A 72089-nucleotide genomic window follows, 5' to 3' on the forward strand; every position below is an offset into this window, starting at 1 on the left:
AATACAGTCTGTCAGTGGATCTCAAGCATATATTAGCTCCTGCCTTGCTCAAAAGAGCAATCAGTTGTGACAATCCAATTTATAGGTGTATGGTCTCCCATTTTGACTTTTTATACTGTTCACTTTCAGTGTTATGATCAATGTTTTTTTTTTGTTTGTTTTTTTCATTCAAGTTTTTGGAGTGTTTTATGATTCCTTGAATGTAAGCAAAAGACATAACCATACTTGGTTAATTACATCACTTGGGATATCCCGTGGTCATGTCCGTATTTGGTCATGATGTTACCTGGGATACCCTGCAGCTTTTTCATATTCAGCTGCTGTGCCAGGTGCTGTAGTTTGCGGTGAGCAGTTCATCGAGAGGGGACTTGTAGGTGTGTTATTTTTTCCGCGGATGTCTTTCTTCATGATTGATGTGGTTCTTTCTTACTCAATCGCATGACTATCGATGGAGTTAAATTGTGAGGTAAATTGTGGGACTTTTTTGTTTGTTTGTTGTCCCCCACAAACATCCACAACACAAGGCCAGCACTATGGGGAAGAGGTCCTTGTCAACATGGGGACACAGTGCTTCACCTAGGAGGGTCCTTCCTGGCAAAATAGCCCCCTTATTATTTGAAAGCATGTGGCCTGGTATAGTTCAGGAGGTGGAGGAGATGAATGCTTGCTGTCCCCCTTTCTTTCCTGGCAAGCCATACTACTTGGATAAGGGTCCGGTATAGTAGATTTTGGAAACCCTACACATTGTATTTCTTGCTTTTTTATGTGGGGGTACCCCCTTAAAATACATGGCAGCCCCTTATCAAAAAAAGGGTATGGTATGTTTTTTTAGGGAGAACCCATATTTTTTCTTGTTTTTTTTTTTTTTTGCATAGGATAACCCCTTAAAATCCTTACCATAGCTGAATGGTCTGGTATGTATTTTGGGGGGGCCCTTTACAATCTATACCGGAACCTCATCTGGGAAAGGAGTCTGGTATAAATAAAGAAAATCCTCAACTACTTTGTTTACAAATAGAATGAAGTGGCCAGGAAAAGTCGTTTAGTGGCTGGAATTTAGATGGTCACTTATGCTTGTTTACACCCTACAGGTGCGCTACTTCACATGCTGGTTTAAGGCATCCCCCAAGCATGTTATTTGAAGTAATTATGTATTTAATGATACCCTTTAAACCTTATTAAAAGAGCTGCTCTCTGAAAGGTATTCTAGAAAAAAAATGTATTTTGTATTCCAGCTCCCCATGCCCTGTGTTTGATTTTGGAATGCCCCATGCAATTATTTTACAAGGAAAAAAAATAAAAATAACAAACAGGCAGGGAAGGAAATGTCATTTAACATTATGTTCACAGGCAGGATTAGGGCATTATTATTATTATTATTATAATATTATTATTACACAGGATTTATATAGCGTCAACAGTTTACGCAGTGCTTTACAATATAAAAAGGGAGACAATACAGGTACAATACAATAAGATACAAGAGGATTAAGAGGGCCCTGTTAAGAAGAGCTTACAATCTAATATTCGCCCTAGCATATTATAAAAAGCAACTGTGCATTTTAATGTTTCACTTTAAGCCTTATTAAAAGAGCTGTTCCCTGCCAAACTGTATGTTTTTTTTTCGTTTAGTTGTTTTCTTTGCATTGCTACATGTTTACCTGGCAATGCCCAGCTCTTTATGCCCTTTGTTTAACATTTCCTTGCCTATTAGCCTTAACAACAGAGAGTTGATTTAAAAAGATTCTCCTTTCATGGCTTCAATGGGGTTTGCATTAAAGTTCACAATTTTTTTACCTGCTCGACGAACCCACTTGTGAATCGAACCCAAGAACATGACCATATGTCATCAATGATGTCACACAGGATCCCCAGTGTACTAACAGAAATAGGTAAGGAAATGAGCTGTCATTAAGCAACTATAGTTTTTTCTAAATGTCACTTTGGCTGTAAGTAGGTGTGCTGCTTCACATAAAGGCTTAAAGCATCACCCAAGCATGTTATTTAAAGGAATTGTGTACTTTTAATTTTACCCTTTAAGCTTTATTAAAAGACGTCTGTAACATTCTCCATAGCTATAAAATGAATATCAAATCCAACAAAAAAAAAGTGGGAAACAATCATAATGGCTTCAGCAGGACTGTAGGCAGGAGTCGCCCAAAAGATGTCAGGTGGTTTAACATTAGAACATCTACCAAATAAAATGTCAGTTTTGGGTTGACAGACCTTTCATTATGGACACATACAGTATGTATTATAGCCTGCTGTGCTGTGAAAAAGTTATGGGCAAAACCATGGTTGTAGTGTTACTAAACCCAGGACCCTGCATTCACCATATCTGGTCTCCCACAGTACAGAGAACATGGAAATGCAATTATTTTAGTAAATATAAACTGCTAAATACCTTTTCTCATCAGCAGTATATAGCAGTCTTGTGACTTTTATCAGTGTCTGGCCGAGCACTTGTTAAAGCTTGTAGGAGTTTTCATTCTCCTCTGACTGTCCTATGAGGCTGCATGCCCCCTGACCCTCTGTCTGGACAGTGATGATTGGCCCTGTGCTGATCACATGCACCCTCCCAAAAAAAAAAAAAAAAAAAAAAAAAAAAAAAACACACACAACACCAGACTGAGCATGTGCACAGCGCCTCCAAGGCTCTGTTCTATCAGCTAATGGATTGGGGACAGTAAAAGAAGAGGAGGATCAGAGAAGACAGGATCAAACAGCCTTTTTACACAATGTGCAGGATTAACCCATTAGGTTCCACAGTGAGTATAACAAGCATGCTTTACTGCATATACAGACTGATTTTACTGTTGTGGGTTTAGTAACACTTCAATTATCAGTGGGAACTAGTGCTGAACTTTTGATCTCCATCAGTGCTACAAGCTTCTCAATGGATTATTGTTTAGCAAACACCTGGTGGATGTGAATTCTGAACCTAATCAGGCCAAAACTTTCAGCTTGTAAAATACTTGATTAGAGAGAAGTCGCTAAATGTAATTTACCTTCATTATCATGACTTAAAGTCTTGCCAATCCTCATCTAGTAGATTAGACTGAAGTTGCGTCCTAAAGTTCTTATATTAGAGATGACCATAAGACCACTTTCACACTGAGGCGCTTTTCAGGCGCTTTCACGCTAAAAACAAACAAGATATTTGGGGGGCACACCTTCACATTAAAGCTGGTGCAGCCATAAGACCATACAATAGAAGAAAAATATTACAGTGCACACATGCAAAAAAACATTCACCTCCAGCAAGGCTAGTTTAAAAACACCTAAACATTCTCAAAAAGACATTTTCAAAAATATGGGGATTTGGTCACACCATATTGCTATATGGTGCTAAGCCCACTTACTGCAACAAAGTACCCCATGACTAGTGGGTCCTACACTATCCATAGATTTGTGAGATCCTGCTTCTCTGAACCATGAGAGCTACACTCTTCTAAATGGGAGAATTTAAAGGTCTCCACCTATGACACAAGTGGACACTAATGAGAGGTACTTAATGAGCTCTCATGGTTCAGAGAAGCAGGATCTCACAAATCTATGGATAGTGTAGGACCCACTAGTCATGGGGTACTTTGTCGCAGTAAGTGTGCTTAGCACCATATAGCAATATGGTGTGACCAAATCCCCATATTTTTGAAAATGTCTTTTTGAGAATGTTTAGGTGTTTTTAAACTAGCCTTGCTGGAGGTGAATGTTTTTTTGCATGTGTGTGCTGTAATATTTTTCTTCACGCCCTTTCACACTGGGGCGGTTTGCAGGCGCTATTGCGCTAATAATAGTGCCTGCAAACCGACCCGAAAGTGCCGCTGCTTTCATTCCAGTGTGAAAGCCCTGAGTGCTTTCACACTGGAGCGATGCGCTGGCAGGACGGTAAAAAAAGTCCTGCTAGCAGCATCTTCGGAGCGGTGAAGGAGCGGAGTGTATACCGCTCCTGCCCATTGAAATCAATGGGACGGCGCGGCTATACCGCCGGCAAAGCGCCTCTGCAGAGGTGCTTTGCAGTGGTTTTTAACCATTTCTCGGCCCCTAGCAGGGGGGTGAAACCGCCCCCCCGCTAGCGGCCGCATACCGACGGTAAAGCGCCGCTTACAATAGCGGCGCTTTACCACCGCCGCCCGCCCCAGTGTGAAGGGCTCTAATGGCCACGACCCACTGCAAACTCCCACCCTGTCCTCAAACCCATTGAGATCCAGGTTTAACACCTACCTGTACTCAATCCCACCAGGACCAGCTGCAATGCAATTTGCAACCCAGGGAATAAATAAATGTTGCACACAAAAACATTGGGGATGATTTACCAAAGGCAAATAGACTGTGCACTTTGCAAAGTGCAGTTGCTCCATATCTTATTAAATGAGGTAAAGCTTCACTTAGCAAAGAATACCCAATCACATGCAAACAAAATAAAAAAAAAAAAAAACAGCATTTGTGCTTGCACATGATTGGATGATGGAAGTCAGCAGAGCTTCTGCTCGTTTACAAATCACTGGAGCACCTGCTCTTGCAGAGGGCAACTGCATTTTACAAACTGCACAGTCTATTTGACTTTAGTAAATCATCCCCATTGCTTCCTTTTTTTTCCTTCCGAGTTCAAAACAGACAATATTAATTGCAATGCGGAGTAATACATTGCCAGATCATCATTTGCATGGGTAGCCAAGTGAGGTCACCTTTAGAGCTTTTTGTGTGTCATGTTAGGATTTTTTTTTGCGTGTCATGCTGGTATTGTCTTTTCATACAAGTATATGGGAATGCAAAATCTGCTTGAAGCAAGTCAAATGCAGGTTAAAAGGAGGTCAACTACAGTGCAGGCCAAATTGAATTGTGAATGATCTCAGAAGAATCTCAAATTGATGTCAAACTGATGTCATAGACACAAGCCCAAGGCTCATCGTCACAGGCCCTTATTGCCTCATGTAACATGAGAGACTGTAATGTAACTCCTAGTGGACTTAGCTCAAATTTCAAAGAGACGGGGGAGGGGGGGTCATTTACTAAAGGCAAATCCATTTTGCACTACAAGTGCACTTGGAAGTGCAGTCGCTGTACATCTGAGGGGGACATGCAAGGAAAATAAAAAATTGCATTTTTGCTTGTACATGATTGGATGATAAAATCAACAGAGCTTCCCCTCATGTCAGATCTTCCCCTAAGATCTAAAGCGACTGTACTTCCAAGTGCACATGCAGTGCATTTGTAGTGCAAAGTGGATTTGCCTTTAGTAAATCAACCCAAATACCTTCATCTTAGAGTAAAAACATTGCTCAAAAACCTTGACTGAAACATTGCCCAAAAACCTCCAACTCCTATTTGCAGCTGGTAAAGTGCATAGCTTGCCATAAATACACTATAGTTTTAAAGCCCATGTCCAGTCAATACTTTCGTTCAGTTTTGTACAGTCGTGTTTTTATTGCTTTTTCTGTGGACATTTTTCCTCACTTCCTGTGTGATCATCAAAACAGGAAATGAGCAGAATTTCTCCAGCACAGTTCAGAGCACTTGCGAAGTTTGCTTTGTCTCTTTTTTTTTTTATCTCTGTAGTCATTTTGCAATGTGTCTTTTAAAAAGTACTCTCTTCCAGTTCCTGCTTTAGGATGGCTCCATTTCCTTGCAAGGTCTCATGGAGCCACCTCCGTGTGCACACTTTCAGCTAGGACTTTAGTCAAGTCTCCCACCTACAGTGGCAAGCCATTCCCCTGCTTCTCACTCCTCCAGCAACTGGAGCCTGTGCTGTCCAATAGAATTGTACCATGTGATGTGCTCACTGTGCTCCCTTTTCGTTTGGGGAAGCAGTGCAGAGCACTCTGGATCATCGCCAGTGATTCATGGATGACAAGTAAGTGTAGGCAAAAATATTATTTTATAAAATGTACTGCAGAATGTTTCCCTCCTTCTCCAGAGTGGATTACTAAAAAAATCAGCATTTATTACTACTTTAAGCTCAGCACTAGCTACTGTTTTTTTTTTTTTGTTGTTGTTTGTAATAAAGAGAGGCAGGATTGGGATCTCCGCTGGGTTTTCATTGCTAACTGTATCTCTATTTGAATGATTCCTTTTAGTTATTGTGCCTGCACATCAAATATAAGGAGTCAGGAGGGCATAGGCCCTCTCAAATTAACTTCTATTTGCACACGTATGCTGCTTAGCAGGGTGATCTAACTTTAAGTCCTATATTATGAACCTGTATGTAGTAATTATCATGACGAGTCTGGGAATTTGAAAATTATCCAAATGTAGCGAAGACTCTGAGCTGGTCCTCTGTTTAACTAAATTTAGTGCAAAGCAGCTAGTCACAGGGTATTTTTTTTATGTTTTTTTGTTTGAAGAACTGGGATAGGGGTTGGGATGAATGTTGGGATACCCAGAACTAGTAAACTTGACTGAGGAAACTATCTAGCAAATTGTTAACTGAAATAAAAGAGTCTTCTATGTAGGAATTTGCAAACAATTCAGCACAGGTGGGCTCCCACCATCGAAACATCCCTGGCTAACAGTCTTTCCACCAAAAAAACAAAACACAACAACAACTGTCTTTCTCTCAGGATCTTTTTCAGGCCTACTCACTGTGTTGATGGCTATCTAGATTAGGGATTGGCAAATGGTTAGGCCCGAGCATAAGTTTGGGCCGAACTTTCACTGTTCGGACATTTGACGAACAAACGGGTCATTCGACCGCTTGTTCAGCCCCCCAAACCGACCACAATGCATTGCGGCGCTGAACAGTTCATTGCAAGCCCTGATTGGCTGAAGCAGTGAAAGCTTTAGCCAATCAGGGCACAGAACACTGTCAGAGTCATGATTGGACAGTCATCATGACTTTATCCAATCATGGCTCATTCCGACCCACAGTATAAAAGTATTCTTTCAATGGCAGCCTTTTTCAGTGTGATTTTGGCGTGGAGAGAGATAGAACAGGGCTCTATTCAGTGCTATTAGTTAGTTAGTGTGCTATACTGTGCTATTTTGCTTCAATTGTCAGTGTAGAATATTAGTTTAGTGTCAGTCTAGGGATAGTGTGAGTGTAGTGAGGAGGACCATCATTCAGCTTTGCATAGTGTGCAGCTAGAATAGGGACAGCTCAGATAGTTTCACTGTAGTGTAGTGAGACCGTGTCATTCATACATACATGTGTAGTGAAACCATGTCAGTAATCTTTACATTAGTGTATAGCTAGAGTAGAGACAGTTCAGATAGCGTCAGTGTAGTGACATTTGAACACCGTCTATTTGATTGCGTTACTGCCAGTTTAACGCCATATAGTTCTGTGTGCATTACTGCCAGATAAAGCCATTTACTTCTGTGTGCAATACTGCCAGTTTAACGCCATATCATTTTGTGTGTCCGTTACTGCCAGTTTAACGCCATATAGTTTTACATTGTTACATAGTTACATAGTAGGTGAGGTTGAAAAAAGACACAAGTCCATCAAGTCCAACCTATGTGTGTAAGTATATGGTCGTTCAGGTGCTTATCTAATAGTTTCTTGAAACTATTGATGCTACCCGCTGAGACCACCGCCTGTGGAAGGGAATTTCACATCCTTGCCGCTCTTACAGTAAAGAACCCTCTACGTAGTTTAAGGTTAAACCTCTTCTAATTTTAATGAGTGGCCACGAGTCTTGTTAAACTCCCTTCTGCGAAAAAGTTTTATCCCTATTGTGGGGTCACCAGTATGGTATTTATATATTGAAATCATATCCCCTCTCAAGCGTCTCTTCTCCAAAGAGAATAAGTTCAGTGCTTGCAACCTTTCCTCATAACTAATATCCTCCAGACCCTTTATTAGCTTTGTTGCCCTTCTTTGTACTCACTCCATTTCCAATACATCCTTCCTGAGGACTGGTGCCCAGAACTGGACAGCATACTCTTGGTGCGGCCGGACCAGAGTCTTGTAGAACGGAAGAATTATCATTTTATCTCTTGAGTTGATCCCCTTTTTAATGCATGCCAATATTCTGTTTGCTTTGTTAGCAGCAGCTTGGCATTGCATGCCATTGCTGAGCCTATCATCTACTAGGACCCCCAGGTCCTTTTCCATCCTAGATTCCCCCCAGAGGTTCTCCCCCCAGTGTATAGATTGAATTCATATTTTTGCCACCCAAATGCATTATTTTTTTTTTACAAATAACATAGTCTTTTATTTTGAAGAGTAAACATTTACAGATCAATGACATTGACATCTGATGAATAAAAAATGCAGATTTGTGGCACAGGGTTCTAAGTAAATAACATATTCAACAAGGGTTATACATACAAGTCCGTATTACATTTGAGTTCGTAACACATATACACACTGGTTAATAGTCTAATCATAATGTGACCAGCCGCTGAGTTTATAAATGAAGGGAAATAATTAACCATCAGATCGGAAATTTAACATTCAGAAGATCATTCAGATACCTCGCTGCACGTGGCTGCATTTCCCAACCAGGAGCAGCCCCTATGGGCATATATCTCTTTTTTGTATGGCAGAACAGTGTTAACTGCTGCTATCCATTCTTGGATTGTTGGCGGCAGAACACTTAGCCATTTTCTCGCTATAAGTAATCTGGCTATAAATAATGATTCTTGCAAGAATATTTTATGAAATTTGTCTGAGTCAGGGTCCGGGAACACACCCAGTAAACATTGTTTGGGGCATAAGGTCAAAGGGGATCCCATGTCATCATGGATAAATTTTACTATATGGGACCAGTAGTCCTGTATTACTGGACATGACCGTAGAAGATGAAAGAAAGTGCTGGACGAATTGTCGCATCTGGGACACAATGGATTGTAGTCAGGTCTATATTTGGCCAGGCGAAGGGGAGATAAAAAAAAGATCTGTGCAGGATATATAAATGTGTAAGGCGGTCTGATAGTCTAGTGGAGACCTTTTTACTGGTATCCAGTGCTTCCTCCCATTCATCATCCTCATCCAGTAGGGAGCATGATCAGAAAGGATACAGGGGTTGAAACCTACATCTCCCAAAATAGGGAGAAGGGAGCGGGATATTAATATGAGGTCTATTCATGACATGTAGTTGTGCGATGCTGAGAAGCAGGAGAACCCCCTATCGTGGGGATACCGGTGTCTCCATGTGTCTACTAGGGCAAGGTCAGTTAGAAGTTTGCCAAATCTAGTAAGAGATTGGATAGGATTGTCAGGGGGTGTTAGTGATAGTCTGTCCATGTCCCTGTCTGCAACATTGTTGAAATCTCCTAGCCATGTTGCCGGAACTGTAGGGAATTGGGACATAAAAGATACCCCTTCCATTAACACATTAAATTGAAAGGGTGGGGGTATATAAATTGCCAGTAGCAGGAGCTCCAGTCCATTTATTCTAGCGTGTAAAAATAAAAACCTACCCTGAGGATCCGATCTGAGCGTAATGTGAAATGTGCCGTTTTAGCCACCAATACTGTGACTCCTCTGGAGTTGGCAGCATGGGGGGCCCAAATGCATTATTTTACATTTTTCTACATTGAACCTCATTTGCCTGGTAGTTGCCCACCCCATTCATTTGTTCAGATCTTTTCATCCTGCGCAGAAGTTATTGTCCTGCTTAGCTTAGTATCGTCCACAAATACAGAGATTGAACTGTTTACCCCATCCTCCAGGTCGTTTATGAACAAATTAAATAGGATTGGTCCCAGCACAGAACCCTGGGGGACCCCACTACCCACCCCTGACCATTCCGAGTACTCCCCACTTATCACCACCTGGGGAACTGTGTCAAATGCTTTTGCAAAGTCCAGGTACACCACGTCTACGGGCCTTCCTTTATCTAGATGGCAACTCACCTCCTCATAGAAGGTTAATAGATTGGTTTGGCAAGAACGATTCTTCATGAATCCATGCTGATTACTGCTAATGATACAGTTCTCATTACTAAAATCTTGTATATAGTCCCTTATCATCCCCTCCAAGAGTTTACATACTATTGATGTTAGGCTAACTGGTCTGTAATTCCCAGGGATGTATTTTTGGCCCTTTTTAAATATTGGTGCTACATTGGCTTTTCTCCAATCAGCTGGTACCATTCCAGTGAGTAGACTGTCAGTAAAAATTAGGAACAATGGTCTGGCAATTACTTGACTGAGTTCCCTAAGTGCCCTCGGGTGCAAGCCATCTGGTCGCGATGATTTATTAATGTTAAGTTTCCCAAGTCTAATTGTAATTCTGTCCTCTGTTAACCATGGAGGTGCTTTTTGTGATGTGTCATGAGGATAAACACGGCAGTTTTGGTTACTGAAGCCCCCTGATTCCCTCGTGAAGACTGAGGAGAAGAATAAATTCAATACCTTCGCCATCTCCTGATCCTTTGTAACCAGATGTCCTTCCTCATTCTTTATGGGGCCAATATGGTCTGTCCTCCCTTTTTTTACTGTTTACATACTTAAAGAATTTCTTGGAATTTTTTTTGCTCTCCTCCGCTATGTGTCTTTCATGTTCTATCTTAGCCGTCCTTATTTCACCCTTACATTTCTTGTTGTATTCTTTATAAAGTCTGAATGCTGATGATGATCCCTCAACCTTGTATTTTTTGAAGGCCTTCTCCTTTGCTTTTATATGCATTTTTACATTGGAGTTTAGCCATCCAGGACTTTTGTTCGCTCTTTTAAATTTATTACCCAATGGGATGCATTGGCTAATGCCCTTATTTAATATGCTCTTAAAGCAAACCCATCTCTCCTCCGTGTTCTTTGTTCCTAAGATTTTATCCCAATTAATGCCTTCTAGCAAGGCTAGTAGTTTAGGGAAGTTGGCTCTTTTGAAATTCAGTGTCTTTGTATTCCCCTTATGTTTCCTATTTGTGTGATTTATACTGAAGCCAATTGACCTGTGATCGCTGTTACCTAAATTGCCCCATATTTCCACATCCATGATCAGGTATGTATTGTTGGTAATCAGTAGATCCAGTAACGCTTTATTTCTAGTTGGTGTGTCTAACATCTGAACCATAAAATTGTCCTGCAAGACATTTATGAACTGGCGAGCCTTAGATTAATGCGCAGTTCCCTCCGCCCAGTCTATGTCTGGATAGTTAAAATCCCCCATTATGATAACACTTCCCATCCTTGCTGCTAATCCAAATTGTGAAAGGAGATCTGTCTCCCCTTGCTCCCTCAGGTTTGGGGGCCTATACCATACTCCCAGTATTATTTTCCCCTTAGCTTCATCCCTTTGGAGCTCCACCAATAAGGATTCCACCTACTCCCTAGCTCTGTTAGTGATGTCATCTCTCACATTCACTTGTACATTATTCTTGATATATAGGCATAGCCCTCCCCCTTTTTTACCCTTTCTATCCTTGCAATAAAGGGTATACCCTTGAATGTTTGCCAGCCAATCATGAGAGCTGTTGAACCAGGTCTCTGAAATTCCCACAAAATCCAAATCCTCCTCGTACAACAGTATCTCTAGTTCACCCATCTTGTCCGCCAGGCTCCTGGCTTTGGATGCCATGTAGTTTAGACTGGTCGCATATTATCCTCTTATTGGGTGTTCCGAGATTGCAACTAGGACTTGCTACTATACTTACCTTGGGTTTATGTGCTTTGGTCAACCTACCACTAATGCCCCCAATACTACCCTCTGGAATATGTTCCACGCTGACTAGCTCTATCTCTTGACCCTCCCCCCCATCACCTAGTTTAAAAACCCCTCTAACGTTTTGGCCATCTTCATTCCCAGTTGATCTGCACCCTCCTCATTTAGGTGTAGTCCGTCCCTTCTATAGTACCGGATATCGACTGAGAAGTCGGCCCAGTCCTCCACTAACCCAAACCCCGCCTTACTACGCCAGCTCTTCAGCCACTTGTTTACTTCCCTAATCTCCCTCTGCCTTTCTGGTGTGGCTCGATGTACCGGTAGTATTCCTGAGAATACTACCTTGGAGGTCCTTTTCCTCAATTTAGCTCCTAAGTCCCTAAAATCATTCTTTAGGACACTCCATCTGCCTCTGACTTTGTCATTGGTGCCAACATGCACCATGACAGCTGGGTCTTCCCCAGCCCCTCCCAGTAATCTGTCCACCAGATCCGTGATGTGCCGAACCCGAGCGCCCGGTAGACAACATACTGTTCGGCGCTTCAGGTCTTTGTTACAGATTGGCCTCTCTGTCCTTCTAAGAATTGAGTCCCCTACCACCAGAATCTGTTTTTCCTTTCCCTTTGCTTCCCCCCCACTCTCACTGGAGGAGTTCTTCCCCTGGCAGCTAGGAGAGTCCCTCAGCTCCAGCATTGTTGGTCCCTGACTGGTTTCACCAATGTCACTCAATGAAGCGTACTTATTGGAATGTTTCAGCCCTGGATCGGCCTCCCTGGCACTTCCGCCTCTACCCTTCCTGACACCTGTCACCCATCTACTCTTTGCTAGGGCTGGCCCCAGCCGCCACCTGCCATGTATGTTCCTGTCTCTCCTTTAGTATGGAGGGACTTCTCGGTGCTGACAGTTGGTTCCCCAGATTCAGAACCTGGGCTTCCGGGGAAACAGTGCGCTTACATTTTGCACAGCAGTATTCACCCTCGATCGGATGATCAAGGAATGCATACATGCCGCAAGATGTACAACGAGTCGCCTCTCCACACCCGCCGGGCATCGTACCTATTAAATTTAATGAGGATTGGGGATTATACCCTGTCCAAATTACCAAACAACTAGCTTCCTGACACTAATACTCAACAAGACAATACATAGGTACTCAACAAGACAATACACAGGTACTCGCAGACCTACGTGCACTCGCAGACTACTCGTAGACCTACGTGCACTCGCAGACCACTCGCAGACCTACGTGCACTAGCAGAACTACATGCACTCGCAGACCACTCGCAGACCTACGTGCACTCGCAGACCACTAGCAGAACTATGTACACTCTCAGACCTAAGTGCACTCACAGACCACTCACAGACCTACGTGCACTCGCAGAACTACATGCAATCGCAGAACTATGTGCACTCGCAGACCACTCGCAGAACTACCTGCACTTGCAGAACTACATGCACTCGCAGAACTACGTGCACTCGCAGACCACTTGCAATTTTGCGTGCGTTACTGCCAGTTTAAAGCCATATATTTCTGTGCGTCACTCACTGTACGTTTGGTGCATTATATTGCAGTATATTACAGCGTATCCAAGGAGTGTGTCTGTGTAGTGTGAGTACTAAAATGAAAGTGCACCAAACACCACTTTACATAGTTTAAAGTGCATCTACGTACAGATTTCCACTTCTTCTTTACATTTGCTTATAAGCACCACCCCTTCCCTCCCAATAATGTCTGGGAGGACAACAAGGAGAGGCAGATGTTCCCTTGGCACTGTAAGGGGGCCAGCAACAAATGTTTTCACAGGCAAAGGTGGACGTGGTGGTCAGTCCTCAGGCAGGGCATCATTTCCTCTGTATAGTGAGTTTGCCCATGCTATCCAGCCACAGCATGCAGAGGAGGTGGTGGACTGGATTACTAAACCTTCCTCATCCTCCTCATCCTATGTCACACAAGCAGAGACAAGTGTGCAGTCCCCTGCAGTTGCCAGAGTTGTCCACAAAGAGTAATATTTCTGCACCTATTTGACGGGTGCATATCATTGCAATTTTTTACAGCAAGGCCAATTCTTGCTTTCATCAAGATTACCTCTATAGGCTTACAGTGGGAAGATGCCATGGACACCCAAAGACCAATTTTTATGCACTCGTTACTTCTATCCAAAGTCAAAGTAACACCAATATGTATCCAAAAAATCTCTAATCTTGTTCCCAGTGCACCACATTGTGGCCTCATCATACACACTGGCTCCCCAGCTGTTGCTGAGCAAAATAAAGGCAGCTTGCAGGGAAAATGTCATTTTTTTTTAGCTTTATAAATGCAATTATTGCTGCAGCAGATTCTAGACATGGTACAGATCTGCCACTTTACAGGTAGACTAAGGGGGCTATATTGGAAGGAATTTTTCATTTTTATGCTTTCACTTTAAAAATCAAAAAATCACTGCTCATTTAAAAACAACGTTTTTCACAAACTTTTTTTTTATTGATACATGTCCCCCAGGGCAGGACCCGGATCCCTATAACCATTGTATGCCCAATTACTTGCATATAAGCCTTCAAAATGGGCACTTTTGATTTTTGACATTCGGGTCCCATTGACTTTAATGGGGTACGTTATTCGGGTCCAAACGTTCGCGGTGTTCGAAAGTTCTGGTGCGAACCGAACAGGGGTCCGTTCGACCCATCCCTAATCTAGATGCCCCCTTCCAGTTTCAGCTGACACTGCACCATGAGCCTCCTGACTAAAAATCCTCACTGGAGGTTGCCCCAGCTGTTCCTGTGACTGTTGGATGAACCTTCAGCTTCCTTCTAAGCCAGAATCATCCCAAACTTCTTGAGGTTTTTCAAAGGCCTTGAAAGGTTTAACAGCACTTCCAGGCTTAGTCCCTCTCCAACTGGCAAAGGACCCTGCTGTTCCAGGCTTCAGATCTTACATACCCCTCTCAGTCCCCTGCTAGTCACTTTCCCAACCAGGGATTGGCTGAGGCTGCATATAAGTTCAGCCCAGGTTCTGCCTTACTCACCCACTATGTTCCAGTACTTTATGGAAAGATAGGGGAAGATAGGCAAACCTTCAACTGCAGAGCCCAGAACAGACCAAACAAATCAAGCCCAGCTCCACTGGCTACAGCAGAGCCCAAGAAAGTAACCAAATTTACCTACAACCTTTACATTTACCTATTAGCACCTGACCAGGAGGGTGCTACACACAGTTAGTATATGGATTTCTCTATCATGTCCAGATATTATTTGAAAGCAAACTTGTGGAACATCGGATAGGAGATATGGGACTTTATAGGTGCGCTTGTTACAAATCTATATAGCACAATTAATTATATAAAAATATATTTATTGAATCACATAAAAAAGGGATAAAAACACTTCATACAGTACAACAGTGCCCATTAAAATGAAAGGACACGACATTCGAAGTTACATTATTGTTTCCACGCTTTTAACTCAACGTGTTTCGCCGTGAGGCTTCTTCAGGAAAAGGCGTGGCGCCACAACTACTAAATGAATAAACAAACACATATCAAAAACTATATAAATATATGTATAAACAATAAACACAAAAGACATCATAGGCTAAATAGATAAAGTACACCAATGAATCCCCCCTAAACCTGGCAAGGGTTCCCCAGAGAATTGGTTACTACCTCAAATAGTTGAGGAAATTAAGCCAAAGCACCTATAAAGTCCCATATCTCCTATCCAGTGTTCCCTGTATCTATAATTAAGGGATGTTGGTGCCATATGTTGATTATTGTTTAATCCTGAACTTGACCACATACTTTACTATATATCCTGTGGGTTAGAATTGTATCCTAAAGTGACACTTTCCCTTTAGCAGTAGGTTCTCACAGGTACCTGCATGTCTTGTTAGATAACTTGGAGAGCACATCAGTGCCCTCAAGACTTGGGTGTTATAATAGGAACCACATTTTTGCTTGTTGGCTTTACTAGTTGCATTTTTACTTCCACTACAGACAAGAGCCAGTGAAAAGAGAGGTGTGAGTATTTTCTGCTTACAGCACAATGGTTTTGCTGCAGTGGATGCTATATAGGAGATCTTTCAGGATGTGCAGGTATTTGGGGTGCCTGCTGTTAAAGGTAAGTGACAGTTGGCACATACGTTCAGCCCACAGATACACATACAGTGGGGATGGAAAGTATTCAGACCCCCTTAAATTTTTTACTCTTTGTTATATTGCAGCCATTTGCTAAAATCATTTAAGTTAATTTTTTTCCTCATTAATGTATACACAGCAACCCATATTGACAGAAAAACAGAATTGTTGACATTTTTGCAGATTTATTAAAAAAGAAAAACTGAAATATCACATAGTCCTAAATGTTCAGACCCTTTGCTCAGTATTTAGTAGAAGCACCTTTTGATCTAATACAGCCATGAGTCTTTTTGGGAAAGATGCACAAGTTTTTCACACCTGGATTTGGGGATCCTCTGCCATTCCTCCTTGCAGATCCTCTCCAGTTCTATCAGGTTGGATGGTAAACATTGTTGGACAGCCATTTTTAGGTCTCTCCAGAGATGCTCAATTGGGTTTAAGTCAGGGCTCTGGTTGGGCCATTCAAGAACAGTCACAGATTTGTTGTGAAGCCACTCCGTTATTTTAGCTGTGTGCTTAGGGTCATTGTCTTGTTGGAAGGTAAACCTTCGGCCCAGTCTGAGGTCCTGAGCACTCTGGAGAAGGTTTTTGTCCAGGATATCCCTGTACTTGGCCGCATTCATCTTTCCCTCGATTGCAACCAGTCGTCCTGTCCCTGCAGCTGAAAAACACCCCCACAGCATGATGCTGCCACCACCATGCTTCACTGTTGGGACTGTATTGGACAGGTGATGAGCAGTGCCTGGTTTTCTGGCACCTAAGCTGTGTGCTTAGGGTCATTGTCTTGTTGGAAGGTAAACCTACGGCCCAGTCTGAGGTCCTGAGCACTCTGGAGAAGGTTTTCGTCCAGGATATCCCTGTACTTGGTCGCATTCATCTTTCCCTTGATTGCAACCAGTCGTCCTGTCCCTGCAGCTGAAAAACACCCCCACAGCATGATGCTGCCACCACCATGCTTCACTGTTGGGACTGTATTGGACAGGTGATGAGCAGTGCCTAGTTTTCTCCACACATACCATTTAGAGTTAAGGCCAAAGAGTGAAAAATTTAAGGGGGTTTGAATACTTTCCGTCCTCACTGTACATCTCAAGTGTGCCCTCAAAAAAAAAAAAAATTCAATATCTTTACTATTGTTTGCATCATGACCTAGCAATATCCATGAAAAATGTTGTCACCGGTAGTGTGTCTGAGTTTCAGACATTTTTCAAGCACTTGACAATTTCATGAATAATACATGCGTTAATTATTGCCTTAATGCATCACTGTACTGCTATAGCCTGGCAGTTTGTAGTCACTGTTATGAATTAAAACAAAACCATAACCTTTACAGATTTAAAAAACACAAGAACATGTTTTTTTACACACAAATTAACCAGTGTAAATGAACAAGAGAGCCCTAGATTTCTAATATATATTACTATATTAAAGAGGAGGGCCCATGAAAAAAAAAAAAAAATTAAAAGTCAGCAGCTACAAATACTGCAGCTGCTGACGTTTAATCGGACACTTACCTGCTCGTCCCCCTCCACCACTCAGCGGCGTCGGCATTTTAACTGTGGGCGCCCGGCTGTGGCTTCACGGCCGGGCACCCACCCACTGCGCATACGTGAGCCACTCCACGCGCTGTCACTGGCCCCGTAATCATCTGGGACCGATCACGTGTCCCAGATGATTGACAAGAGGGAGGGGAGAGAGGCGATCTCCCTTCCTGCGCCGACGAAAGTGATGTCACCAGCCCAGGCACCGGAGAAGGCAGACTATGAGGGACCCCCTAGCAACAGGCATTTAGAGGTGAGTAAAAAAAAAATTTCTCCAAATGTTTTTTTATGATTTTTTTTAAGCACAATACTAATTATTTCTTTTTTGGGGTGGAACTCCACTTTAAGGGGGCCTCCATTCACAATGTGAGTTTAAAGTAATAGTAAACCTTCAGCATTTGTTTTAGTTCAACACACTGAGCACAATAAAATAAATATTACCCAGTAAACTATTTGTTAAAATTCTTTCCCCAGTAGAACTATAAATGCTGCTGGCTTCTGCTGTATTAGTGCTGTTTCCATGCACTTCTGGTCTTTTCAGGAAAGCATTAACAGTGGACAGTGCAGACTCCAGCCAGTCTGTTAGCTTAACCAGTTGCCGACCGCCGCACGACGATGTACGTCGGCAGAATAACACGGGCAGGCATAAGGACTTACCTGTACGTCCTTGCCTGCCCACGGGCGGGGGGTCCGATTGGACCCCCCCCCGGTGCCTGCGACGGTCGGATTCTCGTCAGGGGCAATCAAAGGTGAGGGGGAGGCCACTCATTCGTGGCTCCCCCCTTGCGATCGCTCCTGGTGAATGAAATGCTTCCTCGGCTTCTGTATAGTAAACAGAAGCAGAGGAAATGATGTCATCTCTCTTCGGCTCGGTATTTTCCGTTCCGGCACCGAGGAGAGAAGACATCGATGTGATTGTAAAACACACACACACAGTAGAACACGCTAGGCATACTGTACACCCCCCGATCACCCCCTGATTTATTTCTGATTACTGGATTGGTGTCAGTTTGTGACAGTTAGTGTGGTAGGGCAGTTAGTGTTAGGCCCCCTTTAGGTCTAGGATACCCCCCTAACCCCCCCTAATAACGTTTTAACCCCTTGATCACCCCCCGTCGCCAGTGTCACTAAGCGATCATTTTTCTGATCGCTGTATTAGTGTCACTGGTGACGCTAGTTAGGGAGGTAAATATATAGGTTCGCCGTCAGCATTTTATAGCGTCAGGAACCCCCATATACTACCTAATAAAGGTTTTAACCCCTTGATTGCCCCCTAGTTAACCCTTTCACCAGTGATCACCGTATAAGTGTTACGGGTGACGCTGGTTAGTTTGTTTATTTTTTATAGTGTCAGGGCACCCGCCGTTTATTGCCGAATAAAGGTTTAGCCCCTTGATCGCCTGGCGGTGATATAACTTAGTTTTTAGGGTCAGATAAGGTCTGCGTCAGGTTAGCGCCAGTACCGCTAACACCCACGCACGCAGCATACACCTCCCTTAGTGGTATAGTATCTGAACGGATCAATATCTGATCCGATCAGATCTATACTAGCATCCCCAGCAGTTTAGGGTTCCCAAAAACGCAGTGTTAGCGGGATCAGCCCAGATACCTGCTAGCACCTGCGTTTTGCCCCTCCGCCCGGCCCAGCCCAGCCCAACCAAGTGCAGTATAGATCGATCACTGTCACTTACAAAACACTAAACACACATAACTGCAGCGTTCGCAGAGTCAGGCCTGATCCCTGCGATCACTAACAGTTTTTTTGGTAGCATTTTGGTGACTTGGCAAGCACCAGCCCCAGGCAGCGTCAGGTTAGTGCCAGTAGCGCTAACACCCACGCACGCACCGTACACCTCCCTTAGTGGTATAGTATCTGAACGGATCAATATCTGATCTGATCAGATTTATACTAGCTTCCCCAGCAGTTTAGGGTTCCCAAAAACGCAGTGTTAGCGGGATCAGCCTAGATACCTGCTAGCACCTGCGTTTTGCCCCTCCGCCCAGCCCAGCCCACCCAAGTGCAGTATCGATCGATCACTGTCACTTACAAAACACTAAACGCATAACTGCAGCATTCGCAGAGTCAAGCCTGATCCCTGCGATCACTAACAGTTTTTTTGGTAGCGTTTTGGTGAACTGGCAAGCACCAGCGGCCTAGTACACCCCGGTCGTAGTCAAACCAGCACTGCAGTAACACTTGGTGACGTGGCGAGTCCCATAAGTGCAGTTCAAGCTGGTGAGGTGGCAAGCACAAATAGTGTCCCGCTGCCACCAAGAAGAAGACAAACACAGGCCCGTTGTGCCCATAATGCCCTTCCTGCTGCATTCGCCAATCCTAATTGGGAACCCACCACTTCTGCAGCACCCGTACTTCACCCATTCACATCCCCAACCAAATGCAGTCGGCTGCATGAGAGGCATTTTCTTTATGTCCTCCCGAGTACCCCTACCCAACTAACCCCCCAAAAAAGATGTTGTGTCTGCAGCAAGCGCGGATATAGGCGTGACACCCGCTATTATTGTCCCTCCTGTCCTGACAATCCTGGTCTTTGCATTGGTGAATGTTTTGAACGCTACCATACACTAGTTGAGTATTAGCATACAGCATTGCACAGACTAGGTGCACTTTCACAGGGTCTCCCAAGATGCCATCGCATTTTGAGAGACCCGAACCTGGAACCGGTTACAGTTACAAAAGTTACAAAAAAAAAGTTTAAAAAAAAAAACACAAAAAAATATATAAAATAAAAAAAAAAATAATTGTCGTTTTATTGTTCTCTCTCTCTCTATTCTCTCTCTATTGTTCTGCTCTTTTTTACTGTATTCTATTCTGCAATGTTTTATTGTTATTATGTTTTATCATGTTTGCTTTTCAGGTATGCAATTTTTTCTACTTTACCGTTTACTGTGTTTTATTGTTAACCATTTTTTTGTCTTCAGGTACGCCATTCAGCTGCAGCGCAGATTTACTCATCTTGACAGCAGCAGCGTTTGCTCCCACTATATATAAAGCCGTGACTCCAGCGGAGGTGATATATGCCGAAGCATGGGGTTCAGCAGGGGCGGAGGAGCGATTTGCTCCTACCTTTTGCGGGAGGATGCCCCCATGCTTCGGCATATATAAATGGTGCATGTATGCCCATCATTAGAAGTGGGTGGATGAAGGGAGGTATTCTAATGGTGGGCATACCCACCGATCAATCTCTTTTTTTCGTTCAGCCCACAGGCTGCATGAAAAAAAAAAAGATTACAATATATGCCCAACAAGGACCAGCAACGTACTGGTATGTTGCTGGACTTTGAGTGGTTATACCAGAATGATGCCTGCAGGTTTAGGTATCATCTTGGTATCATTCTTTTCAGCCAGCGGTCGGCTTTCATGTAAAAGCAATCCTAGCAGCTAATTAGCCTCTAGACTGCTTTTACAAGCAGTGGGAGGGAATCCCCCCCCCCCCACCTTCTTCCATGTTTTTCTCTGGGTCTCCTGTCCCAACAGGGAACCTGAGAATGCAGCTGGTGATTCAGCCAGCTGACCATAGAGCTGATCAGAGACCAGAGTGGCTCCAAACATCTCTATGGCCTAAGAAACCGGAAGCTACGAGCATTTCATGACTTAGATTTCGCCGGATGTAAACAGTGCCATTGGGAAATTGGGAAAGCATTTTATCACACCGATCTTGGTGTGGTCAGATGCTTTGAGGGCAGAGGAGAGATCTAGGGTATAATAGACCCCATTTTTTTCAAAAAAGAGTACCTGTCACTACCTATTGCTATCATATGGGATATTTACATTCCCTGAGATAATAATAAAAATGATTAAAAAAAAAAAAAAATGAAAGAAACAGTTTAAAAATAAGATAAAAAAGCAAAAAAAAATAAAGAAAAAAAAAAGCACCCCTGTCCCCCCCTGCTCTCGCGCAAAGGCGAAAGCAAGCGTCGGTCTGGCGTCAAATGTAAACAGCAATTGCACCATGCATGTGAGGTATCACCATGAAGGTCAGATCGAGGGCAGTAATTTTAGCAGTAGATCTCCTCTATGAATCTAAAGTGGTAACCTGTAAAGGCTTTTAAAGGCTTTTAAAAATGTATTTAGTTTGTTGCCACTGCACGTTTGTGCACAATTTTAAAGCATGTCATGTTTGGTATCCATGTACTCGGCCTATCATCATCTTTTTTATTTCATCAAACATTTGGGCAATATAGTGTGTTTTAGTGCATTAAAATTTTAAAAAGTGTGTTTTTTCCCCCAAAAAATGCGTTTGAAAAATCGCTGCGCAAATACTGTGTGAAAAAAAAAATGAAACACCCACCATTTTAATCTGTAGGGCATTTGCTTTAAAAAAATATATAATGTTTGGGGGTTCAAAGTAATTTTCTTTAAAAAAAAAAAATATTTTCATGTAAACAAAGTGTCAGAAAGGGCTTTGTCTTCAAGTGGTTAGAAGAGTGGGTGATGTGTGACATAAGCTTCTAAATGTTGTGCATAAAATGCCAGGACAGTTCAAACCCCCCCCCCCCCAAATGACCCCATTTTGGAAAGTAGACACCCCAAGCTATTTGCTGAGAGGCATGTCGAGTCCATGGAATATTTTATATTGTGACACAAGTTGCGGGAAAAAGACATTTTTTTTTTTTTTTGCACAAAGTTGTCACTAAATGATATATTGCTCAAACATGCCATGGGAATATGTGACATTACACCCCAAAATACATTCTGTTGCTTCTCCTGAGTATGGGGATACCACATGTGTGAGACTTTTTGGGAGCCTAGCCGCGTACGGGACCCCGAAAACCAAGCACCGCCTTCAGGCTTTCTAAGGGCGTAAATTTTTTATTTCACTCTTCACTGCCTATCACAGTTTCGGAGGCCATGGAATGCCCAGGTGGCACAAAACCCCCCAAATGACACTATTTTGGAAAGTAGACACCCCAAGCTATTTGCTGAGAGGTATAGTGTGTATTTTGCAGACCTCACTTTTTGTCACAAAGCTTTCTTCATTTTTAAAAACAAATGAGAGCTGCAAAATACTCACCATGCCTCTCAGCAAATAGCTTGGGATGTCTACTTTCCAAAATGGGGTCATTTGGGGGGGGGGGTTGTGCCATCTGGGTATTCCATGGCCTTCGAAACTGTGATAGGCAGTGAAGAGTGAAGTAAAACATTTACGCCCTTAGAAATCCTGAAGGCGGTGATTGGTTTTCGGAGCCCCGTACGCGGCTAGGCTCCCAAAAAGTCCCACACGTGTCGTATCCCCGTACTCAGGAGAAGCAGCTAAATGTATTTTTGGGTGCAATTCCACATATGCCCATGGCCTGTGTGAGCAATATATCATTTAGTGACAACTTTGTGCAAAAAAAAAAAATTGTCACTTTCCCGCAGCTTGTGTCAAAATATAAAATATTCCATGAACTCAACATGCCTCTCAGCAAATAACTTGGGGTGTCTACTTTCCAAAATGGGGTCATTTGGGGGGGGGGGGATTGTGCCATCTGAGCATTTTATGGCCTTCAAAACTGTGATAGGTAGTGAGGAGTAAAATAAAAAATTTACGCCCTTAGAAATCCTGAAGACGGTGATTGTTTTTCGGGGCCCCGTACCATTTATCATTTAGTATCATTTATCATTTAGTGACAACTTTTTGTCATTTTTTTTTTTTTTGTCATTATTCAATCACTTGGGACAAAAAAAAATAATATTCAATGGGCTCAACATGCCTCTCAGCAACTTCCTTGGGGTGTCTTCTTTCCAAAATGGGGTAATTTGGGGGGTTTTGTACTGCCCTGCCATTTTAGCTCCTCAAGAAATGACATAGGCAGTCATAAATTAAAAGCTGTGTAAATTCCAGAAAATGTACCCTAGTTTGTAGACGGTATAACTTTTGCGCAAACCAATAAATATACACTTATTGACATTTTTTTTTACCAAAGACATGTGGCCGAATACATTTTGGCCTAAATGTATGACTAAAATTGAGTTTATTGGATTTTTTTTATAACAAAAAGTAGAAAATATCATTTTTTTTCAAGATTTTTAGTCTTTTTCTGTTTATGGCGCAAAAAATAAAAACGGCAGAGGTGATCAAATACCATCAAAAGAAAGCTCTATTTGTGGGAAGAAAAGGACGCAAATTTAGTTTGGGTACAGCATTGCATGACCGCGCAATTAGCAGTTAAAGCAACGTAGTGCCAAATTGTAAAAAGTGCTCTGGTCAGGAAGGGGGTAAATCCTTCCGGGGCTGAAATGGTTAAAGAAAGGTGGTGCAGGGTAGTGCCTTGTCATTCTTGGCCACAGGGTTGTGTGTTTTTCTTGATGTACACAGTGTGGTTAGGGAATGATTTACTAAAGGCAAATAGAGTGTGTACTTTGCAGAGTTTAGTAAACGAGGTAAAGCTGCACTTTGCAAAGAGTACCCAATCACACGCAAGGAAAATTTAAAAAAACAGTATTTTTGTTTTCACATGATTGAATGATGGAAGTCAGCAAGGTTTCTGCTCAAATACTAGGCTCTGCCGAAACTGCACTTGCAGAGTGCAACTGCACAGACTCCAGTATGCAAATGAGAGGCAAAGGACAGATTCAGCAGTGTTCTGCTAGTGTGATAAGAAAGATTTCTGTGCTTTCAGGAGAGGATAGAAAAGAAGAGCTAAGAACTACTGATGAAAGGAAATTCTCTGTGTCCTGAAAGACCCTAAAGAGAGTTCATTTTTAACCACTTCAGCCCCGAAAGGATTTACCCCCTTAATGACCAGGCCATTTTTTGCAATACAGCACTGTGTCGTTTTAACTGACAATTGCACAGTCGTGAGATACTGTACCCAAACAAAATTGATGTCCTTTTTTTCCCACAAATAGAGCTTTCTTTTGGTGGTATTTGAAAACCTCTGCGGTTTTTATTTTTTGCGCTATAAACAAAAAAAGACAGACAATTTAGAAAAATATATATTTTTTTTTTACTTTCTGCTATAATACATATCCAAAAAATATATATAAAAAAACGAATTAATTCATCAGTTTAGGCCAATATGTATTCTTCTACATATTTTTGGTAAAAAAATGGCAATAAGCATATATTGATTGGTTTGTGCAAAAGTTATAGGGTCTACAAAATAGGGGATAGATTTATGGACTTTTTTTAATGTTTTTACTGGTAATGGCGGCGATCTGATTTTTAGCGGGACTGCGACATTGCGGTGGACAGATCTGACCCCAAGTGACACTTTTTGGGGACCAGTGAACTTATTACAGAGATCAGTGCTAAAAAAAATGCACTGATCAATGTTTAAAAGACACTGGCAGGGAAAGGGCTAGGGGGCGATCCAGGGGTTAACTGTGTTCCCTGGGTGTGTTCTAACTGTGTGAGGGCTGGGCTTACTGGGACAACACAGAGATCACTGTTCCAGATCACTAGGACAACACAGAGGAACAGTAGGATCACTAGCAACAGCAGATCTCCATGTTGTCCCCTGCCGGAATGGGGATCCACCTCATGTACCGCGATCGTGGGTGGCCGGAGGACATCGAGTCCGCCGGACCTGCGCGCGCTACCGCTGTGTGCATCAGCATCAGTGCCTCAGGCCGCGTGCATCAGTGCGCGCTCGCCTCCATCTATTGCATGAAGCGACATACAGGTATGTCGTTTTGCGCAATAGAGCCGACCTGCAACATTACATGTACTGTGGCTGGTCGACGAGTGGTTAAGTGCAATTTTCTTTGCTGGAGGGTCAATTTTCTCTGATGAGTATTCTAGTTTTTTGGGATGAAGGTACACAAGCACTTTTTTATGGATGCACTATATGGAATTTTATAAATTTGATAAATATGAGAGAACTTTTCCTTTGGCACAACACCCAGTGGAGAGGCATCCAAATTAGAGAGTGAGGATGAATCAAAATGGGCCACTATACATCCCAATACAATATACGCAGTTTCTCACAAATCACCTCAGACTGATATAAAACAGATTTGAGGTTCCTTGCTAGAGGCGATACAGAATTAAAATGACAGAGTCATCAGAAAAACCATCACATAGTAATTGTATCGCTATCAGTTTACCCACTTAGGTTTGGCAGCATCTTTAGTACTTTCACTGGTGTCTTCCCTCTTACTTGATGTATTGTCCACACAACCTTTTGCTTGTTTAAAACAAACAGGACAAGGGGTGGGTTGAGCTACAACTTGAACATTCATGTTAAGATCGCCATGAACGTCCATGATCCTCTATTGAATTGCCTGCTATACCCCATTAATAATGCCTTAAAAAGGCTGATTACTTAATCTGGCTAGAGTCATTATATTTTCCTTGTCAAAAGAAGTTTATTGAGTATACAATGTTATAAAGATACATAAAGTAAGTTTACAAGGATCTATAAAGTAAGCTCATTGTTTTACAGTAGGGTTTATATAGGTAAATATCATGAAATTTCAAATATTAAACACTAGGTTCACGTAAACCTAAATTAAAGATATATATCATTTCCTTAGTTACTTTTGTAGGTATTTAAATGATTTATACCTACTATACATATTGTTTACAAGTAGAGTGTGTATAGGTCAAATAAATTCTGATAATGAGCTTTAATCGTAAGGTGGAGAAAAGGAAAGAGAAAGAAGAAAAAGGGTTGAAAGGTAGAGGTATGGTCCACAAGGTTGTCCCGCTCGTCAGTTTATTATTCTTTTTAGTTCTCTTTGAAGCCTTAGAATGGGTGTCTCTGTAAGTCATTTAATCCGTTACCATGGCAACAGGACAGAGTCATTGAAGTTTGACAGGAACTGTTGTTTTATCCAAGGATGCCAAAGTTTTTCAAATTTTGGAATTTGATTTTGATCGAAGGCTACCATCTTAGCATGAGACATTGTATTATTCATTCTGTGAATTGTTTCTGCTAGTACCAATGTAGGAGATTTCCATGCCTTGGCCACTGTTTGTTTTGCAGCCGTTATTAGTTGGATCATAAGTTTGAATTGAGAGAGTGTTAACCATTCCGGTTTTAGATTAAGTAAAGTTAAATATGGATCTGGTTGTATTATTTTTTTAAATATTTTAGATGCAATCACGAAGACTTCCTTCCAGAAGGTTTGGATTACTGGGCACGTCCACCATATGTGTAAATATGTGCCTATTTCTGGGCATCCTCGAAAACAAAGAGCTGAGGTATTAGGTGAATATTTTGCCACTCTAGCAGGTACAAGGTACCAGCGAGTTAGGACTTTATAATTTGTCTCCAGTGCTAAGATGTTGGGTGAAGATGACTTAGATGTGAGCCATATGTTAGACCAGTCCATGTCTTCTAAAGTTCGTCCCAGGTCCTCCTCCCACCTCTGAACGTAAGAGGGTCTATTAAGATTTGCTACTCCATATAATTGATTATAAAGTGATGAAATTGTACCTTTAGCAAATGGATCTTTTGTACATATTGATTCAAAAATGGATAATTGGGATAATGGTGTATCCCCCTTTAGGAATGGTGTATAGAAATTTTTGATTTGGAGATATCTAAATATCTCAGAGTTTGGTAGATCATATTTTTCTCTAAGCGATGGGAATGAAAGGAATGATTTAGATGCTATGAAGTCATTTAGTGTCTGAATGCCTGATGTTGTCCAAGCTTTAAAAGAATTTGGGTAGATCCATGCCGGATAAAAGGCCGGATTTCTGATAAAAGAAAGGAGAGGATTGTGTGGAGATTGTAACTGATATTTGGTTTTTAGTTTATCCCAGAGAGATAAGAAGTGTTTAGTTATGGGATTATGAATTTTAAAGCGGTCTTTAGGATCAAGCCATAATAAATTTGATATTAATAGAGGGTCATTTTCTGAAGCCTCTATAAATACCCATAATGGGATTTCCTGTTTTGCATGGTATTTGGACAGACTGGCCAAATGTGCTGCTCTGTAGTAGTTAGTAAAATTAGGGTATCCCAGGCCTCCTTTATTTTTGGGAAGATGTAGTGTGTGTATAGGTATACGTGGTTTAGAAGAGCCCCATATAAACGAAGTTGCTCTTTTTTGTACTATTCTCAAAAAATAGGAAGGAATTGGAATAGGGAGGACTCTGAATAGATAAAGCAATTTGGGTAGAATAGTCATTTTGATTGCATTAATCTTCCCTATCCAGGATAAAGGAAGTTGCGACCATTGTTTTATTAGATTTGTGATCTGTCTTAATACAGGAGGATAATTGGTTGAGAATAAGTCAGAATGAGATGCTGTTAAATGAATTCCAAGATATGGGATTGATTTTTCTGCCCATTTGAATGGGAGTGCAGCCCTAGCCGGGATCAATTCCATGTTTGTGAGTGAAATATTAAGCACTAGGCATTTCTTAGGATTAATCATAAGGGCTGCAAATCCATCAAGAGCTGGTATTAAGTTAGGACCAGAGACCTGTGGTGATGATAGAAAAAGTAATATATCGTCTGCAAATATACATAATTTGTGTGTAATACTTCCTACTTCAATGCCAGTTATAGTTTGGTTTGTTCTGATGTATTGGGCCATGGGTTCGAGTATAAGGGCAAATAATAAGGGAGATAATGGGCAACCCTGTCGGGTACCTCTTTCGATATTAAGGGCTTCAGATTTGTATCCAGCATATTTTATATAGGCTTTGGGTTTATTATATAATGCTTTGATCCATGTTAAAAAGTGGGGTCCAAAACCCCATTTTTGTAATGAATATTGCATATATTGCCAGGATACTGTGTCAAATGCCCTCTTAATATCGAGAGATAGAAAACATAAAGGGATTTTCCGTTTTTTAGCAATATGTGCCAATAACACTGCCCTGCGTATATTATCGCCTGCCTGTCTATTTGGCATGAAGCCTACTTGATCTCTATGTATTAATTTTCCTATAATGCTATTGAGGCGTTTTGCTATTATTTTTGCTAATAATTTAATATCGAGGTTTAACAGAGAGATAGGCTGATAATTCACACAGGAAGTATCATCAGAAAGGGGTTTTGGGATCATACAAACAATTGAAATTAGTGTTTCTTGCCAAAAAGAATGTCCATCTAGAAGTTTGTTAAAAGTTTCAGTGAGAATGGGAGAGAGTATTTCTGAGAATGTTTTATAGTATAAAGCCGAGTAGCCGTCTGGGCCTGGTCTTTTGTTAAGTTTTAGGTCTTTTATGGTGTTAGCAACTTCATCTATAGTTATAGGCTCATCCAAACTGCTTTTTTGATTCTGCGATAACTCAGGTAAGGTTATTTTTGAGAAGAAGGATTTGGCCTCTGTAGGATTAAATTCATTGTTTGTCTTGTATAAAGTTGCGAGATGTGAGTGAAATTTATGGACTATTTTAACGGGATTACAAGTGTAAACATTTTTTGATAATTTCAAACTTATTGGTTTGAAAGATTTGTTAGTTGAATTTAATGCCCGAGCCAAATATGTACCTGGTTTGTTTGTATTCATGTAGAAATTGTGTTTGGAGCGTTTGAGGGATTTATCAACTGACTCAGTGAGAAATAGATCGTATTCCAATCTAGATTTTTCCAGATGAGATTTTGTACTCTGAGATGGATTATCTTGAAATGATATGTAGGCTGCATTAAAATTGAGTTCTAGTTTTTTTGCTAGATTTTTGCGTTCCCCTTTAAATATTGCCATTTGTCTTTGTATTGTACCACGCAAGACAGGCTTATGAGCTTCCCACAGTGTTATTGGGGAGATGTCTGTTGTATTATTAATTGATATGTATTCCTTTAAAGCTTGTTCAATGGCCATCTGATGTAGTGGGTGTTTGAGCATTATGTCCGGTAAGTACCACGTTGGGTCATGCGCTTTTGGTATGGCTGAGGCTATAGTAGTGTATACTGCATTATGGTCAGACCACGGAATCGGAATTATATCTGATGCAATAATTTCTGGTATCATTCCTATTGTTAGAAAAATATGATCTATTCTGGTGAAGGTTTGATGAGGGTGCGAGAAATAAGTGAATTTCTTTTTCATTGGGTTACTTTCTCTCCACGAATCTACCAGATTGTATTTGGAAAGAAGTTGAGAAAAAGGTAATCTAGAGGTTATTTTGGATGGTGTAAAAGGTGATTTATCTAGAAATGGGAGGAGGACCTGGTTCGAATCCCCACACATTATCACTGTTCCTATTTTGTGTGTATTAATCACTTGTAATATATGTGAGAGGAATGGTGTAGGTTGTTTGTTAGGAGCGTAGTAGGAAATCACCGTGATTGCTGTATCCATTATATAACCCATGAGTATCAGGTATCTACCTTCTGGGTCTTTAATTTCTGATGATAAGGTGAATGGTGTGGATCGGTGAAATGCAATTAGAGTTCCCCTTTGCTTGGTACAGGCAGAAGCCGTGTAAATTTGTTGATAAAAAGGAGAAATATATTTTGGAGTAGAATCTTTGGTGAAGTGTGTTTCTTGGAGGCATACTATGTGAGCCTTCTTGTTATGGAAAGTACGGAAGGCTTTGGTCCTTTTTTGAGGGACATTTATTCCCTGAACATTCAGGGAAAGTATATTCAGTGGTGCCATGGCAACAGATCAAATAGTTTTGACTTACTTTTTGTTATGCAGAGCTGACTGCGCAGATCAACCTGTGTGGACTGAAGAGATGAATAGATAGAAAAGAAACCAGTGAATTCTGGAGTAAAGAGTAAACAAAAAACATATGAGATTAGATGATACATTGTATAAATTATTTTTTGCAAGTAATCACAATGTACCCGTGAAAGAGAATAAATATCTCTCTCAGGGGAACAAGTGCCTTCATCACACTCCCACATAATATGGTTGGGAGAATGAGGAGGGCTAATGGGTGTACACGGATCTTCCGCTTACAGGAGAGAAGTGCTATGTCAAAAGACATCAAAATGATGTTTCATTAATTGGAGTGCAGAATATAGTTTTTGTTGAAATTATTTATTCCAGGGTGGTTGTATATGGTTAGTCTTGCCCTAGGCTAAATAATTCAGTTAGAAAGGTACTGTTAATAACTTTGGTATTGATGAAGATAGTTTGAATTATTTTGGGATTTTAACCCTTTTAGAGTAAACAATTACATATTTTATTCATATGTAACTGTTTAGATATGTTAACTCATAAAATTTAGGTTGTATTGCTTCAGATTAGAATAAACAAAAACATAATTCTAGGAACTAGTTAGGTAATAATATATTTGTTTTAAGAAAAGAAAGAAAAAGCTTCCATTACTTCTGGATTATTGAACATATTTGTCCTAAAAAGTAATAAATCTATTGTTATTACCTGATAATATATAACTGAACAAGAATTTCCTTATTTCACTTATATATTCTAAGGCTATTTGAATCAGAAGTAATAAGAAATATAACTGGAATGTAACATGATCCCACACAGTGTGTGACTATCAGAATGCAGTTACATTCAGTTATAAATACAGGTTTTTTATAGAGAACCATCTCTTAGTATAATAAATGAAGAGATATCAGGAATTAGGATGTCAGTCCATTGAATCTTCTTGGTCCATGGATGATGTGGCATAACGGCCTCTTTTGTGAGAATAATGATTCCCATTTTGTTCTGAAATTTTCTGGGTGCTGCCTGAAGGTGAAGATGATGCCATTCTTCTGCGTGTGGGAGAGTTGCTGCTTGTGGGTTCTGTCAGATTTAATTTTAAAAGGGTTTGTTGTAGTTCATCTGCTGATCTGCTTCTGTAAATTGTACCTTGGTAGTTAAATCTGACTGAAAAGGGGAAGCCCCATTGATACATAATGTTGTGGCGTTGCAGTTCCATTAGTTGGGGTTTCATGGATCGTCTTTTAGTAATAGTAAGTTGGGATAGGTCAGCAAAAATTTGATAATTGTGTCCTTGAAAATTAAGTTCCTTTTTTTCTCTTGCAGTAATTAGTATTTGTTCTTTCGTTCTGTAATAATGAAATTTTGTGATTATATCACGTGGGGGTCCATCTTTCTTTTTGGCTGTGAGGGCTCTGTGTACTCTGTCCAGTTCTAAACGTTCAATAGGGATATCTGGCTTTAGTTCTTGTAATAGAGCAGTAATAGTAGAGTGCAGGTCTGTCACAGTTTCAGGTATTCCCCTTATGCGCAAGTTTGAACGTCTGGCTCCATTTTCGTAATCTTCGAGCTTAGTTTGAAGTATTACATTCTCTTCTTTTAATTGTTCCAATTCTGTTATATTTACTTGGGTTGTAATTTCAATTTCATCCATTTTTATTTCTAGGGCTGCGGTGCGGTTTCCCAGCTCTCTTATTTCTTTGGTTAGGCTGTTTGTTATTTGATCTGAGGTTTGTTTTAAAGCCTTATGAAGCATCTTTTCAAATTGTAATAATATTACTGGGGATGCTGAGGAGGCTTGTGGAGAAGTTTGTGAGAGGATTTGTTCTGTATCTGACTCAAATGGAGAGTCTTGCTGTGACATTTTCTGTCTGTGAGAGCGCCCTGATGCTGTATCTTGTGAGGTGACTGGAGCTGCTTTAGTTGCAGTGAGTGCCTGTGAGCTCTTTGTGAGGTGATTTTTATTTCTGCCACGGTTTCCTCCCAGTACCATATTTCCTGCCCAAACTTTCACAGTTTGTTCCCTGGGGCAAAAAGGTTCAAATGGATACCTTTTGAGCCTGCAGGCTCTGCTTTGTCCTTCTCTTCTCTCCTCAGCGGTGCGGAGCTCTAACAATGCATGTCTGCTCCGCTAGGCTCCGCCCATCTCCCTGAGTCATTATATTTTCATCCACAACTGATGTCCTTATACTTCAATAGAATCGATGACCAAATTTGTCGTAGGAGGTCACAACAGCCCTACCCCTAATGTGCTTTACTAAAGGCATCTAAGCAACTGAAAAGGGCTTCTAGTGTCTTTTTTCCAGTAATATTTGCCTAAATAGCAAACGCCTGTAACCACTTGGAGAAGGTGCAGTATAAGGCAAAAACCCTACACCTTCATATTACCCTTATCCGGACTAAAAAATGTTAACAGAAGAAATGAAAATATTCCAAAGAACTCTCCCACTTCCAAATGCATTTTCTTACCTTGGGCTTCGAGTGGGCACCAAAAGGTCCTCAAAACACACAAACACTTTTGCATCAGGCAGAATCCACCAGAAGTGCCCTTTTGGCCTATTTGTCATCAATCTCATTGGTGATGGATTTTTCACCTCCCTTCTCGGTACCACCAGACAATAAGTCAGAGGAGCCTGCCCCAATGGTGCTCCTGAAGTAACCAATTAATGACCACAGTACTAAAAACACCAGTCAAGGGAGACAGATCAACCATTGACATGGAAAAAGTAATTGTTGGGTCAGCAGAAGACCAGGTCACAAAAACAACAGTGGGTGAAGTTATGGTCGCTCCTGTCACGCTTGCCTTGCAGCTTTCTAGCAGGTCCTTAAAACACACATTGCCGGTTGAACCATCAACAGGCTCCAAGCAGCAGCTGCATTGGGAGGAGGAGCTACGGTCAGTAAAAGCTGCCTCTCTTGGGTTCCACCTTGAAAGGAGATTCCAGCCTGTTTACTAGCAGACACCATGCTGTTCTTCCCTGGTGTGGCTGGAGGGCACCACACAGGGCTCCTACAATGGCACTGAATCCATAGGGTCTTCTCTGGGCTGACTCACTCAGGAGGCCATGACCTCCTAGCATATATGTGGTGGCCCAGTACAACTATTCTTGACCCAGACACCTTTAGAACTGAGGAAAGTTGTTGCTTTAACCACCTGAGGTAATGAAAAACAGCCACAGCATTCACCCATTTCAGCATGGCTTTAAGGGCCCTTTTTCATAATGCAGGGGCAAAGAGCTAGTCTGCAGAGTTACCTCCCAGCATCAACTAACCTCTGACTGACCTCATGATTCACCTATCAACAATCAACACTTCCTGGCTTTCACCAACTAATCTGATAAGTGCCAGCCCTCATAATACTACACATTGCAAAGCCTTCAAGCGGCTGTAAAGGCATGACATTTTTTTAACTTAATGCATTCCCTACAATAAGGTAAAAAATGTCCCAGTTTTTGTATCGCCCCCCCCCCCCCCCCCCCAAATACTTACCTTACTTGATTCAGCGCTCGGCCTGTCTGAAGCATCTCTCTCCTCTCTCCTTGCATTCATAGAACAGAGAGGCAGCAGTGGGAGCCATTGCATCCTGCTGCTCTCAATCAAATCTTGTGATCAGAGAATGGAAGTGGGGCCAAGTCGCACTGTGGGTTTCTATGAATGCACACAACCCAGCACACAATCCGGCTCATGAGTGAGCCCACACATGCACCCCCATAGGAAGCAACTTCCTATGGTGGCACATGGATAAGAGGAGAAGTCAAGAGCACCCGCAAGAGACTCTAGAAGAGGAGGTTCAGGTCCACTCTGCAATGCCATTGCACAGAGCAGGTAAGTATAACATGTTTATTATTTTAATAAAAAGTAACCCTTTAATAAGTAAAAGGTTTAGCCTTTACAACCTATTTAGCTCCTTTCTGCCCAGTAATAACTCCCCTAAGTCAGGCAACTCAGTCCTAACTGAAACCGACAGCTCTGTTCCAGGCCTTTCTTTCCATAAACAATTTTTTATTCTTATGCTCTATGCCTTTGAACTTGCTAAAATGTTTGACTACTTAAGTGTTGATTCTCTAGCATAGCCTCTCCGCCTTGCACATCATAGTCCTTTCCCCATCTAGATGTGTTTTAATTACTCTCTGTGCTGACCCAGCTCATCCAACTCTCCCCTCACCTCCTTACATAAACTTTAATGTAGCTGCAGGGTTTGAGCAAAAGGGAATATTGAGTGTCACTTGAGTCTGTGACATTACATCCAAGATAAGTAAATCTAAAACTGAAAATAGCCCAACCCAAGACCAAGTAAATGGTCTAACAATCACTTTAGGAAAAATTTGAGAAATACAGTGTTTGCATTTGTTTTTCTTGTAACACTGGCATTGATCTAATATGCAGATCAGGAATTCAAAATTTACTCCATACATTTGCTTTACATCTCTGATTTAGAAATTACTGAGACCTGTGAAGGTCAGGCAACAAGCCTTTACAGGATGTGGTCAGAAATGGATCCAGTATTTCACTCTTGCACAGATTTCCATCAGAAATCATGACTGAAGAATATAGGAGCCAAACTATTCTCGCAGGTATCAGATTTCTCTGGTGTCTGCACATAGTAACACTGATAAGCACTTAGGCTGCATTCACACTACAGCGTTTTGAATCGTGGGCAGATCTGCTGTGGATCTGCCCGAGATTTGACAGCGCCGAGGTGTGAATGACAAAACGCAGAACTCGCATTTGAGATGCCATTCATGTGAATTACACCTCAAATTGCAGTGCGGGTATGCCGCGATTGTCGTGCAATAAAACGTGCTTCAATCGCAGCAACCCACATCGCGGCAACCCGGATCGCGGGACGCATGTCACCCAAAAATAGTTCAGGAGCTACTTTGGGGCGACATGCGTCCCGCCATTGCAGCACGTTTTATTGTGCGACAATTACGGCAGACCCACACCGAGATTTGAGGTGTCATTCAAATAAATGTCATCTCAAATGCGAGTTCCACGTTTTGGCATTCACACCTCGGCGTAGTCAAATCGCGTGCAGGTCTGCCGGCGATTCAAAATGCTGTTGTGTGAATGCAGCCTTAATGACATTTGTGGCAGATTTCAGGGTCACAATGTCAGCCAGCAGCAGTGACGGCAATAGAGCGCTACTGCCGAGAGATTAAACAGATTAAATTTGCATTTCTCTAATACTGACCAGTATGATTGATGACTGATATGAAAAGCTTTTATTTGGACTATTTTTTACTTTTCCTTTTTTAGAAATCCACTTCTTTTAGGGCATTTTAGCAGATATCTCTTCACTCATTTATGGGAGTTCATGAAGTGTCAAAAATTCTCTGTAGTAGTTTGTCTCTCAGTAGTGCAACAAATGTCAGAGCATGCGACAAATACACATTTGTATCAGAAAGATGTGTTTAAAGTTTTCGCAGGTCTGAGAGAACTGTTAAATGCTCTACTCCTGGTGGATTTTCACAAGTGGAGTATATACAGTAATATATATATACATTATATATCAAAAAATGCACTCCCGTATTCTTATATTTCTATGCAATATTCTATAATACAGTTATAATGAGATATTTAAGTTATAAAATACTTATTAGCATACACTATTAATCAATTACTGTATAACCTTGGAGAAACAAGTCCATGCGATTAACACTAACATAGAAGAAGTCTTATGCCGCGTACACACGACCGGTTTTGCCGTCGGAATAAACTCCGAAGGTTTCTTCAACGGAACTCTGACGGAATTCCTTTCAAGCGGTCTTGCCTACACATGGTCAAACCAAAGTCCGACCAAAGTCCAACCGTCCAGAACGCGGTGACGTACAGCACTTACGACGGGACTAGAAAAAGGAAGTTCAATAGCCAGTAGCCAATAGCTTCTGTCTCGTACTAGCTTCAGAGCATGCATCGTTTTTGGTGCGTCGGAACAGCATACAGACGAGCGGTTTTCCCGGTAGGAATTGGTTCTGTCGGAAATATTTAGAACATGTTCCATTTCTAGGTCCATCAGAATTTTTGAAAAAAAAAAGTCCGATGAGGCATACACACGATCAAAATAGACGATGAAAAGATTCTGTCTGACTTTTTCTGTCGGACATTCCGCTCGTGTGTACGTGGCTTTATTGTGATTCAGTGTGGCTGTATACTTTATTAGTTTTGTTGCAGTAATGCTGACAATTTTGCCACTATGACCTACTTTAATTTGGTGGACATGTTGGTATTTCTAATGAAAGTGTCAAACAGCCTTCATAATTTTTTAGCTTGGCTTCTGACAACATCCACCCCGTCAGCGCTGTGCCAGAAATGTCCTATTGAACCACCTGATTCAGTGGCGCCTGGTGGGTTCTCCTTTTGGGGGGGCGGCAAACAGGCACCAACCCCCACCAGCAGAACCCACCGGACCACCCGCAGCACTGACCACACTCTGGACCACCCGCAGCACTAATCACTGCCAGACCACCTGCGGCACTGACTACCCAACGGACCACACTTGGGGCTGTGTTGCGGGGCTCTCCTGCAGTGGCGGGCTGTCCTCTTCCTCTCCTGCAGTGGCGGGGCTGTCCTCCTCCTCTCCTCCTGTGCGGGCAGTGGCAGCTCTGGTGTCTGCTCCTCAGGCTTCCTCCTCTGTGTGTCTCCTCTTCATCCAATGGGATGGCCTGGCGCTTTGGCCAATCGGGAAACAGGTCTCACAGACCTGCCTCCTGATTGGCAGGGAGGAACTGTAGTGTGACTATAGTGAAAATTAATTTGCCATCCTCACACAACAGGGTGGGATCGGGACGAAGTGCTCTGCACCCCGAGCCCACCCTATTTTGAAGCCTATTAGAGCCTCTCGCTCTAATCATGTACTTCAAAATACACACCCCCACCTATCCCTTCCATAGTAATTCATGTGTCCGGTGTCCTGAAAGGGCCTGGGTGCATGGATAGGGAGGGCGGCGGAGGTGTTGGGGGGGGCGCCGCCCATGCGCCCACAATGAATGAGGTGGGTAAGCGAGGCCAAGGGATCATTCATCATTGTACAAAATAATTTTATTAGTAGAAAATGACATGATAACATGATAAAGACCCAAATATGGAATAACAGTCACATAGTACATACACAATGATTGATAAATTGTGGACAAGGTAAAAGCCCCCAGGTGATGCAGGGCAAATGATCCTTATGAAATGATAAAACCATTAGAATGCACATGATCACAACATTTCCGAGTAGAGACGTACTAATATATAAAACCTTTAAAAGGAATTGATTGTTTGGTGCATATCGTAGGCCGGACGCATTTCGTGTATAAAACACTCTTCAGGGGTGGTTTGCACCAAAGTCTAAAAAAGGATATATATACACATCAATAAAGCTCAATGTGCATTATGTAAGGGGGGGTAGAGAGCTGTCCACTCCTCTCAAATGGATACTCACATGCCAGTAGGGTGCAGACCCCTTGAGGTCAACACCCGCAGGCCACCAAAAAACGTCAGGTCGCCACAATGAACAGGCCGCCACTGACCTGATTATTCTTTAGGAGATTTTTGCTTGTTAAAACCCGTCCTGACATGACTTGTGGGCTTCTTTTACACAGCGATTATTCTATAATACTTTACAACTTCTTGTAGGTCTGTAACACATTACCTATTCATGATCTTTAATGACTGGAGTTGGAAAAAAAAGTGTAAGGCCTCTTTCACACGGGGCTGTCTGTTTTTACTCATCCGCTTGCTCAACGGGGATCGCTCCGTTGAACTCCGCTGAGCCGGCGGATGACAAGTCCGTCTCTGCTCACTGTGCAGAGACGGACCTGTCAGATCTCCGCATTCCGCTATGGGGGATCGGATGAAAACGGACCGCTTGTCCATTTTCATCTGAACCGATCCACCAGACGGATGGAAAATAGGGTTTTCATCCATCTGGATTCAGTGGATTGAAGTGGATTGGATGTCAGCGGACATGTCCCCACTGACATCCATCGCTCCATAGAGGTGTATGGAGTGTCCGTTCAGGTTCACCTAAAAAACTGAAAGGCGGATCTGAACAGTCGGCCCGTGTGAAAGGGGTCTAAGTTTAACCCAATAAACTCAATAAATATTAAATAGCCATATAACTTAGGTACCTTGATAAATGCACATCACCATTTTTGTCATTTTGGAACTCGGGGAGGTTGATTTGCTAAAGACAAATATACTGTGCACTGCAGCTTTCTCTAATCCAATCATGTACAAGCAAAAATGCTGTTTTTTTTTTTCCTTGCATTTGATTGAGTATCTTTTGCAAAGTGAAACTTTACCCCATTTACCAAGCTCTAGAGCAAGTTCACAGTATGAGGTACATTTACTAAATATTTACTAAATATAAATATTGTGTATCTATATATATATTATACGCTTGGGAGCAGATGTAGCATATGGCCAGGACAGTGTGTGGGTTAATGCTATATACTTATATGTTCATAGTCTTCCGTCAGGATAAGGGAGGGGGATTTGGTAAACTCTCCATTTTCTATGAGTACTATACTTTGATATAGCTGGCACCTATCAATCACACTAGCATCCACAGTAAAGCCAAAAGGTGAGTCCTTGATAACATCAGCCGAATTAATCCACCAGAGACTAGATTGGGAAATGCATTTGTAGCAATAAGCTGAATATCTTCTTACGTAATCAGAAAACGTCCTCAAGCTAATCCTCTTTCCCTCTCTCTCTATCGCATGACACGCATCTTACCAGGGCACTTTCCCTAAGTGTTAAATATGGATTTTTTTTTTCTTTTAATATATTTTGTTAAGGAAGAAATGCATTTGTAGATCATTCTCTTTAATTTTCAAAGAGAGTTCCACACTTGAGAACGCTAATGCGTCTGAAGCCACTACAACAAAGGTGAGCATGTGATATTGAAGAGACAGCACACTGAATAATGATAGAAAATCAATAAAACACATGGGTAGCCACTAGAGAGACAACAAAATGGCTTGTATATGCTCTTCTGTTTAATTAATTTTAATCCTTCAAATGGCTTGGTTTTATTTGTTTACTTAAATAGTGTACTCCAAGTGACTCAGATATCACATGTGTCATTCAGCTATCATGATGTTGCTTGGGTCAACCTCTATTTGCCTATTGCATATAACAATAAAATTCCTGTTTTCATAGATTCTGCTTTACTGCTCTCCTTATTTCAGTGAAAAACCAAGGGGATCATTTACTGAGACAAAGTGCAGCAAAATAAAGTGAAGCTGCTCTCAATCATGTGCAGAGGAAGTTCCAATTTTTTTTTAATTCTTATGCATATGGATGTTTGTGTTACAATTATTGTGTGTCACTTGATAATTGAAAAAAAAAAAAAGCACCGAACATAAGAGAATGTCTATTTTTTCTACTTCTTCATGCAGCTGATTTTTTTTCTCTGGGGAGAAAACATCCGGGGAGTAGACATGATGACTGACATATACATACTTACATACCAACATTGTGGTCCAGGATCCTGGGATACTATTCTCCCAGCCAATGGTCCTCATTTCATCTGCCCATCTTCTGGGAGAACATGTCCAAACCATGTACGCTTTACAGGGTGCATAGACTCCAATGAAGAAAAAAGCATCCAAGAGGCACTGGGACTTTGATGTGAGTTCCTACAAAGTAGTTAGAGGACAAACACATTCAGAGAGCTTACTGGCTCAGGTTAGGTGGCTCACAACAGACAAGGCTACCCTCCAGTGGGCACCCCAGCAGGTTACCAGAAAAGAGAATGCACTAATGGAAGGAAACTAGTGGAAAGAACCTTGACTGTTCACGCAGATATTTCTGACCAGTAACTCTCCTGATTCAGCATATGGCTTCCCTGAACTGATTTACACATGAAAGTTCTATTTTGAGGCCATGCAAGATTCATATTTTAAGAAGCCCTAATGAAGAGAGTTTTTTTTTTTTTTTACCCCGAAATACATTGGCTGTCTTTTAATATAAACTAATAAAGGAATTTAGACATTTTTATCCTTTGATCTGGCACTCCTTCCATTAATGTACACTTTAGAGGGTGATCCTGTTCAGACCCCTACTTCTAAATATGTGGGAACCCCCCATCATGCCCACTTTACGTTGTTAGTCCCATCCACACCCAGGCCTACCTCCAAATATGTGTGGATGACCCAAACACAGCCCTGATTGCCACAATTAATGTCTTGAGTTACTGTACATGTTGTGCACGTTGAAGCGGCACCGCTGCCAAGGCTTCCATCTTTACCTGGTCTTTCTTCTAGGTTTGCATGCTCCGGCCATTCAAATGGCCAAGCCACTGTGATGTCACTCCCATGCTTGCGCACGGCAGTCACAGCCTTGGCACAGCTCTCTCAATGGATGGTATGCCCTCCTTGGAGAACACAGTGCGCATGGTAATTGGTTCACGTTTAGGAGATATTTACTGTATCTACCCAGATAGCAAGGATAACTTGCCACAAATTTGTGGCAGTGTTGAATTGTAAGTCTTGTTAACTTGCTGCACATTTTTACTGGAAATTGAGGTCCAGAGTGAGTGGGAAGTAATGGAGCTAGCAGAGGGCCGGCATGACAGGAGTGAGATGGAGACATCAAGGGCTTAAGGATAACAGGGTAAAAGTAGGGAGAGATGGACTGGAAGAAAAGGAAAGAGGGGAGGGGTTTAGTTTATTTATTTGATAGGGGGTTCCCCGGGCAGCATTGTAGGGAGAAGTCTAGACAGGGAACAGTTTGCATCCTAGCAGCAGTGACACTTGTAGTTTACCAGCCATGGCCGACGTGGACCTGCTCTTGGCCCAGCTCCGGCCCAGAGTGACTGCACAGCCAGGTAGCCCCACTGCAAATTATAAGATGAAACAATCAACGCCACAAGTAAAAAAATTGTTGTGATGTTTAAATAAGATAACCTAATAATAAACGTGCACAGCTGCTAAACATTCCAAGTGGTACACCACATTAGTTTCAAAATGGATAGTAAGTCTGTTTGGGGGCTTTGAATAAATTTGTATACGGAGAACACTATGGTCTCTATACTTATTATTTACATGTCCTGAACTCATGGAATCTTGAGCCAAGCTGGGAGATGATCCGTTTCTTTGGATATTAATGAGCTGAGTTACCATTAAGAAAAGAGCCATCTGGATTACCCACCATTGATTGGGAAGAGGAAGTGAGAGCAAAGAGCTCGTGGGGAGATCCGCATATGAGTTTTGACTCATCTGGGAGGTGAGCGCACATTTTTACTGGTGGTGGTGTGCACTCCTTTTGAGGACGAACAATTACTGTGGTGGAATTGTGTGGATACACTGATCACAAGAAGAGTTTTTCATGTTTTATTTCTTCATTATTTCATTTTATGGACTATTCATTTATATGTAGGATTTATTTATTTTAGAGATTTGCACTTTATATTTATAATTTTACACATAGCGCTACATTTATTTATTTACTATCCAGGTGGCCCCACTGATTTGTGACCAGGCATCCGGCTCGACGGCGGGGGGGACAGGAGCTCCCACGTGCACGGAAGTCTAGGCCTCCGGAGCATTTCTCCCTGGGAGCTTCCCCCGAGCTTGCGCCCCGATCAGGACCAGTCAGGCCCACCGGCAAAGCGCCAGCCTGCTTCTGCCATGGTGGGACCTGGACAGAATCCTCATCAGTGGCGGGGCTCTGTGGGCGAGGCAGGCACCTCTCCCCGCTCGTTTGGCGACACCATCAGGAACAAAGGACTCTCCCTCTTCAGATGTGCCGGTAAGGGGGGGAGTCTCGGCGTGGGAGACTTTACCAGGCCCGGACAGTGGCCCCGGGTCACCAGAAGTGCCCATTGCCAGGAAGGTCGGGCAACAGAGTGGCACCGGGGGAGGACGTACAGGCTGCAAAGTACAGAAGAAGACCAGGTTGGTGAGTGGAGCTAGTGCCGGGAGCTGTGGTCAGCAGTGGCAGGCATCTACAGCATCCAGGCCCTCCTCGCCTGGGATGCCTGACACAGAGCAGCAGCAGTTGCCCGGTGATGGATCCGAAGGGGAGCTGTCTGGTTCCAAGGTGGAGGGAACACAGGACCATCCAGCGCCAGGGGATTCTGGGACAGCGGCTGCGGGGACCCGCCCTGGTCAGCCTGGTAAGTCATCTTCCCATTGTAATTTGTCTTTTAGTTCTGCATTATGTGGGTTGTTAGGGTGGCAGCTGCTGGGGATAGGGGGGCTGCAAGAAAGGCTCTGCAGCATAGGTTGCACCAGCAGGGGACCTTTGGGCGACGGGCTCTACGCCCGCCCCTGCAGGTTCTGACGTTCAGCTGCAGGCTTTGCTAGGGGGATTGTGGGAGTTGGTACAGCAATTTGCAGGAGAAAAAGGGGTGCAGGCTCCAGCGTGGGTACCCCTGGGTGATGGGCCAGCTGTGGACGGCACGGGGGCGGGGTCTAGTGGGCCGCCCCCCTCCCCTTCACCCACCTCAGTCACCAATGCGTCTGATAGTTCATTAGGTCTGTTAGGTTCACCCCCGACTCCAGGCAGGTACAATGGCGGGGGAGAAGACAGGGTTGTCGCAGGAGAGTGCGGGTAAGATGGATTTGGTGCGTATTGCAGATGTGGCAAAATGTGAGGTGTACGTATGCTTTGAGGGGCCCCTGGGGGCACAACTGAAGCCGGAAGTCAGGGAGAAGATTAGCAAAGGTGAGTACTTGGAGATATTTTCCCTATTGCCCCTGTGTCACGGTACTACTTACAGTGAGCCCACAGGCGAGCAGGTGACACAGGATCCTCGAGGGCGTGAAGTCTAAGGGCAAGCCGGTTATTTTGCCAGGGACCCCCTCACGAGGGCTTGGGCTTAGCTGCGTGCTGACACCAGGTCACGACCCCCGGGTTCACCCCGCTCGCTAGGGAAGTACCAGAAGACACTGTCAGACAAGGATGGATGGATGAAGCAAAGGAGAGCCGCATAGCGAGCCAAGGTCAGGGGGGGCTGCAGACAACGTAATCGGAACAAGCCGGGTCGCTACACAAGAGATCAGTTCACGAGAGGTCAGGTTAAGGCAGGTTACATGAAGGGAGCTCAGAAACAAATGTTGCTCAAGCAACCAGAACTAGCCTGAGAGGGATTTAAATAGAGAAGCACACGAGGGGCTGGACAGGAAGTAGCAGGAAGGAATCATATATTAATCAACAGCTTCTACTGGACAACCGGCCACCAAAACATGGGGTGTCTGCTGGCAGTACAATGAGGAAACCTGTAAATTCGGAGGGGCATGTCATTTTAAACATGAGTGCTCCGGTTGCGGTGGCTGTCATCCCGTGTCCCGCTATTTTAGAAAAGGGAAGGGCCGTGCCTGGGAATTTGGCTAACAATAGGGATGACACTAGTGAGGGGGGAAAGGATGCAACCTTTCCTAAATAGGTACCCGGATCGGGCAACCGCGCGGCTATTGGGGGTGGGATTTTCTGAGGGTTTTCATATCCCATGAAGAATTTGCGATCGGCCTTGCTTTATCCGGGGGTGGTCACGGAAAAATTGGGAAAGGAAGTGGCATTGGGTCGCATGGCTGGGCCTTTTCAGGAGCAGACTATTCCAGAGCTGGTGGTTTCCCCGCTGGGAGTGGTGCCCAAAACAGAGCCTAATAAGTTTTGGCTTATACAACATTTGTCGTTTCCAAAGGGTGGCTCTGGCAATGATGCAATAGGTCTGGAAGAGTGTGCGGTGTCTTACACATCCTTTGATGCAGCAGTGGGTTGGGTTCGCCACTACGGAAAGGGGGCACTGATGGCAAAATCTGACATCGAATCAGCATTCCGTCTGCTCCCAGTCCATCTGGACAGCTTTTGGCTGTTGGGGTGCTGCTGGCAAGGGAAATTTTACGTAGATCGTTGCTTGCCAATGGGTTGCTCCATTTCCTGTGCAATGTTCAAAACATTCAGCTCCTTTATAGAGTGGGTGGTTTGGGACGTTTCAGGGCTTAATTCCATTCATTATTTGGATGACTTCCTCTGCGTGGGTCCTCCTTCGTTCAATGTGTGTGCGGTACTGTTATCCACGTTGCAACACATGGCGGGTAGATTTGGCATTCCGTTGGCGGAGGACAAGACAGAGGGCCCAACTACCGCTCTCAGCTTCCTAGGCATAGTGATCGACTCGGATCGCATGGAGTGGCGCTTACCCGAGGGGAAACTGGAATCGCTTAAGGGAGAGCTTAGTGGGGTCTTGGGGCTCCACAAGATTCAGCTGAGGAAGCTGCAATCTTTGCTGTGTAAATTGAATTTCTCTTGCCGGATTATTCCTATGGGCAGGCTGTTTTGCCGGCGGCTGTCGGCAGCCACTGCAGGGGTTCGGTCCCCCACACATTTTATTCGGGTCACTAGGGAACATCGAGAGGATTTGACCGACTTTAATGGAACATCGATGTGGATGTCTGGACCGGTGAGTAACTTTGATTTGGAGCTGTTCATGTACACTGCTGGGTCGACGGGGTACGGCGCCTTCTACCAGGGTCACTGGAGCGCCGGGCCTTGGCCAAGTTCTTGGTTGGAGACAGGCCTGCAAAAGAATCTGGTGCTACTGGAGCTCTTTCCAGTAGTATTGGCGTTGGAAATATGGGGTGAATCATTCAGGAACTTGAAAGTGAGATTGCATTGTGATATCCTGGGAGTGGTGCAAGTTATTAACCGCATCTCAGCGTCATCACAGCATGTCGTATGGCTGTTATGCCATCTGGTGCTGCGTTGCCTACAGTTGAATATTTTTCTGTATGCAGTACACCTCCCAAGGGTGGACAATACGTTGGCTGATGCCTTAACACACTTTCAGTGGGTAAAGTTTCGAGAGCTGGCTCCGGTGGCAGACCAACAGGGGATTCCGTGTCACCAATGGCTGTGGGCGATTGCCTTGGAGTCATCGCTGGATGGATGAGGAGGTCGGTGAGTGAGGCCACATGGGCGGCCTACGATAAGGTATGGCAGTAATGGTGGGTCTTCGTGAGGCAGGCCGGGGTGGATCCAGATGGCGCGGAGGTATGATTGCTAGTCATCTCATTTGGAGATCAGCTGTGCCTCGTCTGGATCATGGGCCACTCCTACGTGTTTTGGGGGCCAGGCGAGCAGACGTTAGGCCTAATGGCAGACAGCTGGGGATTTCCAGAGGGGAGGCATGTATCCGTTGTTTGGGAGGGCCGGTTATAATATGGAGTACGGTTGTACCTGAAGTGCATCAATTTGCACGTCTGGACAGACCACCAATCTGGTGCTTCATGTCGGTGGCAATGATCTGGGGGCTCAGTGCATCCGAGAGCTCATCAAGGATGTCAGGTTTGACTTCCTACCATTGAGGACAGACTTTCCAGATATGTTGGTCGTGTGGTCCAACATTGTGGCAAGGACCACATGGCGATTGGTGCGGTCAGTGGACAGAATCAACAAAGCCCATATTAACGTGAACAAAATGGTGGGACGTTTTGTGATTCAGAACAGGGGTTTGGTGATAAGACATAGGGAATTGGAGAAGGATACTGGGCTTTATCTCAGGAGGGATGGGGTTCACTTGTCTGCGGTGGGGACTGATTTATGGTTCCTGAGGTTGCAGGATGGGATTCAGCATGCTCTGAGAGTGTGGAGTGTGGCGTGCTTTACAACCTATCTTCCAAAAGTTAGAAGAAAAACCCAATATTGATCATAACGAGGTTCTCAAACCAACACAAGAAAATTAAGTCTATTGTAGAAAAGTATTGGCACGTCCTTACTCTGGATCCCATCATAAGCCCCTTTGTGCCAGATATTCCTGCTATTACTTTTAGATGAGCTAGATCTCTTTGTGACCATTTAGTCTCCAGTGAATTTAAAGCAGACGGCTGAAAAGACCTTTGTAAACGGTTAGGTACCTTCACATATGGGGGGTGCAACTACGGCCGCTTCCTCAACATATCCAAAAACATAATACTACCGAATGGTGCACAGTACCAAGCGCGACATTATTTCAACTGCAAAACACCAGGGGTGCTTTACCTCCTCCTTTGCGAATGTGCATGTCTTTCTGGCGAAGAGCTTATCACCATTTCGCCTCCATGAGGACGTGTAATCCAAGTCTGCCCCTTGGCAGACATGTCACCAGTGTTCATGACGGAATTTGCCCCAGAATCTCCTTCCTGATCCTCGACCACATCCATCCAGGGATGCGGGGTGGGGACTGGAATAAGACCCTGCTCCAACATGAACGCCACTCAACCACCTGGCTTAAATGGGTCAGTTTCGTTCAGACCCTTCCTTGAGGGGTTTACCTCGGGGGGTACCGAATGGGAACCACCTGACCCTACCTGAATTTTTACTAGCAATATGGGGGCCTTCTAGGCTTATATGACATTTTAGCAACATTACCCCTATGCAACCTTTATTTGGTCTACTTTTTGTTACTCTTATTGCTTCCTCTTGCTTCTCTTCTTCATTTACAGCTCTTCTGTATTTCTGATATAGGTTGATACGTTATGCTACAAGTGTGCTATAAATGTAACTATATCTGTTGTGTTGATTATTATCTTTATTTGTATTTTCATTATTTTTATAATGCTTCATTATTGAGAATTATATTTATTTGTTTTTCCAAATGTTTTTCCAACTGTTCAACTGATCTCTCTTACTTTGGTTACTTCATCCAATACAAATTTCTCCAGATTTCTGTGTTACTTCTCCCTTTAAGAATACCAATGTGTATGTGTACCCCATGGCTGTGTCAGTCTCTCTTCTGGTCTGCCTGACGACACCTGTCTTTATGCACATGCCCAATTGATCTTTATTTGTATTTTCATTATTTTTATAATGCTTCATTATTGAGAATTATATTTATTTGTTTTTCCAAATGTTTTTCCAACTGTTCAACTGATCTCTCTTACTTTGGTTACTTCATCCAATACAAATTTCTCCAGATTTCTGTGTTACTTCTCCCTTTAAGAATACCAATGTGTATGTGTACCCCATGGCTGTGTCAGTCTCTCTTCTGGTCTGCCTGACGACACCTGTCTTTATGCACATGCCCAATTGATCCCCCACTCGGTGCACGGGGGCCGCCCACATCGTCCTGGCGTCACCTTCATCACCTTCCGGCTTCCTCGGCTGGTATCCCGGACGTGACATTGCCGGTCACGCCCTGCTCCTCCCATCTCTGTGGCCGGCATGTCCTTAGGCGCCATCCGCGCTCCATCGTGGGGACGCCCTGCAAGGCCCTGCCCTATGATGAGTGTGTGTGTAGTTGGTTGGCCCCTCAGCTATCAATCACATGCTTATAACAGGCTCCCCCCACAGCCTTTCATTCGGGCTGTTTGGATGGAGCTCCCAAGGACCTCTCTAGCACTATAGCCACCTCTCAGGTAACTAATATTTGTTGAGATTCAGCCCCCACTTGCAAGTTATTGACCCTATTACTTATTTATTTAGAGGGGACATGAGTGGTGACAACACTTTCTCCCCCATTATACTCCGTTTTTCTTAAGAATTTTTCTTAAGAATATTTCTTGCTTACTTTCATCTAGTCATATTGCTCTATCCAGCAAACCTTACCTGGATTTTTTTTTCGTCTAGATTGCAGGCTGTCTTTTCTGGCCATCTGTTGGTACGTTTGAGTCCCGTGGCTAAAATTGCGGTTTGTGAAGCACCCTTAGGTTCCTCTCCTCCCTGCCTGAGTTCCGTGCATTTGGCTGGGCAGGTATATACAGTGGGGACGGAAAGTATTCAGACCCCCTTAAATTTTTCACTCTGTTATATTGCAGCCATTTGCTAAAATCATTTAAGTTAATTTTTTTTCCTCATTAATGTACACACAGCACCCCATATTAACAGAAAAACACATAATTGTTGACATTTTTGAAGATTTATAAAAAAAGAAAAACTGAAATATCACATGGCCCTAAGTATTCAGACCCTTTGCTGTGACACTCATATATTTAACTCAGGTGCTGTCCATTTCTTCTGATCATCCTTGAGATGGTTCTACACCTTCATTTGAGTCCAGCTGTGTTTGATTATACTGATTGGACTTGATTAGGAAGCCACACACCTGTCTATATTAGACCTTACAGCTCACAGTGCATGTCCGAGCAAATGAGAATCATGAGGTCAAAGGAACTGCCTGAAGAGCTCAGAGACAGAATTGTGGCAAGGCACAGATCTGGCCAAGATTACAAAAAAATTTCTGCTGCACTTAAGGTTCCTAAGAGCACAGTGCCTCCATAATCCTTAAATGTAAGACATTTGGGACGACCAGAACCCTTCCTAGAGCTGGCCGTCCGGCCAAACTGAGCTATCGGAGGAGAAGAGCCTTGGTGAGAGAGGTAAAGATGAACCCAAAGATCACTGTGGCTGAGCTCCAGAGATGCAGTCGGGAGATGGGAGAAAGTTGTAGTAAGTCAACCATCAATGCAGCCCTCCACCAGTCGGGGCTTTATGGCAGAGTGGCTCGACGGAAGCCTCTCCTCAGTGCAAGACACATGAAAGGACGCTAAAATACACCTGAAGGACTCCAAGATGGTGAGAAATAAGATTCTCTGGTCTGATGAGACCAAGATAGAACTTTTTGGCCTTAATTCTACTGGGTATGTGTGGAGAAAACCAGGCACTGCTCATCACCTGTCCAATACAGTCCCAGAAGTGAAGCATGGTGGTGGCAGCATCAAGCTGTGGGGGTGTTTTTCAGCTGCAGGGACAGGACGACTGGTTGCAATCGAGGGAAAGATGAATGTGGCCAAGTACAGGGATATCCTGGATGAAAACCTTCTCTAGAGTGCTCAGGACCTCAGACTGGGCCGAAGGTTTACCTTCCAACAAGACAATGACCCTAAGCACACAGCTAAAATAACGGAGTGGCTTCACAACAACTCTGTGACTGTTCTTGAATGGCCCAACCAGAGCCCTGACTTAAACCCAATTGAGCATCTCTGGAGAGACCTAAAAATGGCTGTCCACCAACGTTTACCATGCAACCTGACAGAACTGGAGAGGATCTGCAAGGAGGAATGGCAGAGGATCCCCAAATCCAAGTGTGAAAAACTTGTTGCATCTTTCCCAAAAAGACTCATGGTTGTATTAGATTAAAAGGGTTCTTCTACAAAGGGTCTGAATACTTAGGACCATGTGATATTTTAGTTTTTCTTTTTTAATAAATCTGCAAAAATGTCAACAATTCTGTGTTTTTCTGTCAATATGGGGTGCTGTGTGTACATTAATGAGAAACAAAATGAACCTAAATGATTTTAGCAAATGGCTGCAATATAACAAAGTGTGAAAAATTTAAGGGGGTCTGAATACTTTCCATCCCCACTGTATATATGTACATTTTCATCTATTTACTTATATACAGATATTTTCATATATTGTCATACACATGTTATATATGTCTTTGCCACTATATTGTACATACCCCTGCCATCCCCTCAATTCACTATTATATATGTTTCTATATATGCTCCACTCGTGCTATATATGAGTTTGGCACAAACAATAGAAATCTCTCCTGCGCTCGGGTGTCTAGTTCCTCAGTGCGTGGTGCGACCAACTTTATATAATAATGCCTGCTGTCTTGGCTGCTAGTGGCATTCACAGACTTAGAATCCTTTGCTGTGTGGGATTTGAGAATTAACGAACAAACAACAGAGTTTGAGGCAGATTTGATAGTTAGAAAATCAGGAAAGTTTGAGAGGGATAGGCAGGACTATATGGCAGGGTGTGAGTTTAATTGGAAGAAAGATAAGATTTCTGCATTTCCAACAAATGAACAGGAGGGAGACACGGAGAAAAGAGATAACCCTGCGACCATTGTTCTCTCCAATGGTGGAAGTGGGGTGAATAGAAATATAACCAACAATAGAAATAAGAATAAAAACAAATATCGGAATAAAAACAAAATATTTATAAATATAAAAATAGGACATATAATGATCGGTTGGACAATGGACCCTATAGATGTAGTGTGCATGAGGACTTTCCGCCTCTTCAAGCACAAAGAGGCCCACCTGTAGATTCTGATCATATTGGCATAAGCGATCAAGGAGATCAGATGTTGGGGATCGTACTGGACAGGACACTGCTATTAATGCAAATCTACTACCACAGAAATCACATTGCAAGAGGTGAGAATGGACCCACCAATGTTGATACATCCAAATTTAGATGTAGTAGAGAAACAACAGGAGTCCCTCCTAAGACAAAGATCTAACGACTTATTGGGAGTAGGAAGAAACACCATCAACACCAAAGTAACAAAATCAAACAATGAGAGTTCTTTTTTTGTGGAAGGAGCTGCAGGAAGGACGAAACCCGCAGCGCAGAAAAGCATTGCATTCCAACCACTTTCACTCCCGAATACCAGGAGGCAACTAAAACAACGAGAAGAGGGCGTAAGGGAGGGTGGAAAACTAAAAAGGAATCCAAAACACTAGAGAGCCACTCCACTATAAAAATATTCAATCTGTCGAAATGCGAGCTCTCAGAAACAGAACTCAAGTTGCCCAAAAGAGGTCTCAATTATGCTCCAGAGAGCCATCCTAATCTCTTTATCGACCTCAATACGTTTGTACGAAACCGTGAAGTGCCACTTTATGCTAAAGGGACTTAATGGAGTATCTAGCGAGAGTCCAGAGATGACTGCTCCCATTTCTCCTGCTGAGCCTCTAGATGAGGGAATACTGGAGACCTTGGAGAAACTATATATAGAAGGAGGCTAAGAGCACGTCGACGAGATTCCCTCTCTGACATTTGAGGGCAGGACTATCAATACTAGCTTTAGATCGAGATTGAGCTTCTACCCCCACTGGAACAAGGGCAATTTTATACCAACATTCTATGAGGTTGTGATGGAAGAGTTCAGAAGGATCTGTGGAAGTAATACTCGGAAATACAACAAGGGCCACGAAGCAGGTCTGGATGGTCCTCTGAGTATTCTGAGAAAAAAATTGGATATTGTAATAAGAAAAGCAGACAAGGGTGGAGGCCTGGTTATACAAGACAGGGATCAATATGTAGTGGAAGCGTTTAGATTGATCGGCAATACCAAAACCTGAGAGGCTCAATTGGGACCCCACGGTTATCTATAACATTGTGCTTAAAGTGCTTTTGGACAGAGCACTAGCAAATCAGGTCATAACTAAGAGTGAAAATCAATTCTTGTATTCTAAGCACCTAGTGGTCCCCTACTTCTACCATATCCCAAAAGTGCATAAGGATATGGAGAAGCCCCCAGGCAGACCAATCATTGTGGGAATGGACAGTCTGACTAGCAATCTTGGTAGCTACATTCATCATTTCCTCCAGGGTTTGGTAACGAATCTGCCATCTTTCATAAAGGATTCGGGCCATGCCCTGGAGATACTTAGTGCATATACATGGGAGAAAGGATACAGATGGCTATCGCTTGACGTAGAGTCTTTGTACACATCCATTCAGCACGAATTTGGTCTGAGAGCTATTGAATGCTATTTGGCAGAGGCACACCTGTTTAACCCTGTGCAAGCCCAATTTATACATGAGTGTATTGAATTTACCTTGACCCATAATTACTTTACATTTATGGATAGTTTTTATAGGCAGGTAAAGGGCACAGCCATGGGTGCTAGGTTCGCTCCCAGCTATACAAATTTATTTATGGGATACTGGGAGCTCAACTATATTTGGGTCAACAACCCATTTGGGAGGAACCTAGTACTGTATTCACGGTATATCTGGAGCGGTATCAATGAAGAGCTAGAAGGATTTCTAGCACATTGTGCAGGGTATCCATTTGGAATTTCGTTTAAACATGTGGTGGATGATAAGTCCTTGGTCTTTCTAGATCTGGAGTTGTGGGTTGATGATGCTGGAGCACTTTATTCAAAGACTAATTTTAAGCCAAGCGCTGGAAACTCCTACCTTCATGCCCGTAGCCACCACCATCCTAGATGGATCCAAAATGTCCCCTTTGGCCAGTTCTGTAGACTTAGGCGGACTTGTACCCTAAAACACGACTATGAGGAACAAAGTCTTGTCCTCAAGAGTAAATTTAAGGAGAAGGGGTATAAGGAGGAAGAAGCCTTCAGAAATACCTATTGTTGTCTGACAATGCTGTTGTCAAGGGAGAGAGAATGACAGAACTCCATGGAGATGAACAACCACAAGTATAGTTTTGTATCAGGTTCAAGAATAAGGCCTCTACAATACAAAAAGTTTTCAAAAAGAATTGGAGGATTCTTGAATCAGACCCAATCCTGAAGACAGGCCTCTCTTCGCATCTGAATTTGGTCTTCAGGAGACCTAAGGACCTGAGGAACATTATTGCTCCAAGTAGGGTGAAGGAGTTAAGGAATAGGGGGTCAATAACCCCTGGACAACGATATTCGATCAAAAAGGCAGTTACGGATGTGGGAGCAATAACTGTGGGAACTGTGCACATATGTGCCATAGAAAAAAAGATGTAGTGTGAGTTGATGGCAAGATCCGTAAGGTAAAGCAATTAATTAACTGCGGCACTCCATACGTTATATATGTGCCCTTGTGGCCTCCTATACATTGGCCGGACCTCAAGGCCAATGAGAACCAGGATGAATGAGCACAGAAGCAGTATCTTAACAGAGAAAGATGAATACTCAGTACCGAGACACTTTAAGGAAGTCCATGGCAGTAGTACAGACGGCCTTAGGGTGTTTGGTATAAAGGCCATGTCAAATGATCTGGATAGTGGTAAAAAGCACCAGATATTGTGCACAAGAGAGGCATATTGGATCTTTACTTTAGGTACTTTGTCTGCGAAGAGCTTGAATGAGGAAATTGAACTGCACAATGTCGTATGACATTTGCAGTCCTTGTAGAGCCTTTCAAATTCCTTGTGGTGTAGCCAGGATGATCTTGTCTGTCTGTCCATTGTCTTTTAACTATAAAGATCCTCTTGCGGTATGATTACCATTTATGGATGTCTGGCCCTACTATGTAGTAGGGTTTTGCTTATGACACCTATTTTGTAGCCATGGGATTTGAATGGTGTACTGGTATCTAGAGTGAGATGGGCCCTTCTGCTGAGAATAAGTCATTATGTGTTGAGATCTTGATTTAGGCACCTAGATAGTAAGGTTTAGAATAGATAGATATGACACGTGTAGTTTTTAGTCCTAGATAGGTTGGCTTGATAGAAATTTAGATTATGCCATTTTTGAAACCGTATGTACGTAATATAATTTTAGCCTACATATATTCATTTTTAAATATATGCTATCAGATATAAGCGGGCAAATGGCCTTTCTGTAGTATGAAAGTCCATAGAAGCATCCTTCAATGTACACAAGTGGGTTCTTTTTAAAATAATTTTTAAAATTGTTTAAAAAAAAACAGGGATTATCATGCCCTTAACAGTGGTTATACTATAGACTGTTACCAAGTAGGGTGCTCCATTTGAAATGTTGCTATAGAATATAGGAGCCCAGAACACATATGCTTGGTATGAGCAGTTGATCTGTGCTTTTTATATAAAGTTTTTTATATAAAGTTTTTAAATAGTTTTTATACTTAATTTTTTTAAAAACATGTTTTTTCCACTAATTTATGTATGGTCACTTCTGTGGACCATTTTGATTGCCATTGGGCCTTTTCCTATACTCTCTGTATGTGTCTGCGTGCCTCAACTGCTTTGCAGTATTCAGCCCCTTCCTTGTGATTTGAGTGCATGATGCAGTTCCAGTGGAGGGGGTAATCCAGAGCAGGCAGTGAGTGTGGACCTGCGCATTTGTCATCATGCATATACATCATTGCACTGTTTGGGCAGCCGGAAGTAGCAGGTGGAACGCAATCACACCCGCTCTTCCGGGCCACTTCTTCCGCGCATGCGGCCCAATCCCTTGCGTGTGCAGAAACGGAAGTGACGCCAAGGTTGTCCGGAAGTCAGGGGTGGAACGCAGGTACACCCACACTTGCTGGTTATCCGAGCGGCGTGCGTTCCACCCACTGGAGGCTGCGGCTTGAGGCTCCATGGTGCCCAACATGTCTTACCCTAATTCCTTCACACCCCCCTCAAGCATGGGACAAGCGTGGGGGTGGCACAGGTAAGATGTGTCTGAACACTTCCCCATGGGAGGGTATTATATTGTCTTACCATGTGAAGTTTTCCTTTGGTCATAATTACACCACCTGGTTAAGTATATGGGGGCATTGTTTGTGATATGAAGTCCCTAATGGTGATGCATGTGATCGATCAGGTGAAGCCAGGGAGGGCCAGTCCATGTGAGTGGGCGTAACTTATGTGGGTGGGCGTCGTCAGTGATTGGGGTGCGCAGACACATATATAGAGGTGACTGCGAGAGAGTAGCTATTGCCCGCTTAGGCTCTGAAGAAAGGGGTACTCCCCTTAAACGCGTCAGCCATCTTCAGGTATCGTTTGATCCACTCGACATCAGGTCCTGGCTTGTCCGTGTTCAGAACAGCGAACCTGCTTAATTGTCAATGCCTTTTACTAATGTTCGTTTGTGAGTATAAACTTTGCTGTTTTTATGCTTCAATAAAGCTTTACCAGTGGTGATGCACTAGGTCGGTGCGCCCTCTTTCTTCTTTTTTTTTTTTTTTTTTTTTTTATATAAGAGTTTGGTCCAAATATTAGACCAATAATTATCCTCCCTTCTTCCCTGCAGCAACCACAGTCGCTTGAGGATATTTGAGGGGAACTCTCTTGTTGGGCCATGCCAGGGCGTCCTTTGTGAGGGATCATCCTGCTTTTGGGGTCAGATGCGCTTCAGACAGTGCTCTTGTCTCGCTGAACCAGAATTGACCGAGTTTACAACCACAGCACGGTTTTAATATATATCTTCCCTTGGATGCAAGATACTTTGAACAGTTATACAGTTTGCGTGGTCAGTGTACTTATAAGTATGATTTTGAATAAGAAATGGTGTGTTTATACATGTCTTTTATGATGTTGGATTATATGCATCCTACATTTATTTTTACTCTTTCTATCTATTGTAGATGTATATACAATCTGCAGTAACCACATACACCCCTGAAGAAGAGAAAGTATATTTTTTACAGACTTGAAACAGTACTTCTGTTGTCCTCATGTGTTTCTCAACAGATCAATTGTGGTTTCCAACTATGTCATTAACTGTATCAGCATCCAGCTCAAATTCATGTATTGTGTATTCATATGATTATTCTTTTTAACTTTAAACTATTAAAAATTTATATTTTTGTAATACTTTTGTGATACTCCAGCTGCTCTCTGTCCCACCTCAAAGTCCCATGCAGAGGATATTTGTCTTTAAACTCTGAGAGTGTGGAGGGACTCTCAAGGGTAAGGGGTCACCCTTGTTAGCTGTGGCGGTGGTGGTCTTTGATGGTGGCAAGTAGGGATGGGCTGATTGTTTAAGTCGAACATAAGTTCAACTCGAACATCGGCTGTTCGATCGTTCGATGAAGATCGAACATTATGGGCCGTTCACGCCAAATTCGAGTGGCGCGTCACGGCCCATAATGCACTGCATCATCGCAGCGCATTGCTGGCTGATGATTGGCCAAGCATGCACTATGACCCACATGCTTTGGCCAATCACAGCGCCGTAAGCAAACAGAGCCATAAATGGTCAAAGGCAGGGTGCCTTTGGCCAATTATGGCTCAGGGGCTTAAGTACACGCCCCACACAATATAAGGCCACCTGCACGTCGGCCCTGTGTAGTGTGTTGCTGGCAGAGAGAGAGATTGAGAGAGAGAGAGAGAGAGAGAGAGAGAATGTGTCATTTAATTTACTTTGAGCAGGCAGTTTATTCAGTTCGCTAAATCTCACTGCAAACCATTCCTGCTGTACTATTTCTAATCTACTTCAGGCAGGCAGTTGATTCAGTTAGCTAGATCTCAGTGCAGACCGTTCCTGCTCTACTGTTTCTAATCTACTTCAGGCAGGCAGTTGATTCAGTTAGCTGCAGTGTATTTAATATATATATACAGTATATACAGTCAGACTGCTATATACCGTATATATATCCACTGTATCCAGTTTAGCTAGATCTCACTGCAGACCGTTCCTGCTCTACTGTTTCTAATATACTTCAGGCAGACAGTGGATTCAATTAGCTGCAGTGTATTTCTCTCAAAAACCATGAACCAGACCGAGACAGAAGTACAGTTAAATCACACTTATTTATTAATAAAAATAAAAAGGTAAAAAGGTAAATAGAGTAAGCGTAGTCAAAGCATAGCCAGAGTCCAGTAACCGGATCGGGTAGTCAGCCAAGCCAGAGTTCAGTAACCAGATCGGGTAATCAGCCAGGCCAGAAGTCAGGGATCCAAGTGGAGGAACAGCAAGCAGGATAAGGAGCCAGAAGGGATGTCAGCAAGCCAGGCTATAAACAGGAACGCAGGAGATGGTTTCTTGTGATGTGACCAAGGTGAAGGCAGGAAAGAAGTGAGCTGGATGTCTTTAAGTAGGCGGGACTGACGAGCAGATCCACAACAGCTGGTTAACTGTGGAGAGAGAAGAGAGCTGGCAATTAGCCGACAGCTGAGCGGCCAGCTCAGAGAGGGAAGGGCTGAGTCAGCCCTGGCAATATCATATATATATATATATATATCTATATCAGTCATATATATATATATATATATATATATATATATATATATATATATATATATATATATATATATATATATATTATATAGTCAGTCTAGTATATATATATAAATATATACACACACTGTATACAGTTTAGCTAGATCTCACTGCAGACAGTTCCTGGTGTACTATTGCTAATATATTTCAGGCAGGCAGGTGATACAGTTAGCTGCAGTGTATTTAGTATATGTGTATATATATATATATATATACATCCTGGCTTTGTATATATACAGTCAGGTCCATAAATATTGGGGCATGGACACAATTCTAATCTTTTTGGCTCTATACACCACCACAATGGATTTTAAATGAAACGAACAAGATGTGCAGACTTTCAGCTTTAATTTGAGGGTATTTACATCCAAATCAAGTGAACGGTGTAGGAATTACAACAGTTTGTATATGTGCCTCCCACTTTTTAAGGGACCAAAAGTAATGGGACAGATTAACAATCATCTATCAAACTTTCACTTTTTAATACTTGGTTGCAAATCCTTTGCAGCTAATTACAGCCTGAAGTCTGGAATGCATAGACATCACCAGACGCTGGGTTTCATCCCTGATGATGCTCTGCCAGGCCTCTACTGCAACTGTCTTCAGTTCCTGCTTGTTCTTGGGGCATTTTCCCTTCAGTTTTGTCTTCAGCAAGTGAAATGCATGCTCGAATCAGATTCAGGTCAGGTGATTGACTTGGCCATTGCATAACATTCCACTTCTTTCCCATAAAAAACTTTTTGGTTGCTTTCTCAGTATGCTTCGGGTCATTGTCCACTGTGAAGCGCCGTCCAATGAGTTCTGAAGCATTTTGCTGAATATGAGCAGATAATATTGCCTGAAATACTTCAGAATTCATCCTGCTGCTTTTGTCAGCAGTCACATCATCAATAAATACAAGAGAACCAGTTCCATTGGCAGCCATACATGCCCACGCAATGACACTACCACCACCATGCTTCACTGATGAGGTAGTATGCTTTGGATCATGAGCAGTTCCTTTCCTTCTCCATACTCTTCTCTTCCCATCACTCTGGTACAAGTTGATCTTGGTCTCATCTGTCCATAGGATGTTGTTCCAGAACTGTGAAGGCTTTTTTAGATGTTGTTTGACAAACTCTAATCTGGCCTTCCTGTTTTTGAGGCTCACCAATTGTTTACATCTTGTGGTGAACCCTCTGTATTCACTCTGGTGAAGTCTTCTCTTGATTGTTAACTTTGACACACAACCATCTATCTCCTGGAGAGTGTTCTTGATCTGGCCAACTGTTGTGAACATACACATACACAAACTGTTGTAATTCCTACATCGTTCACCTGATTTGGATGTAAATACCCTCGAATTAAAACACTGAAAGTCTGCAGGTAAAGCACATCTTGTTCGTTTCATTTCAAATCCATTGTGGTGGTGTATAAAGCCAAAAAGATTAGAATCTCAATATTTATGGACCTGACTGTGTATATATATATATATATATATATATATATATATATATATACACACACACACACTGTATACAGTTTAGCTTCATCTCACTGCAGACCGTTCCTGGTGTACTGTTTCTAATATACTTAGGCAGGCAGTTGATTCGGCTAGCTGCAGTGCATTTAATATATATGTATACAGGCTTGTGTGTGTGTGTGTGTGTATATATATATATATATATATATATATATATATATATATATATATATATATATATATAGTCTAGCCAAGCCTATACCTGACTGTAAGCCATTCCTGGAGTACATGTTCAAAGACACTTTCAGGCAGGTGACTCAGTGAGCTGCAGTTCATTTAATATATATATATACAGGCTTGTATATATATATATATATATATATATATATATATATACTCTAGCCAAGCCTATACCTGACTATAGGCCATTCCTGGAGTATGTGTTCAAAGACTCTTTCAGGCCGGCAGGCAGGCAGGTGAGCTGCAGTTCATAAAATATATATCCACTGCATTGTAGTCCAGCCAAGCCTATACCTGACTGTGGGCCATTCCTGGAGTACGTGTTCAAAGACACTTTCAGGCAGGTGATTCAGTGAGCTGCAGTTCATTTAATATATATATATATATATATATATATATATATATATATATATATATATATATATATATATATATATATATATATATATATACACATATATATATAGTCCAGACAAGCCTATACCTGACTGTAGAAGATGAATGAGAAAATCCTGACAGCCACACTCCAGGAAGATGTAGTTCAAAAATTACTTATTATAAATTCTTGAGCATATATATATATATATATATATATATATATATATATGATGAGTAAGCACTTAGCATAAGTGCGAAACGCGTTAGCTGTTTGCCTGTACTTTCTGCCACAGTGTTTTGAATGCTATATGCTCAAGAATTTATAATAAATAATTTTTGAACTACATCTTCCTGGAGTGCGGCTGTCCGGATTTTCTCATTCACCTTCAACATGATTCAGCACTAGCCAGCACCTGGGGCCCTTTATCCTGGGAGACAATTGAGTTGATACCTGGAGTGGATCCATGCCTGTGCGGTGAGAGTTTTCCTGCTATACCTGACTGTAGGCCATTCCTGGTGTACTGTTTTTAGTAAACTTCAGGCGTTGTTTTGCTAATTGTACAGTATGTCTGGAAGGCCACCAAGGAGTGGCAGACGCTCACAGGCCAATAAAAGAGGGCAAGCAGGCTCTGTGTCTACAGCCAACAGTGCTGCTCGTGGACACGGTGCATCCTCAGCACATAGCCGTCCTCATCCTCCTTATCCTCTGTCACCCAGGCTCAGGGTACTTTGTCTGCCAATGCAGCTGCCAAAGCGGCCTACTCCATTGGCTCAATGTCATCAGTCACTCCTTCCCTAGCCCCATCATCATGCCCTGAGGAGTCCCCCGAACTGTTCGACCACAGTGTAGGGTACATGCTGCAGAAGGATGCGCAGCGTTTTGGAGGGCTCTGATGATGGTACCCAGGTTGAGGATGAAGGCAGTAACTTGAGCCCAGAGAGAGGGGGTGCCCAAGAAGGACAAGAAACTGTCAGTCATGTTCCCCCAGCTGCAGCATACTGCCAGGTTTGCTCCAGTGGCGGTGAGGAAGGGGATGATGAGGTCACTGACTCTACATGGGTTCCAGATAGAAGAGAGGAGGAGGAGGAGGCACATCTCCAACGAGGCAGGATGCCCTCCAGGGGCCAGCTTAAGGACAGGCAACCGACTGCATCACACCACAGAGCTCTACATTTTTCCAAAAGTTCTTTGGTGTGACCCTTTTTTTGAGGCGTGTGCAGCAGATCGCACCGTTGCTGTTTGCAACATATGTCTGAAGTGTATCAAGCATGGCCAAAACAGCAGCCGCTTGGGCACCACATGCTTGACCAGACATATGCCGAGCTCCCATGCAGTCCATTGGCAACAGTACTTAAAAGACCCACAAAAAAGAACAAGGCAGACCTCTCCTTGCTCCTAATCAGCTGGGATCTCCAACCCCACTATAACTTCAGTCCTCTCAGAGACCTGCACTGAGAGGAATGAAGGTGTAGAATTAGGTGTCCCAAGCACTTCCGGGCAATCTGCTAGCGGTACACCAACATCCGATTGTAGCAGGCAAATTTCCCTATCCCAGTTGCTAAACCGAAAGAAATTTGCTCCCAGGCATCCACATGCTCAGTGGCTGAATGGTAGTTTGGATAAATTGCTACTTCTGCCTTTTCAACTGGTAGACTCTGCCCCCTTTTGAGAATTTGTGGAATGTGCAGTACCTCAGTGGCAATTTTTTTCTCAGAAGGCCATTCCGGCTCTCTACCGACATGTGGAAGGCAATGTCTTGGCCTTGTTGGACAGGGCGGTCAGCGGTAAGGTGCATAGCATGGACAGGGACATTACCTTTCTTTCACGGCACACTGGGTAACACTGCTGGCAGCTGGGAAGGATGCAGGACAGGGTGCAGTATTGTTGGAGCTTGTTCCACCACCATGCCTCCAAAATTCTGGTAGTGGTGATTCTGCCACACCTCTCTCCTCCACCCCCTCCTCTTCTTCTTCCTCTATGGCCTCTTCCTGTGCAGATTTGTCCTCGGAACCAGCGGTGCTCTGTAGGCATTCTAGGCAAAAAGATGCCATGCGGTGCTTGAGTTGGTCTGCTTAGGGGACAGGAGCCACACTGGGGCAGAGATTCTATTCACATTAAAGAAGTTTATTGCAGAAGTAGACAATACAGATCAAAGAGTACAATAAGAATGCTTCTGATCAAACATATGTTTCAGTAAATCGGCCGAAGTTTACATTTATCTATGAAGTGTTGATACGAAATAATCAAAAATTAAAACACTATAATAACGGTTGTGTCGTTTACATGAACAACATCACCTCAGAAATATGCCTTTTTAATGTCACAACCCATCTCGCCTAGGCCTTTAATGATATTATGTGAGATAATGCAATCGACCCTCTGAATAGGTCATAGAGATGAAAAGAGGAAAAAAGATAAGGTATACATATAAAAGAAGGGGAAACGGAGACAGAAACCATATATGAAGTAGGAGAAGTGAAGTTTGTGTTCATTCAATGTCGTATTATGAAAAAGAAAAGAGGATGATCTTGAATAATCTTAATTGACCTTGATTGACCTTGACCACCCACGTCGACCAAGTGTGTATTCCACTACAGTTCTACTGTTACGCCATATCAAAGACTATTTTAGCTTAGTGCCTAAACCTGGGTACTAAAGATGTCGGTAAATGTTTGGGAGTATTTAAAAACATTCCATGGGCGCCAAGTATCGAGGAAGTTTTCAACTTGTTCATTTGCTTGCGCCAGAGTGTCTTCCATTTCATAAATTTCTGTGACCCTATTTAGCCATTCCTTCACTGTTGGTACTTGAGTTGATTTCCAATAAATTGGGATGAGAGACTTGGCAGCATTCAGTAAATGTTTTGTGAGTGAACGCTTGTATCTCCTCAGAGGCCAGCTTGAAATATGAAGCAGGCAACAAGTTGCATCTAAAGATAGAGAGGTCTCAGTGATTTTTTTGATGTAGTCTCGAACACTGTCCCCAGAAATGAACAATCAAAGGGCAATGATACCATATGTGTAGCAAAGTTCCGCTATCTCCCAGACACCTCCAACATCGGTCCGATGTCTGAGGAAACATCTTATTTAATTTTGTTGGGGTTAGGTACCACTGAGTCAAGAGTTTGAAGGCTGTTTCTTGCACTTTGGTGCTGATAGAGCACTTGTGTGATAAGATGCAAGCGTTCCTCCACTGTTTCGGGGTTATGTTTACCTGTAAGGCTTCTGACCACCGCCCTCTAAGTCTGTCATCCATAGGTGTTTTTGTGTTCTGTAGCCACGCATAAATAATTGAAGTAGCCCCACGGATTGGCTCTCCCCCAAGGCACACCGACTCGAAATCTGTCAAAGGCCTAGAAAAGTCTCCCACCTTGTGGTTAGTGCTAACATAGCTTCTAACTTGGAGGTAGGTCCAGAAGGGCAAGTCAGTCACATTGTCATTTTGTTTAAGTGTCTGGTAGTCTTTCATTTTGGCTTGATGGTAGCAATCTCTTGCCAGAAGAGGTCTGTCACTGTGGGAGGACCTGAGGTGAGGGTTGCCCACCCCTGGGATAAAATCTGGGTTATCCCTCAGCGAGGTTAATGGTCCCAAGGCGGATGTAACTCCTGTGTCACCGGGTATCTCATGGATCAATTTCAGTGTGGTACCCGTTAAGGGGTGTTGCTTCAGATCGTCAGTGTATGAAAGCCAAGGTCGCCATGGTGCAAAGGTAAGTGGTAAGGTCTGAAGGTCCATTTCTAATTTCACCCAGTCTTTGGATACACTGTGACAGTGCCAGTCGATGACCCTTGTTACGTGGGATGCTTTATAGTAATCCTTTAAGTTGGGGACTCCCAACCCTCCCAGTGCCTTCGCTTTCTGAAGTGTTTCAAGTTTGATTCTCGGATTTTTGTGTGCCCAAATAAATTTCAGAAACATGGTTCTCAGTGTCCTAAACATGGTAGGCGGCAGTTTTGGGGCAGAGATTCTGTCAGCTCTGCAGGGGCAGGCTCAGAGGTGGTTGATGCCACGCCAGCTTCAGCCAGGAATGGTGGTTTGCGACAATGGAACCAACCTCCTCTCCACCCTCCGACAGGTACACTTCACCCATGTTCCCTGTTTGGCTCACGTTCTTAATTTGGTGGTGCAGTGGTTCTTGTGCAGGTTAACGGATGCTTTGTTGATTGGAACTATGGTCGGCATATCTATGCTGATAAAGTGGTGATCTGCAGACCGGGAAAGGACAATGCTGTATACTTTATTACCACTGTAGATAAAGAAGGAAAATATGTGACTCTACCAGATCCTCGTTTTTACTGGTAACTGTGGACACTATTCCTTTGAAGTTAGCTAGTTAGATAGCGACAGGGCAAAGAGATCTGCGTGGTCAAGATCTACAGATCCTGTTCTGTGTTTAAATCCAAGGACTTCTGTTTGCTAGCCGGATTTCTTTTACAAGAAAAGTTCTTGTGCAGGGATGGACTCCATATATATATATATATATATATATATATATATATATATATATATATATATATATATATATATATATTCTTTCTAATACAAATCATAGGAAGAGAGTCTCATTTTAAATGAGGCTTTGCTCCTGGGGTTGCGCAGTGTGTATATATGTGTGTTCAAATATGTTTTTTTTTTTCAGGGATCATCGGATCATATGTATAGCTGGGAGGCTTTTCAGCTAGTTAATTAGTGAGGTTGAAAAAAAATGTATTATATTGTGGTTTTGTTTGCGGCTGTGAACATAATGTTTTATAGATATAAGTCTCATAATGTCTTTAAACTGTCTTTTTCTCTCTCTTTGCCTATCTAAAGTTATGAAAAACTCAAATGCTACTTTCAGGCTTGAGAGTTACTGTTACTGCGTTCAGGACAGACGTTGGGGACAACGTCTATTGTAGTGGGGGGAGTATGTAGCCCTGGTAGATTTACAATCTACTGCAGATTAGGTAAATTTAGTAAATTGTGTGTTAGGAAGGTTAAAAGTTCACCTCTGTTCCAGCTTGGCTGATGTTGTGTGTGCTTCCGTGCTGACCGGTGGGTGTCGCTGTTACCATTGGTCGGTGTTGGAAGGGCAACGTGTCGAAGTGTATAGATGCTCCTCTGTCTCGGAGACAAGCTCGGTGGAGGTGGTCCTCCGAGTTGCATTCTGGGCGAGGGTATTTATGGGACAGACGCCATGTTCTAAGGTTGTTTTACAGCCACCTGCTGGCCCTCCTGGCCGACAGGTATGCGTTAAGGAGCTACCTTGTGGTCCTCCGATCGGGAGGCCCACGATGCTACGGCACAGGGGTGGGTCCAGAGGCTTGTCTGGGGCCTACCACCGCGGCCGAGGAATGGTCCTGAGCTGTCGGTCCTGTGTGACGAAGCTGGACAGCCAAGGAGATCCCAGGGGAGGACCCGTCTTGGAGAGATCACGCAGCGTGCTGGTCTATAGAGGGGCCTGGTGACTCGGTTGAAGGACGTATCCAAAAGAAGTAATTATACAGCATAGTGTCACTGGTTTGGCTTAAAGGTTCAGGCACTGTGACTGACTGTTCACTGCAGAAGATCTGATACATCCTGTGGCAGAGGATCGTGCAGATTTACCCCTCCAAGTGAGTCTGTGGCAGAGACTTTAGATTCGTGCTGCGTACTGGCTGCTAGACTGGTGAGAGAGGCCTATCCAGACGAGCAAAGAGTGCGTCCCATGAGGGGAATGCATTCCACATAATTATCTGAATTCTACCAGGACATTTGTCGCTAAGATGTTGTAAGAAGATATTTGAGTTTCTCCTGAAGGCTTCCTTTTCCGTCTCTTTCCTGCTACTTCTTAAAGTTTGACTGTTCAATAAAGCATTGAAAACGTACTCCAGTGTTGGTGCATGTGTCGTCCAGCAGTAAACTCAACGGAACCCCTAGACCCGGTGGTGGTGAAAGAGAGGGAAGCAAAGTGAAGGTAACAGACCCGCTTAAACCAGCAGCTCCACCGTGAGTTATTGTTACATACACATTATGTTTGCATATAGCAATGAATTTCATTGCTATTTCCTAGCATTTTACTGAATAAAATTGATTCATTCCGTTTATTTTGTTGTGATTTGCTGTGATTGGCCACAGCTGATTACATGGCACAGATGGGCCGTTATTAGCCCAGTCTGTACCATGTGATCACTGTGACCAATCACTGCTAGCAACACAATTGTACACAGTGGATGGCTTGAAAGGAAGCCACCGATTGTTTACAACTGTCAGGTGACCTGCTGTGATTGGTTACAGCAGTCACATGTTACCGGCAGCTGGCCAGTACAGTGATCAGCCATTGGCTGTGTCCGGTGGACGAGGCCAGTGACAGATCACTCTGCGCAGGGCGTCTTACGATGTGCACCTGGATCGATGAGAGACAGCGTCATTCCCCCATAGGCTGGGTGGGAACTGTTTAATAATAAAATATGGCAACAAGCATGTGAAATAAATTTACAGTTTTTCAGCTAACGTTTAGGGCAACCGCAAGGATTGGTAGTGCACCAAGCGTTGTGGTGCTATTTGTTTTAGAATGACACCCCAATACATCTACAGAACATACCTTAGATACAGCATACCACAACATACAATGTTTGCTGCACTAGATGTGGTGCGAATTCACAACGAATCTGCTGCAAATCCGCACTGCATCTAAATCGCAAACCTGTTCATGCAAACTGATTGCGGGGTGTATGTTAAGTTAACTACACCCCGCAATCACAAGCGTTTTCCCCGCACCAGGTTGCATCCAAACCAGGTATAAACTGAATGTTGCTCTCCAGAGTTGAAAAGCCCCAGGTGCTGGCTAATGCTAATCCATGTTGTGAGGGAAGAAAAAAGTCCAGACAGCCGCACACCAGGAGAATATAATCCAATGAAATTTCTTTATTGTAAAATCAGGAACAAATCATGTACAAAGCACCATGGATAGAATGTACAGATAATCAGCTAACGCGTTTCACGCTCTGCGGAGCGCTTACTCATAGCTCACCCCGCAATCAGTTTGCAAAATGCAGTGCGATATACAAACACCCATGTGAACACCCATGCAACTCTATTCTGGTGTGGACAAAAAAAAAGTCCTGCATGAGTTTGGTCCGAATTGGCACCGCACAGACATCACATGTGATCTGCACAGCAATGCAGTGCGGATCACATGCGATGTCTGGCATCACACCAGTGGGAACCGGCCCTTAAAAATGTAAGAACAATTTTTTCGCCATTTCCTACATGGTGTGAAAGTGGCCTTACAGCCCAAAAGTCTACTAGTGTATACCCATCTTAACCTTGGAAAGTTTTTCCTTTGTATTTCCTGTTTCTTTCGACAGAAGGTGAACTGAAATCTCCTCAATGGGACATACCGTATATACTCAAGTATAAGTCGATCCGAGTATAAGTCGAGGCCCTAATTTACCACAAAAAAATGGGAAACACTTATTGACCCAAGTATAAGACAAGGGTGAGAAATGCAGCAGCTACTGTAAGTGGAAAAAGGGGTCAACAATGCCCATCTGCAGCTGTATACCTCCCTGTGTCCTGTGCATGTGTCCTGTGCATATGTGCATGTGTCCTGTGCATATGTGCATGTGTCATGTGTCCTGTGTATATGTGCATTTGTCATGTACCTGTGTCCTGTGTTTATGTGCATGTGTATATGTGTATATGTGCATGTGTCATGTGTCCTGTGTATATGTGCATGTGTCATGTACCTGTGTCCTGTGTATATGTGCATGTGTCATGTGTATATGTGCATGTGTCCTGTACCTGTGTCCTGTGTATATGTGCATGTGTCATGTGTATATGTCCTGTGTATGTGTCATGTGTATATGTACCTGTGTCCTGTGTATGTGTCCTGTGTATGTGTGCATGTATCTGTGTGCATGTGTCTGTGTGCATCCTACCTGTGTCCTGTGCATGCCTTCGCGTGCCGCTCTGCACCGATCAGCGTGTGCTATTACTATTCGGCGGCCATTCACTGTTCAAAAGCCGCACCTCCTCCTTGTCCATGATAGGCTGAAAACTCCATTTCCCAGCAGTCAGCGGTCAGCCTATCATGGACATTCTCTCATCCTCATACCACGGATGAGGATGAGAGAATGTCCGTGATAGGCTGTAAACTGACTGCCTATCACAGACGAGGAGGCGCAGCTTTTGAACAGTAATTGGCCACCAAATAGTAATAGCACACGCTGGCCGCCGTCTGCCTGCATGACACGCTGATCATGTAGACAGACGGTGGTGACTCGAGTATAAGTCGAGGGGGGCACTTTCAGCCCAAAAAAAAGGGCTGAAAATTTCCACTTATACTTGAGTATATAGGGTAGACAGGTTCTATTCTATTCAAAAAGAAAGTTTGAAGGTTGATATAATGCAAGAAAAATCCGTAATTCTATTCAGCCAGCCTGCCCGGCGGACTCTGCTTTGCTCAGCAGGGGGATCAATCCGCTGATCCCTGCTGAGCAGGCGGATTACAGGTCCGTCTCCGCTCAGTGTGCAGAGACTGACCTGTCAGAGCCCCCCTCTCCTCTATTGAGAGATCGGATTAAAACGGACCGCCTGTCTGTTTTCATCCGATCCGCAGACAGATGGAAAATAGGGGTAGTGGGGTACCATCTGTCTGGATTTCACGTACAGGATCGGATAGCAGCGGGTGTCAGCAGACATGTCACCGCTGACATCCGCTGCCCCATAGGAATGAATAGAGCATCCGGTCAGGTGCGCCTGAAAAACTGACAGGCGGACCTGATCGGTAAGCCCATGTGAAAGGGGCCAATGTTTTTCCTTCTATCAATGTGAGAGCCCCCGTTGTGCAGGATATTGCAAGAAGGTGATATGAAGACAGATGCAGGTGCTTCTGCTAGTTCTATTTAAAATACATTTAATTCATTTTTAAACAACACACACAGTTACTAAGTTATTTTTTTTTTGTAATATCTGTCTGCCATTTAGCTTTAGAAACATCTTGACAATAAGTAAAACATTTATTTTGGTTTACCCATACATTCGACACTTCACCCTGCCACAAAGGGAGGCTGTCCAAATGTTACAAACCCCGTGGCAATCAGGAAACACATGAGCAATTGCCCAATAACACTGACACAATAAAGACTATGAACACATCCATGACACTTTGGTCCATCCTTTGTAGTAAACACTCATTTAATGAGATCTAATAGAAAATATTGATTTTTTTTTTTTTAGCAACAGGAAACTCAGACTATAATCTCATTATTTAAGGGGATTCCATTGGGTCCATTTATCAATGAGGGCAGCAAAGCCTAGAGAAATCATCAGCTTGGGAAAAACAGCAAGGTTTTAGATCATTTTAGAAAAATGTAGGTCAATACAAATCATTAGACAATGAAGAAAATTAAATTTTCCTTAGATAAATACCTTGAAATGAAAAGAATCAGAATGGTTACTGGAATATTTTATTTCATATATAAAAGATTATTGTTTAAAGGAATCCAGTACTGAGAGAATTATGGAGACTATTGCTATTGCTGACCTTCTGAAACTGCTACCTGCCCGGCTGTATCTGGCATGAAGATCAAGATTGTGAGCATAATGTTAGAATATTTAAAGTGTATGTGACCCTTGAATTACTAACAGTATGTTTGGCATACTTTACTGCTGATGTTTAGCATCAAGTCTCACTGTAGCCAGTGTTCTTAACCACTTGCCAACCGCGCTACATACTGTACATATATGTTGCGGTTTGCAAGTGGTTTATCGGGGTTATGGCTAAAGCTATCAGCCATAAACCTGGTATTGTATTTTATAGCCGGCTTTCTCATGAAAGTGGTCTGAGCAGCTAATTAGCCCCTGGTTCGCTTTCAGAAGCAGGAAGGGACCCCCTCTTGCCGCTTGCCAGTGTTTCTCAAGCTTACTGTTTTTACCAGTGTGCCCAAGAAATGATCCAATGGGTCATGCGGCTGGCCATAGAGGTTCTTAAAGACCTGATTGCCTCTATGGTCTTGGAGGACCAGAGCGATGTCACTTCCAGTCTAGGGTGGAAGTAAACTATTTTTTTTTTTTTTTTTTAAGGCAAAAGATCACATTTTTTTCTTTGATCTTTTGCTTTTAGAGGTAGAGGAGAGATTTGGGGTCTTATTGATCTCTCCATAAAGAGGACCTGTCAACCCTTATTTTTTTTAAAAGGGTTGTTTACATTCCTTGCAATAGGAACGAAAGTGATAAAAAAAAATTAAAAGGACAGTGTAAAAATAAAAACTAAAATAAGTAAGAAAAAAAGTGTATTTGTTCCAAAAAAATTGTGTTTGAAAAACCACTGCGCAAATAGTGTGTGACATAAAATATTACAACAATCAGCATTTTATTCTCTAGGGTCTCTACTAAAATGTATACATATACATATATACACACACACATACACACACATATATATATATATATATATATATATATATATATATATATATATATATAAGCGCTCTAATTAAGGATGAGCTCCGGTGTGTTCGCACAGCCTACATGCAGACCACGCCAGGAAGCCGGCGCTGCGCTAATCACAGGCAGTGAGACATTTCCCGATCTCTGCAGTCGCGCATCGGGACAATGTCTCACTGCCTGTGATTAGCGCAGTGCAGTGCCGACTTCCTGGCGGGCTCGGCACGTGGGCTGTGTGAAAACGCCAGAGCTCATCCTTAATTCTAATCCCTCTCCACTCTATCCAAAACTAACAAAAAATGTTGCCTTTAGGCTGGGTTTACACTGGTGTGATGTGGGAACCACAGTGATTTCTGTGCGGGTTCCTGCATCACATCTGACACACAGGCAGTTCACACTGCTCTCTTCAAACCGCTGCAGGTGTCAATATAAAGTAAATGACACCCCCATATCGGTTCGCAGAACTCAGTGAGAACTGTGAAATTGGATGGAATCAGATCGCATGGGTCTGAACACCCATACATCTGATTCTAGTGTGGACAAAAAAAATGGTCCTGCACCATTTTGGTCCTAATGCGATGCTATTTTGTATGGCTGAATTCGCACAGCACAGACATCGCATGTGGTGTGCACAGGCATGCGGTGCGAATCACATGCGATGTCTGGAATCTCACCAGTGAACCCAGCCTTAGTTATAGTTTAACTACTTGAGTTCTTTGGTCTGGTACGTCCAGAGGTCAACCCAGAAGTGCTCAGCCCCAAGCATTTCCAGGTTCCCAACTGTCAAAATCATTTGAAAAAATAGGTAAATAGCTGATTGAGCATAGTACTGTGCTCGTTTGGCTAAAGCAGAGGGCTGGAGAGATAATAAGAGTCTAACAGACCCCCCGATGCCTCATTAAAGAGTACCTGTCACCTGCCCAAAGCTCTCACAAGGGAGCTTGATATCCTAATTGTTTTCACCTAACTTTATTGCTAAGGCTTGGTACATAGGGGCCAAATATCTGCTGGTATTGGCAGCAGGAGCGTATAAGTCCATGGGGGGAGGGCCGCTGGCTCCCTAGTTTGTATGCGGGGATGCATGCGGGCTGCCGGACTCATGGGTTTCTATGATTTTTTTTTTCAAGCAACATGATTAGAGCCCGAGGCTCTAATTGGCTTGAAAAAGGTTAGGCTCGGGGAGCAGAGCACTGCACCCTGAACCCACCCACTTGTGACCGTAGCAAATCAATAGTCACTATTGTCTTCCAGCTTCTCCTCCTGGCCAATCAGGACAGGAGGCGCATCGGGTTGGCCAGGACGAGAAGCCAGAGACACCATGGAGGGCTGAGTGTGGACCTGTTGGAGGGTTTGTTTGCTGCCCCCCCAAAAGATTTAGCACCAGTCGCCACTGGTTGAAAGGTCGAACAGGAACCAGCGTCCAATCAGCGCTTGCAGCCAATGGCAGGGGAGGGGGGCAGTTCCCCAATCAGTATGTTCTCGCAGTTGGGGGGGGTGTTGGGTGGCAGCTCGCTGGGTTGAACGAAAAAAAACTTTACATGTGTACCAAGCTTAAGCGCTCAAAAGTGTAAAATATAATAAAATAATAAAAAAAAAAAATTAAAAGCACATCCAAAAGGCATTTGAAGCATTGACTATTGATAATTTTGGGTACTGCAAATTTTTGCTGCTTCTTGAGCACACAGTGTTTTAAGGCTTAAGCACACGATCGGATTTTCCCCAAAGTATCAGACTTTTGTCCGAAGTGCGTGTGCCATGAACTTGTCTTGCATACAAACAGTACACAATATTCTGCCAACAAACACGAACATAGACGTGTCCTTGGGCTGATCACAGAGCAAGGTAAAGGGCTAATGACAGCTGATCACGGAAGTAAACAGAAGCCAGTTTACAGCTTTTTTCTTTCTTCACACTGTCAGCGTGAAGAAAAGAAGCAAGCCATTAAGAGAGCCTTGTTAGAGGGACATTGGTCCCCTTAGTGATCAACAGTGCTGCAAATCAATGCCCACTAGTGCCACCTATCAGTGCCCACCAGTGCCACCTATCAGCGCCCATCAGTTCTGCTACTCAGTGCCCACCAGTGCCAGGTATCATTGCTGCCAATCAGTGCCTCATCCTAAGTGCCTCCTGATCAGTGCACATCAGTACCACCCATCAGTGTTTCCTGATCAGTGCCCATAAGTGCAACCCATCAGTGCTTCCTGATCAGTACCAATCAGTGCAGCCTATCAGTGCCCATCAGTGAAGGAGAAAAATTACATGTTTGCAAAATTTGATAACAAAATATGAAAAACGTTTTGTTTTGTTTTTCCAAAATTTTGGGGTTTTTGTTTATTTAGAAAACATTAAAAAACCCAGAGGTGATTAAATACCATTAAAAGAAAGCTCTATTTGTGTGAAAAAAATGATAAAAATTTAATTTGGGTACAGTGTAGTATGACCGCACAATTGTCATTCAAAGTGTGACAGCGCCGAATGCTGAAAATTGGCCTGGGCAGGAAGGGGGTATAAGTGCCCAGTAAGCAAGTGGTTAAAAAGTATCCATTTAGCCAAACACAATTCACAGAATCTTTAACTCTTTATCTATAAGCCTCAGCCCTCGTTCACACTGACTGCGGCATTGAAATATTGCGACTTCATTCGAAAAAGCACGATTTCAGAGCAGCATGTCAGTGCGACTTCGGGTGCAACTTGGAAGACAATTGTGCGGCTTCATGCACAGGTGTCTATGCAAGTCACACCTGAAATTGCCAAAAGTAGTGTAGGAACTACTTTTTCAAATTTATGTGGCACCACAAAGCCAGCGTCGCACTGATTTGAACAGTGAGATTGCCGGCAATAGGATGCGACTTATTATACAATTTGACTTGTCAATGCACATGAAAAGTCACTCCAATGTGAACAAACAGTGCAGCCCATCACCAACTTAAGGATTTACACTCACCAACTCATGTAGCCCAAAATATGTTCATTTGGGCTCAAACAGCATGAAATCCCGAATGGATGGATGAGCTAGACTAGATCAAGCTTGCGGCATATCCTTCTCCAAGCTTCAAAATTCAGTGTGCACCTTCTGATTTTCCGCCACGTGTCTCAACACATCTTCTCACAGGCTCAGCATGAGCCTGACAGCTGCTGGGGAGAGAGATAAGATTGCTATAGTGCTACTGTATGCTGGGCTATGTTTATCGTTTTTATGTGTGTGCAATCTTTTAATAAAATTTAGAAGGCTTTTTACAGTATCACGCTAGTGTGGCATTTATGTTTTTTTTTG

Source organism: Aquarana catesbeiana, linkage group LG06, assembly GCF_042186555.1.
Source record: "Aquarana catesbeiana isolate 2022-GZ linkage group LG06, ASM4218655v1, whole genome shotgun sequence".
NCBI lineage: Eukaryota > Metazoa > Chordata > Amphibia > Anura > Ranidae > Aquarana > Aquarana catesbeiana.